The sequence below is a fragment of the Trifolium pratense genome, linkage group LG6, assembly GCF_020283565.1.
Source record: "Trifolium pratense cultivar HEN17-A07 linkage group LG6, ARS_RC_1.1, whole genome shotgun sequence".
Lineage (NCBI taxonomy): Eukaryota > Viridiplantae > Streptophyta > Magnoliopsida > Fabales > Fabaceae > Trifolium > Trifolium pratense.
Window position 1 is genome coordinate 27964440 of NC_060064.1, and position 72089 is coordinate 28036528.

General features: G+C 33.0%; 5 protein-coding genes, 2 long non-coding RNA genes, 1 other non-coding gene and 3 pseudogenes across 12 annotated transcripts in view; 7 read left to right on the forward strand and 4 right to left on the reverse strand.

Annotated features, from left to right (window-relative positions):
• Window positions 1-726: 726 nt before the first annotated feature.
• On the reverse strand, window positions 727-1224 carry LOC123888826. Its single transcript, XR_006802294.1, has 3 exons — window positions 1145-1224; window positions 949-1018; window positions 727-783 (listed from the first exon to the last, which is right to left on the reverse strand). It is a non-coding gene; the product is annotated as an uncharacterized LOC123888826 (long non-coding RNA).
• A 1243-nt stretch (window positions 1225-2467) lies between these two features.
• On the forward strand, window positions 2468-5438 carry LOC123888822 (pentatricopeptide repeat-containing protein At2g44880). Its single transcript, XM_045938012.1, has one exon. It carries the CDS (start codon window positions 2480-2482, stop codon window positions 4289-4291), a length of 1812 nt encoding a protein of 603 aa, XP_045793968.1. The 5' UTR covers window positions 2468-2479; the 3' UTR covers window positions 4292-5438.
• A 1204-nt stretch (window positions 5439-6642) lies between these two features.
• On the forward strand, window positions 6643-7879 carry LOC123888824 (receptor-like protein 7). Its single transcript, XM_045938013.1, has one exon. The coding sequence runs from the start codon at window positions 6643-6645 to the stop codon at window positions 7684-7686; it is 1044 nt and encodes a 347-aa protein (XP_045793969.1). The 3' UTR covers window positions 7687-7879.
• LOC123892043 lies at window positions 7719-8381 on the forward strand (annotated as a pseudogene).
• Window positions 8382-8527: 146 nt separating this feature from the next.
• On the reverse strand, window positions 8528-12187 carry LOC123888821 (pentatricopeptide repeat-containing protein At1g02060, chloroplastic-like). Its single transcript, XM_045938011.1, has 2 exons — window positions 9910-12187; window positions 8528-9825 (listed from the first exon to the last, which is right to left on the reverse strand). Exons 1-2 carry the CDS (start codon window positions 12129-12131, stop codon window positions 9819-9821), a joined length of 2229 nt encoding a protein of 742 aa, XP_045793967.1. The 5' UTR covers window positions 12132-12187; the 3' UTR covers window positions 8528-9818.
• An 11723-nt stretch (window positions 12188-23910) lies between these two features.
• Window positions 23911-38050, forward strand: LOC123888823 (annotated as a pseudogene).
• Window positions 27655-31690, forward strand: LOC123888825. 3 transcript variants are annotated; one of them, XR_006802291.1, is made up of 10 exons: window positions 27655-27940; window positions 28401-28420; window positions 28956-29053; window positions 29154-29186; window positions 29343-29415; window positions 30115-30228; window positions 30304-30355; window positions 30719-30772; window positions 31045-31089; window positions 31176-31690. It is a non-coding gene; the product is annotated as an uncharacterized LOC123888825 (long non-coding RNA). The 3 variants fall into 3 exon arrangements; XR_006802293.1 differs by having other exon boundaries at window positions 29023-29053; XR_006802292.1 differs by lacking the exon at window positions 28401-28420 and having other exon boundaries at window positions 29023-29053.
• A 2114-nt stretch (window positions 38051-40164) lies between the features above and the next one.
• On the reverse strand, window positions 40165-43888 carry LOC123892473 (annotated as a pseudogene).
• A 1002-nt stretch (window positions 43889-44890) lies between these two features.
• LOC123892474 (probable helicase CHR10) lies at window positions 44891-56631 on the reverse strand. 3 transcript variants are annotated; one of them, XM_045942257.1, is made up of 17 exons: window positions 56295-56631; window positions 54927-54934; window positions 54275-54353; window positions 54016-54173; window positions 53777-53905; window positions 51855-52035; window positions 51420-51555; window positions 51196-51313; window positions 50247-50336; window positions 49013-49120; window positions 48726-48929; window positions 47875-48000; window positions 47128-47789; window positions 46410-46555; window positions 45545-45709; window positions 45304-45418; window positions 44891-45190 (listed from the first exon to the last, which is right to left on the reverse strand). In XM_045942257.1, the coding sequence occupies exons 1-17, from the start codon at window positions 56479-56481 to the stop codon at window positions 45166-45168; spliced, it is 2637 nt and encodes an 878-aa protein (XP_045798213.1). In that variant the 5' UTR covers window positions 56482-56631; the 3' UTR covers window positions 44891-45165. The 3 variants fall into 3 exon arrangements, with proteins under 3 accessions (XP_045798213.1, XP_045798212.1, XP_045798214.1); XM_045942256.1 differs by having other exon boundaries at window positions 53777-53908; XM_045942258.1 differs by lacking the exon at window positions 44891-45190 and having other exon boundaries at window positions 45300-45418; window positions 53777-53908.
• A 688-nt stretch (window positions 56632-57319) lies between these two features.
• TRNAL-AAG lies at window positions 57320-57400 on the forward strand. The gene has a single exon. It is a non-coding gene; the product is annotated as a tRNA-Leu (tRNA).
• A 13151-nt stretch (window positions 57401-70551) lies between these two features.
• The window catches only part of LOC123890250 (carotenoid cleavage dioxygenase 7, chloroplastic), a 5448-nt gene continuing 3910 nt past the window's right edge, over window positions 70552-72089 (forward strand). Inside the window, exon 1 of the mRNA XM_045939814.1 lies at window positions 70552-71374. Within this exon, the coding sequence (XP_045795770.1) occupies window positions 70597-71374 (778 nt within the window). The 5' untranslated portion in view covers window positions 70552-70596. The remainder of the gene's footprint in view (window positions 71375-72089) is intronic.

Genomic DNA, 72089 nt, shown 5'->3' on the forward strand with positions numbered 1-72089 from the left:
CCCATCTAAGTATTAAAATAAAACCATATTCTATATTTTGAAATTTTTTGTTAAATTATCAAATAAAATTTAAAGAACTTTGAAATAGCATTTATTAGTATGCTACAACAAAGATTATCTTTTATTTCCTAATTTTTGTTTTCATTGTTTGTATATTTTTACTGTACATTGTTTTATATCTTTTTGGTAAACCAAAGGTATCCTCCATGCCCAACTGTAGAGACTAATTCTCTCGAGATAACTGGGATCTATTTAAGAGATCGATGTCTCCCAACATTATTTTATATTTGATTGTTGACAAATATCTAAATATAATTTAAATATGTAATTTTTTAAATATATGTAACTATTAAGAACCATGTCAAAAAAAAAACTATTAAGATATATAAATGGGACACGAAAAAAGAATCTGACTAAATAAAGGAATAAATTACTTGTACCAGAAAAAAAAGAAAAAATTATTCATGTAAAAAAGAATAACTGAATAAGGAAGAAATTTCTACCAAAAAAATATAATAAGAAAGAAACAACAAAATTGTGGCCCACGTGATAATATCATTTTGATTACTTTTATCAAATATAAATTTTACATATCAATTTTTTTTACAGTTATTTTACATATAAATAATAACACATATAGTTTAAATTCTATCACGAACACAATCCTTCCACCACAATTCTTCTAACAATAATTGAGGTTAAGTCTTTAGTTGTTGCCAATGTTATGGGAGTTTCTCTTTACTGTTTGATCTCCTTATCATCTTCTTTTGGATCTTTTGGCCCCTTTAAATTTCAAAAAAAAAAAAGAAGAGCAAAACAAAATCAGTTGAACCCTTTGACTCAAATGTTCACACATCGAAAGGTAAATAGATTAAAAATAAAATAGAGGAAAAACTTACGAATAATTGTTGCGTTTAAGAATTATAATTTATTGATTACAAAGCTAACCTGATATTTTACATGTTTCTCCCATAATAAAATGCTAGCTTCCTTTCACCCATACTTGAATATGATCACCCTTAAAAATCAAATATCAAAAATAAAATTAAAATAGATTATTGAACAGGACTTGTACACTTGATTTAAAAAAACGCAAAAATATCAAATACATAAAAAAAAAGGAGTTTGGTTGAAAAAAACTTACATTCTTGTACATCATTTCCATTTCAATGGAAAATGATAATTTTCAAGAATCAAGATCTTTGACGTACCACAAATGCACGACACGAACCATCAGGTTCCAACTCTCTTTCAAAGCATTGATCGAAGCAACAAAATCATATGATGAAGCCATGATATATTGTAAATAAGGTTGATGATGCAAAAATATTATATGGTTGTTTTGATCTTGATGAATATAAACTTGTTATAGACGGTCTATTTATAGGTGTAAAGCTCTCAAATAATATGTTTAATGGTTTATGCGTGTCTTATATTTTTAAGTCGTAATCTTCAAAATTTAATTTCAACCAAAAATACATGAAACTGACATTATAGTGTAATTATGAAAATCGTATAAATTAGGTGGCATTATTATGAGAATGAATATTGTGATGTCATATACACTCATATACACTACATAACTACATAAATATAAAAATATGATTGTGTAATAAATTAATTCCATATTTATTAAGAGCACAATGATTGTTTTGTTTATTTTGTTTTTGATGTGTATTATATAAAAAATATAAATTAAAATTAGTAAATTACGTGTTTACAAAAAAAATCTGAATTTTGGTTTTAAAAAAATAAATTAAATAATTAGTAAAATTCATTTTATAATAATAAAAGTAAAAAAATAAAATAAAATAAACAAAACAACTGGATTGATTATAGAAAATTATCATATAAGATATTACTTTATGAGTTTATAAATCTTCCCCGTTTTATAATAATGATCTTATGATAACTTAGATGCCTTAATTTATTTGTTTCTTTTGTTATAGTGAGTTGATGACATTTGACAAAAATAATTTGTGACTACCTTAATAGCAGTAACTGATGATACTACCTTAGGAAGAAAATGATTGAATATTGTAAAAAAAAAATCTGTACGTAAATCTTTTTAACTTTCTATGTTAAAAATCATTTTAATATATTATATTTAAAATATGAGTATATATATATTTATTTTTTTGTGACAAAAAATGTATATCACATTAAAAAAAAATTAAAAATAAGGAGAGAAATTGATTTTAAATAATTGTACATGATTTCCTACCTTGAAAACAAAAACAGAAACTTTTGATATTTCCTTTTTTATCCAAAAGTATCATTGTGATATTTCAACATTAAATGTGAGGAATGAGGTTGAATGAGGAGAGGAGAGAGAAAGGAAAATAAGTCTGGCTTTTTACATATTATAGATATTATAGATTATAGATTATAGATTTTAGAATCATTTTTTTACTACTCCCAAATTTCAGAAATATAAATATAAACTGTGAATAAAGAAAGTAAAAAAGCAGAATGCAAAATGAATCACAACGAACGAACACTATGGAGCGTTACAGAAAGAAAATGTTTACACTTACTTCAATCAAAGAACAAAACTTTCACAACACTTCTTCAAATCCAAGCTTTCATTCTCAAAAACTCACTACAAAATAATCTCAATCTTGTCACTAAATTCATCTCATCTTGCACTTCATTCGCTTCTTCATCCTCCCGCAAAAACGACGCCGTTTCAATCGTTCAACACGCACGTCGTTTCTTCAACCACACGCCAACCCACAACCGCGACGAGTTTCTCTGCAACACTATTATCAATACCCATTTCTCCATTCGTCAATTCGATGAGGGTTTTATTCTTTATAAGGAGCTTTGTAGAGAGAATTTTGTACCTAGTTCTTATACTTTTACTTCGGTTTTAAAGGGTTGTGCTGCTTGTAATGGTGTGAGAGAAGGTTTGGAGGTTCATGGAGTTGTTTTGAAAAATGGGTTTTGTTTTGATTTGTATGTTGGGACTAGTTTGATTGATATGTATGTGAAATTTGGTTTTGTGGGTTTTGCTAGGAAGGTGTTTGATGAAATGTGTGTGAAGAGTTTGGTTTCGTGGACTGCAGTTATTGTTGGGTATGCGAGGTGTGGGGATATGAGTGAGGCAAGGAAGCTTTTTGATGTTATGCCGGATAAGGATATTGCTGCTTTTAATGTTATGATTGATGGGTATGTTAAGATGGGGTGTATGGATTTGGCGAGGGATTTGTTTGATAAGATGAGAGATAAGAATGTTATTTCTTGGACTAGTATGGTTCATGGTTATTGTGAGGATGGTGATGTTGATAAGGCTAGGTTTTTGTTTGATTGTATGCCTCAGAAGAATGTGCTTAGTTGGAATGCGATGATTTGGGGGTATTGTCAGAATAGAAGGCCGCATGATGCGTTGGAGTTGTTTTGTGAAATGAGGGGGAATGTGGGTGTGGAAATGAATGAAGTCACTGTTGTGAGTGTTCTTCCTGCTGTTGCTGATTTGAGTGCTTTGGATTTGGGAGGTTGGATTCATGGGTTTGTAGAAAGGAACCAGCTTGATGGATCTGTTCATGTGTGTAATGCATTGGTTGATATGTATGCAAAATGTGGGGAAATTGGAAAAGCGAAATTGGTTTTTGAGGAGATGGTGGAAAAAGATACGGGTTCTTGGAATGCTATGATAAATGGTTATGGAGTCAATGGATGTGCGAAGGAAGCGTTGGAGGTGTTTGCGGTGATGTTACGAGAAGGTTTTGAACCAAATGAGATAACTATGACTAGTGTGTTATCTGCTTGCAACCATTGTGGTATGGTAGAGGAAGGAAGAAGATGCTTCAAAGCAATGGAGAGATTTGGGATTGTGCCTCAGATCGAGCATTATGGTTGTATGATTGATCTCCTAGGAAGGGCTGGAAGCTTGGATGAAGCTGAAAATTTAATTCAGGCCATGCCTTACGATGCTAATGAGATAATATTGACTTCGTTTCTATTTGCTTGTTGTTACTTTGAAGATGTATCAAGGGCTGAAAGAGTGCTAAAAGAGGCGGTGAAAATGGAGAAGGAAGGTGCCGGAGACTATGTGATGTTGAGAAATTTGTATGCCACAGGACGACGGTGGGGAGATGTGGAGGATGTTAAACAAATGATGAAGAAAAGAGGATCAAATAAAGAGGTTGCTTGGAGTGTTATTGAGGTTGATGGTAGATTTGAAGAATTTGTGGCTGGGTATTACTTGCATTCACATTCGCATCTGGAGGTTATTCAGTCAACATTGGGGCAGTTATTTAAGCACATGAAAGTTGAAACAATTTATTAAAATTTGAAAGGGAAAGCTAAAAGAGAGAGTGGTCAAAAGGAAGCTAAAATTCGGAAAACGGAAAAATATGTCTTATTCTGCATCTCTTTCAAAATGTTTTTTAGTCCATTCAGGACCAGGATCCTAGAGTCAACCTGAAAGATAGTGATCGTTGAGTCCAGATTTGACCTTTATCATGGCAGAGTTATCAGAGATGAATTGCTTAACCAGTTCTGTTCACCGAGGAATCTTTCAGCTAGATATCTATGGTGAGTTTGTTCTATACAGCATGATAAAAAGAATGATATTCTAATTGGAGGAAAAAGACTAGGTACTGATCTGAAATTCACTGTAAGAAACAAATGATTAGACTTCTTCCCCAAATTTGGGTTCTCTGGAACGATGTTTTATAAAATACAATACCTCCATACCTGAATGAAAATGTAAAACCTCATTTTGATTGAGATCAATAAAAAACCTGAAACAAGCTCCAGTTGATTGGTTCAAATTGTCAGCTCCGTCAGTTAATCTAACTAACAATATCACATAGAGGTCCACATGTCCTTCAATGTCTAGGTTGAGTCAACAGACGAAAAAATGAATGCTTAAATACAAGTGTGGCGAAGGTCAACCGTGCTTCCCTTAAGAAGTTTGGGGAGACTGCTGAAAAGTGCTTGTCTGAGTATGGAGTGGACAGGCCATCCATGGTAGATGACCCGTGGAATCTTCAATATGCTTTGCAGTTCCAAGAGACCTAATAAAATCTCTTGGAACCTGAAGATCGTAGCACAAACCACATTATCGGAATTCTGTTCACCGTCTTGAGCATTTCGTTAAAAGTGCGAGTATGATCAATGGGGCAACTCTGTCACTGATGATGATGCAGAAGATAAGTTCCTATTGTGTGTCCATGATTCTGGCCATAAGCCATTGAGTATAGTTACTGTTTTGGCCTTTTACTAATTGAAAAGTCCCAATTGATGAATGAAGGTATATTTCTGTTTGGTTATTGCTTGTGTAATCCTTGCTTTTTTTGCTTATATAAGCAAGTTACTGTATAATATCCATAAGATCTGTTGTACTTTGTGTAAGGCAATTAACAGTTCAGCTCCACAAATTGTTCTTACATGTTACAAAAAATGTTCTGTAGAAAATGATTTAGCTATTAGTTGTTTCTCTCTCCCGGTATCAAACCAACACTAACTTTTGATGTATTTTTGCACGGTGTCCGACATACAATGTCCATTTTTATGTCAAAACAACCCCGACAAAAACATTGAAAGTTATGTTGACAACTTGAACACATATTGTTGCGTCTAATACCAAATAAAATTGCATAGAAACAGTCCAAATTGAAACTCTTACAATCGACCATGTCAAAATCAGTGTTGTTACTTGTTAAAATCGAGTTTTAACTCATAAAATCATACGACTTTACGAGTTTAGGTGTGAAAAGCTGGTTAAATCAAATGTAAACTCGTTTTTCGGTAAAGTCGTGGAAAAAAAACTATTTTAACCGATTTAGCTCGTTTTTCAAGTCTGACAACAACCTTGACTCAAGATATTAAATTGGTTATGTATGGAATTGATTGGAGGGAATAGTTAGATTGAAACAATAAGTACGAGTAGCCAGAGAATGAGAGTAAATTACGAAGTATTAATAATATAGACGACAAATGTAGAGAATATAGACAACAAAAATTGTGAATGAACAGAAAATGAAGGACAGTTTTTTTTGGAGTTGGTTAAGTTAGCTTCTCCATTGGGGTAACATAGATATATACCTGTGATGTCATTCCAAACCAAAATGCACGGTCAACGATAGTCAACTTCACTAGAAAACATTTTCAGTTGTTAGTTATATGCAGTCCACTTTTGTAGTATAAGTGTCATGAATATGAAAGCCATGCCTTGTTGCAATTTAAGGAAGGCTTTCTATTGAATCTCACACAATCATGATGAATTGTGAACAACATTGAACAATCGAATACAGAGAAGTGAAAACGAGAGAGATGAAAGAGAGCATAGCTCAAAGCAATTCTGTTATTCAATCATGAGAATCAAAAAGTTAGTTACAAAATGAACTCTTCTATCCTATATATACAATCAGTTTCTATAAGGAAAGGGATAAGTGGATTATCTACAAAATGGATGCACATGTGTGTTTACAATGAGTATACACTTCTAGCTTATACATACACGTGTGATACTTTCACATCGATAAGTCTGCGTCTTTGAATCCTTTCGGTTATCCTAAAACAGCATCTTGGAATTCCAGCACAGATTGCTGCTCATGGGATGGCATTAAATGTGATGGACGCACAAATCAAGTGATTCACATTGATCTTAGTAGCAGTCAACTCTATGGTAGAATGGATGCAAACAGCAGTCTCTTTCGCCTTGTACACCTTCAAAATCTTGATCTTTCTGATAATGACTTCAATTACTCTCAAATCCCGTCCAAAATAGGTGAGCTTTCAAATAGCATATTTTCTGGAGAAGTTCCACCACAAGTTTCACAGTTGTCGAAGTTGTTGTGTCTTGATCTAGGCTCGAATCCTAAAACAAGTCCTAAAGTTAGGGAAGTCAATCCATTGAAACTCAAATTGTCTAGTCTCAAAAGCATAATTCAAAACTCAACAAAACTTGAGATACTTCTACTTAGTTACGTGACTATTTCATCTACTTTACCGGACACACTCACAAATCTAACTTCGTTGAAAGCAATATCTCTTTACAATTCTGAATTGTATGGTGAATTTCCAATTGGAGTGTTTCATCTTCCAAACTTAGAACTTCTGAATTTGAGATATAATCCAAATCTCAATAGTAGGTTGCCTGAGGATACAGGTCTTTATGGTACACTGCCAGTATCCATTAGAAAGCTTAGTTCTTTACTTATCCTATCAATTCGAAATCGCCATTTTTTTGGGTATATTCCTTCGCTTGGAAACCTGACACAACTCATGTCTATAAGCCTTCAAAATAACAAATTTAGGGACGACCCGTCTGCTTCCTTGGCAAATATAACCAAACTAAGTCACTTGGTTATTGGTTCCAATGAATTTACTATTGAGACCATCTCGTGGATAGGAAAGCTCTCATCATTAATTGCTTTCGATATATCCTCAGTCAATATTAAGGGTGAAATTCCATTATCTTTTTCAAATCTCACCCAACTAGAAGTAATAGATGCATCAAATAGCAATATAAAGGGTGAAATTCCATCATGGATAATAAACATAACAAATTTAGCTGTTTTGAACCTACGCTCTAATTTTTTTCATGGAAACCTAGAACTTGAGACGTTTCTGAAGCTCAAAAATCTAGTTGTACTTGATTTATCAGTCAACAAACTGTCCTTGATTGTGGGGAAAAGTACGTCTAATGTACTGATTCTCGAATGTGCATGTTAAGTTTGGACTCATGCAACCTTGTTGAGATTTCAATGTTTTTTAGAGATCTCAGCGATCTGGAATTTGTTAAGTTGAAGGACAATAATATAGCATCACTACCCAATTGGTTGTAGAAAAAAGCAAATCTACAAGGCTTGGACGTTTCCTACAATTCATTGACAGGAACAATTCATTGACACTAGGTGCTCTGGAAATATGACGTGCACGTTTCCGAAGCTACACATCATCGACCTTTCTCACAATGAGTTCTCTGGAAGTTTTCCAACAGAAATGATCCAAAGTTGGAAAGCAATGAAAACTTCCAATACAAGTCAATTACAGTACAATCAAAGTTCACAAGTTGTGAATATCTACAATAAACAAGTGATTGTGACAAGAGAGATTCCTTACTCGTCATGATGTCAAACAAAGGGATGCTCAGGGTTTATCAGAAGCTTCAACAATTTTACAGCAACTTCATAGCCATTGATATTTCAAGTAACAAAATCAGTGGAGAGATACCACGTGTCATAGGAGACCTGAAGGGTCTTATTTTGCTCAATTTGTCAAATAACATCCTTAATTGCAGCATTCCACCTTCCTTGGGGAAACTTTCAAACCTTGAAGCACTGGATCTTCCTCTCAAAAATCTTTCAGGAACAATTCCCCAACAGTTGGCACAAATAACCTTTTTGGAGTTAGAAATTCATTTGTAGCACTGTATATTCCCCCATCTCCTTGGATAGGTTCCACAAAAACTGCAGCAATATTGCCCTGCCGAATTAACTCTACAGCAGCCGGTGCATTTCCATACTCTAAAAAGTTCACTCCAGGCATAACAGGTTCAAAAGGTGTTCTATACTGTACTTTACTCGTCAAAGCAAGTGCACCCAAGGTTCTCCCATGGAAGCAATTTCTAAAAGCTATGAACTCAGTAGTGGGCACTTTCCCTTCAGTACACCCACTCATCAATCACGGTGTTCAGCTGACTTGCACTGATAGACCCCTACACGGCAAACACAAAAACTGGGCATAACAGATTCCATGAACAGGATGTGAGAACAATGGAGTCCAGACTCCAGACATCTATTTTCCGAACAGGACATTCAGTTGGTGAGTTAAAAAATGCTGAAGGAGTTTTACATAAGAAGTCCGGGATTCAAACTCTGATAAATAACAAAACTACTCCTTTCAGTCCTTTTTATAAGGAACCGTTTGGAAAAAAAATTTGGTCCTTTTTATAAGAAACTTTGACCAATTTTCAAATGTTTTAAATGTTTAATTTCACTTATGCCCTTATTTACTATGAGAGATAATATTAAAAATAAGTAAGTTAGTTGAATTAAGAGTAATTAAATAAGGGTATACATGGAATAAATTTAAATTTTTATGAGTATTAAATGAAAATAACCATGTACAATGTGCTTCCTTGGTCTGTGTGATTTTTTCAAAGTGTTCCTTATAAAAAGGACCGGAGGGAGTACTAATTTACAAAGTTACCTATACAAAAAGCTTCAGAGTTCAGATAGCATGCATGTTTCAGCCAAAATTAGAAAATTTAAAAGTAAGGACAACAGTAAGTTCCATTAGTTAGTTAGAAGGAATCAGTGAGATAAATTAGGAAATCAAAACCGAGGGATTCATTCTGCAACTCGATAGCTTTTATATGACACGAGACATTCTTTGTGAAGGGGAAAACCTTGAAGAGATTTCTATCCTCCACTTTTTGTTCAGCTTCGCTAAAATATTTCCTTTCTCTCATCTTAAAACGCGGGCTTTAGGCCTAACTGCAGAAGTACCGAGGAAGTACTCTAACAGGCTTATATAAAGATTTCTTATAATCTTGGCAATGTCAATTACTGTACAATTAAGTTCAATAAATTCAATTTTTTACAACACATGGAGATAACAAGAAGCTGAAAGTCTATATCTCTCAAAATGGTCAAACGTATATCCGTAGGGAAAACTTACAATGTATTCCCAATATTTTATCAGCCTCTGATGATAGTCCGAGGAAGCAGTAGAATAATCCAAATAGAGTCACCTTCTTAGACACAGCGCTCATCTACTCCTGAACAAGAGGTTCCCTAGTCTTCATTGACTCAGATGATAATGGATCCCTAACCTCTTGTTAATAAAATAGTAAATATCAACTACCACCTGCAGAAGCTTGTGATTTTAAATTTTAAAAATCAAAATGGAAAAGTTCAAAACAGGAGTGAAAAAGCCGTAAATGTAACTCACATTTTATCAGGCCTGGACTTCTTAGCGATATTATTTCGTTCAGATCGGCCAAAGTTCTCTGCTTTTGGTATTCTCTTTGATATAAATGCAGCCTCCTCTATTCTTCCACCTGCCTCTAAAGCAGTTACCAGATCATTGAGACATGTCATGTCCTGATGCAAACCTTTCTCCACCAATTCATAGCATAAACTAAATGCTTCTGAAGCCTTGTTAATTTTGCAAAGATCGAGAATAACAATATTACACAAATCAATGTCGATATTCTGATTATTCATCAAACCAAAAAGCAACATTTTGCATGCTTCTGATGCCCTTCCTTTGTTGCAAAGAAATTGAACAACTTCATCCATTTTAACACAGTACCCATTCTTATAAATCAACTCGTTAATTTTAAATGCTTTATCATGCTGACCACGTTCAAAAAGTAGCTGTAAACACTTAGTTGAAAGGTTTATATTTTGTCTGATATCTCTCTCCAACATCATGACAATAACACCGGCAGACTCATTAACATAGCCCTTTTCCAAAAGTCTAGAGAGTATAGAATGCCATGTATTTGTTTCTGGTTGATAAGAGCTCTTTAGCATTTTCTCTAGTGTCTCCTTTGCAAGGAGAGGCTTATCCTTCTGAAGCAAACCATCGATCAAATAGTCATAAATATCAACATCGGGAAGAAAATCCCTTCTCAGCATCCATATTAAAAGCCCATATCCATTTTCAAATGCACCTTCTTTACAGTGCCCCAAAATCACTATCTTGTATGATAGGGGATCTTGTGTTCCCCTTTTCATTAGCTGTCTGAGTAGCCTTTCGGCCTTCTTTGTTTTCCCATGTTCACACAAATACCGAAAAATAGGCCTATAAGAAGCAGCCAGCGGCTTTGGGCCATAATCACGTAACAAAATTTCCTCCTCAAGTAACTCATCCAAAAGCCTTTCTGCTTTATCATAGTCCTCTTTCAGACATAAACTTCGTATCAGAACACTGTATGAGGCTGAATCTGCTGAGACCTCTAATTTTTGCATGTTTTTGAAAATCTTGAATGCTTCATCAAGGTTTCCATCACAACAATGTGAACTAATCAGTGTATTGAAGGTACATGCATCTGGAATAGATCCACCATCACCTTCCATTTGTTCCAAAATATCTTTCATTTTATCCCACTTGTTCGACTCACAAAGTCCTTTTACAATTGTATTATATGTATTTATATTCGGCTTAAGCCCTCTACCATTCATCTCTTCAAGAATAACCAAGGCCTCATCGAGTTCTTGTTTCATACAATACCCTCGAATCAAAGTCGTATATGTAACAACATCAGGACTCAAATCTTTGCATTTCTTACTCATACCATTCACCAAATTACGCGCCACCTTAATCTTCCCTACTCTACACAACCCATCGACAAGCGTGTTATACGTAACAACGTCTGGATCACAATTGAATCTTGTCATTTCTCTAAAGAAATGAAACCCTTCATCAACCCTAGAATTCTTACAAAACCCTCGAATCAAAATGTTAAAGGTGTAAATATCCGGCGTAACACCATACGTGTTAAGCATTTCATCATACACCTCTTTAGCCATATTTGCCCTACCCCTTTTAAGCAAAACTAACAAGACACTATTAAACGTAACCACAGACGGCGAAACACCAATCGATTTCATAGTCTCAAAAAGCTTCATAGACTCTTTAAACAAACCAGCTTCACCATAACTCCTAATTAAGCTATTAAAAAACTTATCTTTAAGCTTAACTTCACCATTAGACCTTTTCTCAATAGAAAATATAAAATTTCTAGCTACATTAAGATTCTTTTCACGACCCAAAATTTCTAACATCATAAAATAGGATCGAGGATTATGAGAGAAACCCTTTTCATGTACCCAATTGAAAAACATAAAGGCTTTTGATGGTACTTTAATATGACGCAGTGTTTGAAGAACAGTGGTTTTGGAAAGTGAAGTTGTGAATGATGATAATAACTCATTTGACCAAGGTTTGAAATTTATTAGATTAACCATTGTTTTAGCTGTTTTGCTTGAGTTTCTTGATCTGGGTTTTTCATCTTGAACAAATTCTTCTTGTTGTTGTTGTTCAACTCCATTGATGACATTTTGTGTTTGAACAGAACAAAAGCACCTGAGAGAAGAAGATGAGTGTGAAGTGAAATTGGAAATTGAAATGAGACATTGATTTGATGATATAGTTCGAAAATGCATATTTTGTGTACGGAGGAAGATTCAGCGGTTGTTGTTGCTGAACATAGGAGAGTGACAAAAGAAGGGTTTTTCCTTGTCGGCCAATAACGGTTTTAATTTTTAAATTTTTTTTTTTATTTAAAAAAAAAAACCTTTTTAATTTTAATTAGCCTAAATTGCAATTTTGATCCATGTTTCCTAATTGTGCGATTTCGGGTTTGGGGTTTAGGGTTTCAATTTAGGGTTTGGGTTTAGGGTTTAGGGTTAAGGGTTTAGGGTTGGGGTTGGGGTTGGGGTTTGGGGTTTGGGGTTTGGGGTTTGGGGTTTAGGGTTTGGGGGTTGGGTTTGGGGTTTAGGGTTTGGGGTTTAGGGTTAACGGTTTAGGATTACGGGTTTGGTGTTTGGGGTTTAGGGTTTAGGGTTTGGGGTTAAGGGTTTATAGGGTTTGGGGTTTAGGGTTTGGATTTAGGGTTAAGGGTTTAGGGTTTGGGGTTTAGGGTTTGGGGTTTAGGGTTTGTGGTTTGGCGTTTGGGGTTTAGGGTTAAGGGTTTGGGTAAACCCTAAACCCAAACTGAAGGGTTTTTCCTTGTCGGCCAATAACTGTTTTAATTTTTTAATTTTTTTTTTATTTAAAAAAAAAACCTTTTTAATTTTAATTAGCCTAAATTGCAATTTTGATCCATGTTTCCTAATTGTGCGATTTCGGGTTTGGGATTTAGGGTTTCAATTTAGGGTTTGGGTTTAGGGTTTAGGGTTAAGGGTTTAGGGTTGGGGTTGGGGTTGGGGTTTGGGGTTTGGGGTTTGGGGTTTGGGGTTTAGGGTTTGGGGGTTGGGTTTGGGGTTTAGGGTTTGGGGTTTAGGGTTAACGGTTTAGGATTACGGGTTTGGTGTTTGGGGTTTGGGGTTTAGGGTTTGGGGTTAAGGGTTTATAGGGTTTGGGGTTTAGGGTTTGGATTTAGGGTTAAGGGTTTAGGGTTTAGGGTTTGGGGTTTAGGGTTTGGGGTTTAGGGTTTGTGGTTTGGCGTTTGGGGTTTAGGGTTAAGGGTTTGGGTAAACCCTAAACCCAAACTGAAGGGTTTTTCCTTGTCGGCCAATAACTGTTTTAATTTTTTAATTTTTTTTTTATTTAAAAAAAAAAACCTTTTTAATTTTAATTAGCCTAAATTGCAATTTTGGTCCATGTTTTCTAATTGTGCGATTTCGGGTTTGAGGTTTAGGGTTCAGGGTTTAGGGTTAAGGGTTTAGGGTTGGGGTTGGGGTTTGGGGTTTGGGGGTTCGGGTTTGGGGTTTAGGGTTTAGGGTTAGGGTTTGGGGTTTAGGGTTTGGGGTTTAGGGTTAACGGTTTAGGATTTGGGGTTTCGGGTTTGGTGTTTGGGGTTTAGGGTTTAGGGTTTAGGGTTTGGGGTTTAGGGTTTAGGGTTAAGGGTTAAGGGTTTAGGGTTTGGGGTTTGGATTTAGGGTTAAGGGTTTAGGGTTTGGGGTTTAGGGTTTGGCGTTTGGGGTGTAGGGTTTAGGGTTTAGGGTTTAGGGTTTGGGTAAACCCTAAACCCCAAACCCTAACCCCGAACCCCCAAATCCTAAACCCCAAACCCTACACCCAAAACCCTTAACCCAAACCCAAAACCCTAACCCTTAACCCCAAACCCTAAACACCAAACCCCAAACCCTAAACCCCAAACCCTATACCCTAAACCCTTAACCCCAAACCCTAAACACCAAACCCCAAACCCTAAACCCCAAACCCCAAACCCTAAACCCTTAACCCTAAACAATAAACCCCAAACCCTAAACCCTAAACCCCAAACCCGAACCCCCAAACCCTAAACCCTAAAGTTCAAAACCCCAAACCCTAAACCCCAACACTAAACCCTATACCCAAACCCTAAACCTTAAACCATAAACCCCAAACCCTAAACCCTAAACCTCAAACCCTAAACCCTAAACCCTAACCCTAAACCCCAAACCCGAACCCCCAAACCCTAAACCCTAAACCTCAAACCCCAAACCCTAAACCCCAACACTAAACCCTAAACCCAAACCCTAAACCTTAAACCCTAAACCCCAAACCCTAAACCCTAAACCCCAAACTCCAAACCCTAAACCCAAAACCATAAACCCTAAACCCTAAAACCTAAACCCCAAACCCTAATCCTAAACCCCAAACCCGAAACCCTTAACCCCAAACCCTAACCCTAACCCAATCCCTAAACACAAACCCAAAACCCTAAACCCTAATCCATGTGCTCAGCTGAGTCCTCTCCGAACTGCAGGAGATAGTTGCCCATCATACGGCTCACCAACTTCACTTGCCTCTATGGTAGACTCGCTCTGGGCTCCCTAAACCCTAAACCCTCATATGATAATAAACTGGTGGTTAAAACAAAAAAACGTGACGGTGGTCAACTAATTCATTTATTTTGGGATGGAAGGATGAAGTGGCATATTTGAAAATCAAGAAACGTATCCCCATTACCAGGCTACCTCCCTCCTAGCACCTGATACACACATCAGTTTCACATGATGAAATACAAAATGAAGAACTAAAATAGATTGGCACAGTCTAAACGGATTTGATAGAGGTACCTTTAGCTTAAAATCAACAACAACAACCACTAGGCCATGTGAAAATAAAAAATCACTCCTTCGTACTCCTTCATTATATATTCATTCACTCCTCACTAGACTCCTCCATTTTGAGCTTCCTAAAATCAGACACCAAACCTAAAATCACTCTTTCATACTCCTTCATTACCTCACTCCTCACTTAGACTCCTCCATTTTGAGCTTCCTAAAATCAGACACCAAACCTAAAATCACTCTTTCATACTCCTTCATTACCTCACTCCTCACTTAGACTCCTCCATTTTGAGCTTCCTAAAATCAAACACCAAACCTAAAATCACTCCTTCATACTCCTTCATTATATTCACTCCTTCATTACCTTCTACAATGAGTATCTCCACATGCTTCCTCTTTCTCTGTTTATTTAGTTATTTTTTGTCTTCAATGCATTTGACTAGAGCAAACTTCTAATTCTAAGTGGTTTACTTCTGAAAGTTCACTTAGTATTATAGTATCAGTTTTTTTCCTATTAAATGAACTAAGATTTAGCTTGTTTTGGCCTAACAAACCCCTTGGGGATTCTTGAAGTAATAATGCATATTAGATTAGTAGTATTTGTTGTTTTGGTGATGGGCGTGGGTAGTTGATGTTTCTGTCTTCGTATCCTTGTTGGAGGTGGTTTATAGTGTCCCTTTGTTTTTTGGTTTATGTATGGGGACGTATGGGGTCTTCATGTTCTAGTTATTTTGGTAGTTTGGTCTTCCTTAGGAGTTTTTTATTTCCCTCGCTTTTTGCTAGCTCTTGTACATCTTGTTATGGAGTAGCTCAATAAAATTTGCCTTTCAAAAAAAAAAGGTATAGTGAAGATGAAAAAATGATGAAACATGTTAATATTAATTTGGTCTTTGTTATGATCTTGTTTTCTGGGTTATTATTATGGAACTGTATCTGATTTTAGGAACCGTGGGATATTTTAATTAGTAGTTTTTTAGTTTTATGTTTTTTGATTTTGAAGTTGTAATGAAGTAATTGATCTTGGGGATCCTTTTTGTGTATAAGATGATGAAATCATTGATATTGGGATTTGAAAAAAAAAATTGTGTCGATTTATTAATTGTTTTGAAGCTGTATCTACTATGCTGTTTTTGTTTTCGGTGCTACTGCACTTTGTTTTTCCTTAACAGTGTGCGCCTGAGTTGCTGTGTATTGAGTGAGGATTTGCCTGAGTTGCCAAAGTTTAGAAACATAGTTTTGTTTTGTTACAATCATTTGTTTTCAAAATATAAAAAACTTTGTTGATTTATTATGCGGTGAATAGGTTTTTACAAGCGTATTCCGGAGGAATGGTTGAAGAAGCAGTCTCCGCAAAAGCAGTACAACGTGCTGAAATTCTTGCAGCGGCTTAAGTTCTGAAATTCCTGCAGCGGCTTAAGTTCTGGAAGCATGATAATAAACCTTATATGGATGGTGGTTTCTCAGGACCTACTCGTCATGGCAAGGCTAAACAGGTTAAATTGACTTTAAATCTGTTTCACATGATTTTTTGAACTTTATATATCTGTCTTTTTATTCACTCGATAATTTTCCCCTCTATTATGTCTCAAACTCCAACTATCACTACTCAGTCTATAGTCTCTGATATCTAAGTTAAAATTGGTTATAGGTGTCTTAAAATATTATTATTGTTATCACTCATGATAAATCAACATGGTATTGGTTCAATTTCATATTTTAGACATTTGAATTATGGTCTAGTAATTATTTTTTCTCTGTTATTTGTCGGTCCTTTATTGTAGGCTTAGAAGCACACCCACTTGGGCAAATAGTTGATGTTGAATAAGTAGCAAACTCTCACTATGAGTTACTTGCACCTTATGTTAGAAGGTATAGAAGAATTTAACCTCAAAGTCCATCAAATTTTGGGGTGGCAGAACCAATATGAACTGATTAGCTAAATTTTTTCTTATATACATGCAGCATTAAGAAAGCAAAAAAAGCAATCGTTTACTCATATAACAAATGTTTTAATGGCTTTGCTGCAATGATAGATAAAGATGTAGCAACTAATATTGCACGTAAGTAATTTAGCTTCAAGTGTTAATCCTCTTCATTATATATATATATATATATATATATGCACATTTTGGATCGGTAAAATTAGTATTCCTAACTGGAAAATGTACACCCCAAACAACCAACTCATGGAATTTCCTTGGATTGGGAAAAAAAGATAATGTTCCCGAGGCCTCATTATGGTGAAAAACATTTGGGGAAGACATAATCATTGCAAACATAGACTCAGGTGATGAAAATTCCACCATTTTCTTCACAATAATTGATAGTATACATTTTTTTTATAAATAATGATTCATCGATATTGATTCATAAGTGTTTGGCCCGAATCTAAAAGTTTTAGTGATGAAGATATGGGGCCGATCCCAGCTAGATGGCGTGGAATTTGTCAAACTGACAAAGACAATTCTGATAATTTGCATTGCAATAGGTAATTCATTCTCTTTCAAAGTAACAACACCAATTTAAAGATGGTTACATTTTGGTAAACATCCAGTCCTTGTTAATATTTATAATTTGTTGTAAATAGTCTACTTAGTATCCTTTCTATCTTTTCCGCAAGGAACTAATTTTGCACAAGTTTTTTTCAAAAACAAAACTTTGTACACTGCAATTTTAATGGCTTGTACTCATCAACCATAGTTGTAATCAAGTTAGTCTCAAATAACAAATTAATACTACTTGTGAGGACGCTCTTAGGAAAAAATCAGAGAAGGCCATGAATTCCCTTTAGAAATAACAACATTTTGGTATACAATTTTTTATGATAATACAAATGAATGAGTCAAAATAGATTTTATAATTCTTGTGACAGACCACAACATACGTATGGGATGGATGATGAGGGGTATATTTGGAAAATAGGAAAGTTAGACTTACATTAAGGGAAGTTCATATAAATTAGCAACATATTTTTACAAGCTTAACAACTAGCTGAACAATAGAGCTTAACTTTATTAACATGAAACATATTTTTACAAGAAATTACCAATTATCAACATATTAATACAAGATGTACACAAGAGGAACAAAACAAACAAACTAGTACGTGCCCAACAAAGAACCTATACAAATAAAACCCCAATCACTCTAAACCATAACAGACGACTAGGATGACATGCCAAATAATCCAAAAGAAGCATCACTCTAAACCTTCCAGCAGTAAAACCATTGAAACTAACATTATTTCTTACCTTTGACCTATGATTTCACTAATGACCAGATTGAACATACAGCTTGGATCAGAGTAAAATTTGTTATTAAGGATCGAACCCTATATCTTTTTAATTGTCTTTGATATTTTAATTAATACTACTTGTGGCATCTATTTTGACTCTAACTATTTGCATGTAGGAAACTAATTGGGGCAAGGTATTTTTCCATAATGGGTGGCAAAGATGCGATTAGAAGTGCTCGTGACTTTCATGGTCACGGAACACACACCTTATCCATTGCTGGAGGGAATTTTGTTTACGCAAGTGTTTTGGGCATGGGTATGGGAATGGCAAGTGGAGGATTACCGAAAGCTAGAGTTGCAGCCTACAAGGTGTCCGATTACGATCCAGAGATATTATCTGCGTTTGTGCCATCACCGATGGAGTTGATGTTATATCAATCTTGCATAATACTAGATTTGGTTATGAATCTCTAAAGCTCTTTGGTGGTTATGCAGAATACTAGAACTAGATTTGTTTCGGCTCTCTTGCATGTAAATGGCATGAAGTTTCCTTTTTTGTAAGCTTTTAATTAAGTATATACTTAAATTTGGGGTCTCTGTCTTGCTTCATGTAAACATGTGATCAATTTAAAAATAATTATTAAATAATCAATCAACACAAACTCACGGGTAACTTCTAGTTCTTGCGTAAGACACAAGATTTTCATGATGCAAAGTTGAAGATCAGCCGACAGTGCCCGACACTATAAAAATTACAACAATGCTGTAAATACTATGCTTTTTTTTATATATTTATTTTAACTTTAATATTAAATTGTCCTCTCTAACCTTCTTCTATATTTTCTTTATTTTTATTTTATAATGATATAAACTTTAATATTAAATGTCATTTTTTTTATAATAAAATGTCATTTTTTCGTTGTATTTTTAAGCACGGGTCCCAACATGTTATCTTATAAATAGTAAAGAAGAGAGTATTACATTACAATAATACTTTTTTCTTTGACAATAAAACAAACTTCATTCATTCATATGATAAAAGAGCAACAATACAAGAGACGAAGATAGTTAGATATTCACTAAAGATATATATAGAACTTTTAGTCGACATTATAACGTTTACAAACCAAAATCTAAATTTTAACAACATTAGCAAATTTTTCCACATATGACCAAAGGTCGGTAATAATTTGAGATCCACAGTTTTTGATGGTATCTAATTTCAAAAAAAAATAATATTTGCATGTATACACACAAAAAAATCGACAAGATGATCGATTCTACCACATACATTACAATAATACTTAACACTCTCAATTATGTATACATTTCCATATTTGAGTTTATTGTCATATATTTTGTTTCTTTCAATCCATTCTATAACATCTCAATTTGTTTATCATAGGAGTATTTGTTTAGCGGATACGTTTAAGATTGGGTGTTTATTTTATTTCATATCTCTATTAACTTTTAGTTTTTTAAAAGATTAATTGCACCCTTTAGGAATTGATTCTTGGACCTCCCCTGTTCAATCCTTTTGTCCCTCCGCATCAAACTTGATAGTTATTTATTTATAATTGAACAAAAGCGAGAAGCGAAGTGAAGAGGATTTACCATTGAGTTATCCTATGTAGAACTGTCGAAAATGGGTTGAGCCGATAAGGTGATCCATTAGCCCACAAGCTTGGGCGGGTTAGCCTTAAAAAATCTAGCTCAAATCCAATCTAGCTCTAAAGCATATATTTGTTTGGCGGATATGTTTAAGATTGGGTGTTTATTTTGGTCCCCTAGTTTGAATAAAACATTTGAATTAAAATTAAAAATTAGAATGGTGACTATTTATTTATTTATTTATTTATTTTAATTTCAATAAAATTACAGTGAAACAGAAAATCCCAAATTAAAATTAGAAAATGGCGTTGTTGCATTATCTCTCTCTCTCTCTCTCTCTCTCTCTCTCTCTCTCTCTCTCTCTCTCTCTCTCTCTCTCTCCCTCCCTCCCTCCCTCCCTCCCTCCCTCCCTCCCTCTCCCTCCCTCCCTCCCTCTGTCGTAATTTTGGGTCGTCAATTCCGGCTCTCGTTGCTCCTTTGATAAGTCAATCGTCGTCAAGTCCATGGACTTTGCTATCCCTATCCTACTGTAATGGTGGTTCTCTGACACCCACCCTCATTCATGTGATAATCTCGCAGACCTTTTCCTGAAGTCACTCACAAGTAGAGTTTTTGATAAATCAGTAAAAGACATTAATCTTCGTCGTCTTAGAGATAATTGTTTAGTTAACAGGGGAGAAATAATTATATGTGTTCCATATCTACACGAAGGCACCCACCCTATTTTTTCTCTTCTCTTTATCGATAAAAACTGATTTTTCCCTCTTTCTTTTATAAATATACTTTGTTCCATATACTTCTTAAACTAGGTTTTCTTGCTTTTGAACCAAGTGGATTATTTTGATGTTTTAACACATGTTTGTTTTTAGTTTTTTGGTATTATAGTTATTTTTTTTTTTTTGTTTATGTTATTTAAAAATATGACATTGACTTTAAGACTTGTTGAAGTTCTATTATGTGTTGTTAAAAAATATCTTTAGTCGGGCTATTTAGTTACGACTAATAATTTTGTAAATTATGTAGTAAATCAAACTGTAAAAAAGAAAGTGTTTGATGGGCCATCCCGCAATAAACAGGATGTACTTAAATTTTGATCTTGAAGACCTAAGTTGCCCCAACCCATACTGCTTTTTGGCTTGCTAAAATAGGACGAGCCTAAACAAGACGGACGGACCCACTTTGCAACCCGTAATACACATGCAATGTATTTATCACTTCATCTTATCCTAACTAATGTCAATGCCGTGAGAAAATTGCCATCCCATAATATATATATATGGGGTTTTCTAACTTAGACCCTAGTTAGGTCTAAGTTAGCAAGGTGCACCTTTTTAATTGGACCAAAATACCCATTCTTTTTAATTAATTAACCAAAATACCCATTAGTAGACGCAGATCCAGTGTCGCGCGCGTACCGAAGGACCATGGTTACAGACCGTTGATTTCCATCAGACAGCCAAGATCTAATCTCATCAAGACTGTCTGATCAATCAGACAGCCCAGATCATCCTGATCCATCAGATTCCAGCGCCTGCGCCACACTGGATTACAACCTGGAGAGAGAAAAATTTGTTTTTTAAAAGTAGGACACGTGTCACACAATGGTTGGCTGGGCGTGATTTTTGTTCATTTAATACTTTGAACTCAATTATTTCGTTGTAAATTAATTTTTTATTTTTTTATTTTTATACCAAAATTCATAATTTTTTTTTGTCTACAAATAGAGACTTGGTTCGTTTGATTTGGACACCGAAAAAAAAACGCAATTTTTCACTACCTTAATCTCATTTTTTGTCTACTAAATACGTTACTTGTGTGTTGTAATTTAACACGCACCACTCAACCAACTCACTGAAACCATTATACCAGGAAAATAGTAGATAATATTCTGGAACTTTTGATATATTTTATGAAATTTTTGGAGACTTGAAACTATTTTTAGTTAATTAAATGAGATAAAACGGTAATTAAAAAATAATGTTTGCTTCTGAAACCATTTTACTGGTAGAATGGTTGCACATAGTTATATTCTGAAACCATTTTACTGGTAGAATGGTTTCAATGAGTAATTTATTAATTGTGTTTGCTTCTGAAACCATTTATCTGGTACAATGGTTTCAGAGAGTTGTAATCTGAAACCATTTTGCTGGTAGAATGGTTTCAGTAAGTTGATTATTAGTTATTTGCTTCTGAAACCATTTAGCTTGTAGAATGGTTGCACATAGTTGTATTCTGAAACCATTTTACTGGTAGAATGGTTTCAGTGAGTAATTTATTAATTGTGTTTGCTTCTGAAACCATTTATCTGGTACAATGGTTTCAGAGAGTTGTAATCTGAAACCATTTTGCTGGTAGAATGGTTTCAGTGAGTTGATGTAAGGTAGTGAAAAATGAGATTAAGGTAGTGAAAAATTGGGTTTTTTTTTCTGTGTCCAAATCAAACGAACCAAGTCTCTATTTGTAGAGAAAAAAAAATTATGAATTTTGGTATAAAAAAAATAAATAAAAAATTAATTTACAACGAAATAATTGAGTTCAAAATATTAAATGGAAAAAAATCACGCCCAGCCAATCAGACAGCGACACGTGTCCTGCTTTTAAAAAGTAGATTCTTCTCTCTCCAGGGTGTAATCCAGTGTGGTGCACGCGCTGGAATCTGATGGATTCGGATTATCTGGGCTGTCGGATTGATCAGACAGTCTTGATGAGATCAGATCTTGGCTGTCTGATGGAAATCAACAGCCTGTAACCATGGTACTGCGGTACGCGCGCGACACTGGATTCGCGTCCATTGATGGTAATTTGGTTAATTAATTAAAAAGAATGGGTATTTTGGTCTAACTGAAAAGGTGCACCTTGCTAACTTAGACCCGGTCTAAGTTAGCAGCCCCCTATATATATATATATATATATATATATATATATATATATATATATATATATATATATATATATATATATATATATATATATATATATATAGAGTCAGGATCCGTTGACACCAACTAGTTTGACACCAAATGTTACACCTCTCAATAACGTTTTAACCGATATAAATTTTATAAAATCCACCGTTGGATTGAAAGTTTACATCATATAGATCATTTGTGTAAAATTTCAAATAAATCCAAAATCATTTGATATGTTATTGAGATACATCAAAATTAACGGTTTTTGTATTTTTTTAAATGCCGTTAATCTTTATGTGTCTCAATAGCATATCAAATGATTTTGGATTTGTCTGAAATTTTACACAAATGATCTATATGATGTAAACTTTCAATCCAACGGTGGATTTTATAAAATTTATATCGGTTAAAACGTTATTGAGAGGTGTAACATTTGATGTCAAACTAGTTGGTGTTAACGGATCCTGACTCATATATATATATATATATATATATATATATATATATATATATATATATATATATATATATATATATATATATATATATTGAGCAAACAAGTTTCCTAGTTATATTTATATGGGCTTTCACCGACTATTACGTAATAGAGATTATTTTTCTTTACGATAGAATTGATGATCGAAGTGAGAACCTCTAACTAGGATACGTAGTATTTAAATTTTTTAGCACTAAATAAAATTTAGTGGCTTTAACTCTATATATCTATCATGAAACCGGCAATTCATCTTAACTATTTAATAATTTATCGGTTTCATGCATTGCCGGCCTAAAAGATTTACTGGCACAAAATACATCATTATACATATTATAAAAAATAGTTAAAATAAAAGTCAAAATTATCAGTAATACGGCAGTGTATATCAATTTTTTATTTTTATTTTTGTATTTTCGATTTTTTGTTTTGTTTATATATATATATACGAAGGATAATTACACTTGAATGAAGGACAATCCACTAATTCTTTTTTAATGACAAAACAAATCCTCTTAATTACTAACATAATATCTAACTTAATGTTTGGTTTTAAAAGAATCTAAAATCATTTGTATGTTATTGCAATCTACCAAGATTTCATGGTTTATGTATTTTAATTTATTGAACACTATCATAACAAATATTAAAAACATATCCAATGAACATAAATGATCCATATATATAAACTTTCAACCCAACTTTAAATTTTATATTTGTTAAAGTGTTATTAAGTGGGATAACATTATTCAAAATGTTACACCGCGATAATTAGATCCTCCCCTTAATATATTAAAAAAAAGTTCGACGGTGTAATTTTTTTGATACATCAAACTATAAAATTACTCAATTATTATGTTAACGATGTCATATAATAAATTAAATAATAACGACATTACCACCCTCATTTTATGACTTCTTACTTATAAATATCCGCAACATTACATGAACTAGATCAAAAAAAAAACACAAGAATCACTAACTACTTATAAACATAACTCACCATGGTGTTCTTATTTTCAAACCTTCATTCCTTGAAGCTGTGGTTTTGTTCATTCACAATATCACCAACATCATCATCATCATCATCATCATCATCATCATCATCATCATCAACTTCTCAAACTAGATAAGCTGGTGCTTTGTTGAAGTGGAAATCAAGTCTTGAAAACCAAAGCCAAACTTTGTTATCTTCATGGAGTGGCAATAACTTGTTGTGAATTCGGATCGAACACCACACCAATACTACTTTTGATGTGTGGGACAAATGAATTGAAGCAACCAAAACAAAATGGATGAGCAATAATCAATAAATCAACAAAAGCTAGAACTACCAAAAGATGATAAAAGACACGATGAAAATTGTTTACCCAGTTCAGTCAAAGCCGGCCTACTCTGGGGGAGAGAGACCCTCCAATCCACTATCAAACTTCCTTCTTGATTACAAAGATTCATTACAAAAGAGTTACAAGAATTAGACTTCAACCCTAATTCTACCCTTTTCCCAAATCTCTTCCCGTGACCAAGAGATTTCAATGATAAGTGATTACAAGATAAAGAATCAATACCCAAAACCTAGAGATGAACAAAGAGTAACCCTCAAAACTTGTTTAAATATCAGAAAAACGTGACAAATATATAAAACTGCGAAATTTTCGCCCGGGGCCCCAAATCTCACGCCTGGGGCAACAAGAAAACAGAGAGCCCCCTTTTCCTGCTTCAAATTTCACCTGGGGCACGAGTTTTTTCGCCCAGGGCGAAAAAAACAGCATATTAGTGTTTTTTTCCACGTTTTCAAGGCAATTCCCAACATAACTCATGCAACAATTGGCTTGGAATTACTTGTGATGAAGATTCCATATATGTTACTAATGTAAAACTCATAAATATGGGATTAAAAGGTACACTCAAAAGTCTTAACTTCACATCACTTACAAATATTCTTACTCTTGATCTTAGTTTTAACTTCTTGAATGAAAATATTCCTAACTATATATTGGAACGTTGTCCAAACTTTCGTATCTTGATCTTAGTGACAATCTTCTCTCGGGAACAATTCCAACTTCTATTGGGAATCTATCCTTGTTGTCACATTTGAATCTTGATGACAACAATCTTTATGGCAACATTCCAAAATCACTTTGGAATTTGAGCAACTTAAACTACTTATTAGCTAAATTAAATAAATTTAATGGTTCTATTGTTTCTCAAGAAATTGTGAAGTTGCATAAGCTAGACTCTAGATCTTGGTGCTAATGGTCTTTCCATTAATGGTCCTATCCTCCAAGAAATTTGGAAGTTGGAAAATTTAACATATCTTTCTTTTTATCAATGCAATGTCAAAGGGTCTATTCCATTTTCTATAGAAAAGTTGACCAAGTTATCATATCTAAATTTAGCACATAACCATATTTTTGGTCATATCCCTATAGAAATTGGGAAGTTAAGGAAGTTAAAATTGTTGTAAAAATTGGACCTAATCACATTCATTCAATCATATATTAATTTAAGTAATTCAACAAATATTATAGAGAATAAATTAAAATAAAGTTCATAGGAACTTATCTCTTGTGGGTGTAGTAGTTTGATGTCAACCGCATAGTAAACAACCACAGAATCATAAACCTGCAAAATAGTGAACCGTGATACAATACCTGAGGCGTGTTGACCTAATCACATTCATTCAATCATATATTAATTTAAGTAATTCAACAAATATTATAGAGAATAAATTAAAATAAAGTTCATAGGAACTTATCTCTTGTGGGTGTAGTAGTTTGATGTCAACCGCATAGTAAACAACCACAGAATCATAAACCTGCAAAATAGTGAACCGTGATACAATACCTGAGGCGTGTTGATCGCACTGTCCTTAAGGATTTATCCGCCTCATAAGCGTAAATCCTCCAGGATTCAACAGGTCCTTCCCGGATATGAATCATATCCAAGGTGACAGAACTAGCAAGATATAATAGACACCGGTGATGTAATCCAGGAAGTAGTAACTCAATTGTGTATGAAAGGGATGAACTTTTTTTAAGAGATATGCTTTAATCAATGAGTATATTTTACTGCATGATTTTTTTTTTTTTTTCATTCTCACGGTTTAACCTCTCCCCCATATTCATATATGCTGCTACATGATATCCTACTGTATTCTCTAATTAATAGTAACAAAATTAATTTCCATAACTGTCAAATCCTAGTAATTAGGATTAAAAGCCAAAGTAATAGGAATTAAAACAAAACGTGTACTTGACAAATATGTTATGACTTGGTCAGAAATTAATTAAGTAATTTAATCATCATATATAATAATTAACTTTAAAATAAATTATTTATAAAATATCCAACAATCTCCCACAATTTATTTAAAAGTTTAAAAGAGTACTCAAAAACATTTCCTGGATTAACATCATTGATGTAATGCATCAAACTGGTGTAGCAAGCTATATGAACCAGTCCTAGAATGATAGACTTAACACACAGTGAAATTGGTGTAGCAAGCTATATGAACCAAAGTCACTTGGTGTGTGTTAGCGGTCTACCACCCACATTACACCCCACAATTCTTGCTGTTGACGATGTGGTGCGCGAATAGGCTGTGCGCGTGCCTGGATTCTTTCATGAGTGCTCTAGAGATTTCGCCAAGATCTCATGCAAGCGGCCCACTTGACACTCAAATAGGTGATTTCATCAAGTGTATGCTGCAAATCATACACCACCCATAAGGGATATGAAATTCATTAAAAACTTTATAGTAAGCTTAACCTCTCAATAATGCAGTTTCTAGCACTTTCTCACTCACACCATAGGAAAAGGACTAAGACAAAAATTAATTAGCTAATTTTTGTGTGCTAGCAGATCTAACAAGTAACTTGTTCTTACCCATATGAACCTTATTCATGGGATCTCCAATCACAAAGGTTGGGTTCCTATCACTTGTTGATTTCAATTGGCAATATAAAGTCCAATTCCCCTCGACGTGTCACAAAATTATTTCTTCCCAGGGGTTTGTTTTAGTAGCTACTTTATACACAAATGATGAAGACATAATTTTCTTCCATCAAGTAATATTGACTAAGACGTCTCGAAGTCAATTAATCTCATATAATATTTATTCAAGTCTATAACAATAAACTTGTTCCTCACAATAAATTCACTTATCGATTTTATTTTCATTGACTCTTATATCCGATTAACATCATTGTATTATTTTAATACAATGGTTCATCCACTATAAATAATATAACACATATTGTCAAATCGACATTCATAATATAATTCATCAGGTCTACTTAGATAAATTCTAAGTGACAACATCTCCACAAATGAGAAAATAAAACTCAAGATTTGATTTATTATACAGGTCTACTTGCACTACAACAAAATTGCATTTTAGCTTCAAAAATATTAGCGTCTGCCCCGACGCGGACGCTATTAGCGTCTATTTAGAGTCTGTATGACTGACGCTACTGTCTTTTTATTGTAAATCTTTATTTTAATTAAATAATTATAGATAGCGTCCGCTTTGATAGACACGATTGAGACACTAATAAAAAATAAAATAAAATTCATCTTAGAGTCTACTGGAGCGGACTCTAATAAACAATAAATTAAATATAAAAAAACTTTTTGGTAAGAGCCAATTTTTTTTCCCAATTTTTCATTTTCCCACTTTTTTCTTTTCATTCCCTATTTCAGCAATGAGCAATAATATATCATTTGATATATTTTTGCTTTTCTTTCTCAAATACACAAAAAGAAGTGACAAAAAAATACAGAAAAAGAAGAAAACAACCCTAATCCTCCAACAATGGGTAAACGGAATTGAATTCGTCAGAATGGGTGAACCAAATTCGTCTCAACAACCGTAATCCTCCGAATTCGTCCCCGTCGAAGAACAATCCGCTGTGGAAGAAGAAAACCCTTCCATCAACCCTAATCCGTGAAGAACAACCTCAATCACTCCGCCGTTATTATCCATCGTTCTCGTGGTTACAAGGTTAGTAACTTCATCTCTTCAGCTCTCAAAGTCACACTACCAACGATTAAGTGCCTTTCTAATGTTAAGTGTGTTGGTGTTGTATTACTTATAAGTAACTTCATCTCTTCATTTTTTTTGCAGTTTTTGCGTACTATTGCTGTTCTTTTGTGTTTGTGGTGCCTTTCTAATGTTAAGTATTTTGGTGTTGTATTATTGTGTGATAAGTGTGTTATTGTGTGTCTGTGTGGGTTTATTGAATACTGGGTTCACCATAACAATGATGATAATCATAAGATAAGCATCAACAGTAAGACTCTAGATGAAAATCAAACTTTCTGCTCATGTTCAATTTGAGCAACCATAATTAAGTCCATTTAATTTATACTGACTCTAGATGAAAGTTTACCCTGCACTAATACAATATTTATCTCTTATCTTAATTTTGCATCATATGGTTAACGTCTCTTGTTCAACACAGGGATGGATCGGATGATGGTGGTAATTATCTTAGCATATAATTTTGAAATCATGGACACAAAAAAGTCAACATATAACAAGCTTGTTAAGTTGTTAGCTTAATGGTAAAATTGGTTGTATTGTAATCCCTCTTGTTTAAGTTCTATCTGTTCACTTTTTGTTTGAATTGCATTTGTTCCAAGACCTTGGCAAAAGTTGTAAATTTCTTTCATAGATCTCTTGTCAAGCTGGGAAAATATGAATACATATTTGCATCGGTCGTTTATCATATACTCCTATGTTTCTTCTTTTGATTTTGATTTGTCAATTGTCTATCTTTGTGCCGGTGATCACATGCTTAATTTACTCTATTTCATATACCTCTATCTTAGCAACCATACTTAAGTCCATTCAATTTGTTAGGAGAGCCAAAAGATGATTCTTTAAGACTTAAAATTGATTTTGATGTGTTTAGTGTTTCTAATAGTGATTAGAATTGATTCTACATGTGATTTTGTCTCTAAATGTGATTTTTACACTTAAATTTATTCACTTTCATGTGAATGTATCTTAATAGGGTTCTAGCTATTGCTATTGCGTGACCTAATTTGACTTTCTTATTTGTTCGGATTTCACGCTTTCAGTTTCGATTTGTTCCGTATTGCACGCTTTCAGGTTCGATTTGTTCGGATTTCACCTCTTTCAGTTTCGATTTGTTCCTTTCTGATTTTTCCTATTTTGACTTCTTTTGCTCTAATTTTACTTCTTTTGTTAGGTTTCAGTTTGATTCCTTTGCATATGTTAAAAGGTAAAGTGAAATATGTTTCCATCTCTGTGTATTCGAATTGATCCCTTCCTAATTTTACTTATGTTAGTGTTCTAAAGTGTAATTGAATTGTTTTAGCATTTGGATTTCACTGAATCATAACGAATTAGGTCTTCTTTGATGTTTGGGTGATTATAGGCTATAGTGGAAGCAGCTGATACTGAATTCATCATACTTGGCCAGCGAATTTATTAAATTACTTGGCCTTAAGGTACCTATTTGTTGTTTCAATTTTTGTATCAGAAACCAAATCAAACTGAATTTTATCTGTTTAATGCTTTTTCGATTCATGTAATATTCAATGTTTCTTTTTCATTTTAATTGATTACTTTGTGTTAGGGTAATTTAAGTACTATATTTTAACCTGGTTGATTTTTTAGGATGAGGGGAGGGGGTCTGCATAGCGCCTATAGCGCCGCTATTAACATCATAGAGTTAAGCCAACCCTCATTGATATTCACGAAAGAAATGGACAAGTTCATATTGGGAATGACAATGGTTCTTAGCCATCTAATGTAGTTATCTATTAGAAGTCATCAAATTACTTCAAAATTAGTTTACAGTCTCTGTTCACATGGAACACAAAACAAGTTCTTGACTTCAATTGCATTTTTTATTTTAGTTTTTTGTCTTCTTTCTGAAAAGGAATCTTTTTAGTATAAGTAAAATATCAGGACTGGATGGGGAAGAATGAAAACTAATGTTTGTTTTGCTTGATTTCTATGCTTTTAGGTTTTTGTAAATGTACTTTTGTGTGTTTTATGTGAATTGGCTGATTATAATTAGAATAACCATATTCTGAATTTGATTAGAATTGGCTGTCATCATGTGGACTGAATATATACCGGAATTCCGGAAACAATTGATCAATAACTTGATTCACTTTAATGTTTCTTTTTTTATTTTGAAGGACTTTATCTTGAGGAGATCATTAAGTGGTAACAGAAACAATCAGTTGCATTGGCTACTCAGCACACTACAAGTAAATTGTAGCAACTGGCATGGTTGGTAATGACCTTCTCAAGTAAGCTTTAGAAACCTGGTTGTGTTATTTCTCTTCTGGATGAGGCCTAGTATGTGACCTTGTCTATTATTGCAGTTTGAGCATGAGAAAATGAGTTCTGAGACTGTAGCTGGCATATTTGGTTAAGGTTTGGTTTTATCAATTTTTTTGAAATATTTTGGTAATGTGTTTGCAGATTGTTACTACAATACAAAATAAGGCTTACAATTTCTAGCTATCTTCTCACTAAATCTCTTACTCACTATTTGTCTACCCTGATCCCTTTGTCTCCTGTCGTTTTGAAGAGAGTGTCTTGTGTGCTAACTTAAAAATTTGTCTTCTCATCATCATCATCATTATCACCATATGTTTATTCTTGCTTATTTTGGAGTATGCTATGCCTAATAATTGATTACTACTCACTCATCTTGTGTGCTGGCTTTCTCTAGTTAATTAATTCAGTACCTTATGATCAATTTGAAAGTTACATAATATGTTTTATGAATTTTAGGGAGTTCAAAGAAGCTACCAAGGTTGGTGTACTTTGGACCTTAAACACAGAGAGGTACAGTCATGTTTAAGAATGGAATTTCAAAATGATCACTGAAATTGAAATTCTTGACCACGTTAGTCTTTTGGGTCGATCAATTTAGTCCCTAAAATTGTTCTGTAAGGGCTAATGTGATTGAGTATATTCAATTTCAGATATCGTTTTAAAATTTTGTTAATTATAGGAACATAATTGTTCCAACCTTTATGTTTTATTCTCTTTTTTGTATATTTTTATGTTTTTGTTATCATTGCATCGAGTTGATTTTTGCGATGTTTTCTTGTAAGGTTGCTCGGTACAAGTCTGTTGTGCAGGTTGTTGGCACTGTGCAGGTACAAGTTTGTTTGTATATTTTAAGTTTGGAATAGTGATGTTGTTTATGTCTGCACTATGGTAGCTTAATATGTCTCAATGACAGGGACATAATATATCTGGAAAGGATCAGCGTGTTCATTGCTCCATAAATATCAACACAGAGACTGGACGCTTGTCAGCAAGAAGACCAAGTTTGCAGGTTCTTCCAGCTTGATTTTATACTTTGAACTTTCAAATAGAAGTATCTATTTTCTTTTGGATGAGGATGAGGGATATACATAAATTTATACTTTGAACTTTCAACACATACTATTTTAATTTTGGATTTGGATGAGGGATATGCATAAATTTATACTTTGAACTTTCAAATAGAAGTATCTATTTTCTTTTCAAATGTATATTTGATTATCTCAATATTTTACAATTATTTGAGCTTACAGTTAGTTCTACTGCATTATAAATTTATGTGATTAATCATTGGATTTAAAATGAATTCAGATTTAATCTAACTTGTATAATTCATACATTATATTTTCATGGATGTAGACCTTTTTTGTTGACATTATATATGGTTATATGGTATAAATAGAAGGTCCAGTAAAAAACTATTTAATTTATAATTTAGTTGCATTAATATTAATTGTTTGTTGATTTTCCATCAGCTACAATGCTATATTTGAAAAAAAAAAAAAATGTTTGCGTCTGCTTTTAGTTGACACTATATTATTCAAAAATTAATTTATAGCATCTAAAACAAGCAGATGCTAAGATTAGCGTCTGCTAGCGTCTGCTTTTAGTTGACACTATATTATTCAAAAACTAATTCATAGCATCTAACAAAAGCAGACGCTAATATTAGCCAATAGCGTCCGCCGTATATTCAAGTCACTAGCTTCAGCTTTGCGTTTAAAAAGACAGACGCTAAAGTAGCGTCTGCTGGACGCAACTGCTAGCTTCAGGCAATTAAGTGTCCGCCACGACACAGACTCTAGGTAGACGCTAAACCCTTGTAGCGTCCGTTTTTTGGTATTTAGCGTCTATTTTAGGCGGACGCTCCAAAGCAGTTTTCTTGTAGTGTTGAAAGACTATCAAGCGACAACACTCCCACATTTGGTAAACATTTGTGGATTTTTATTCAGATCTACTTGAATGATTTCAAGTGATAGTGTCCCCTCAATAAGGACAATTTATAATTCCGCACATAGTGATATATTTTCTCATAAACAAATTTCACTAAACATCATTGTATTATTTAATACAATGGATAATCCACAATATATTAATCATCATTGTATCATTTCAATACAATGGATAATCCACAATATACCATATTATAGTTAATGGTATCTCAAAAATATAATCACATTCATGTTTAGGTCTACTTAGAATATTTCTAAGCGACAACATTTTTATCACATATGTATTTCTATAAATATTTCAATATTATATCTCCAAAATTTGCTTCCAACTCTACAAGTTTTCATTCTTCAGTGGCAACAAATATCACTGCATCCCTTCACTTGAATAACATTAGTGAACAATATAAATATTGAATGTTTAATTAAGACAACAAAATGTTAACCACCGAATTTAAAAATCACAGTTTAGAGTCAAAGATATATATCTCCAAATTTTCTCAAATCATGCAATTCACATAATCACACATGTATATATAATGAACATTCTCATCCTGGTTTTATCAGAACCGGAGTAATAATCTTAGAGTCATTAGTTGACACTAATTTTTAAAAATTAGTCACAAATTCTTTATCATCATAACAATTAAGATTCTGAACACATTAAATATGACTTTAAAGATTACAAACAAACTACATATATGTCCCAGATAGACAAGGCTGATCTATACTTGCATAAAGCACAATGCATAAAGTTCACATGATAATGCTAATTCATATCAGTTGCATGATGGTCACACATCAAGCATTACATATATACCAATACACCACAATATTTAATTGATTCTATAACTACCATGTGTGCATCCATTAGCACAAAATAAAATGTAATCAAATTTAATGCATACCTGTAAGTGATTGTACCATCATGATTTTAACCAAAATTGTGTTATTTCTGTATTCAATATAGAAACCGCGATCAAACACTTTGAAGCTCCGTTATGATCACCTTAATTGTGTATTTCTGTTTTATTTTGGGTTTCTACGGAGCTGCTAATGTTCGAAGTATCTTACTCGTAGAACTCATGGCTGTGTTACATGGTTTACACATATGTTGGGAAAGTGGGTTTCGTCAGGTTACATGTTACTCAGACTCGCTTCAGTCAGTTAACCTTATTCGGGACGGTGTGTCTGCTCATCACAGATTCGCTAATGAAATCTTTAGTATTCGTCAACTCCTCGCTAGAGATTGGGAGGTTGAGATTAACCATACGCTACGGGAAGGGAATGCGTGTGCGGATGCCTTAGCAAAGATGGATGCGTTATCTGACTCATCTTTAGTGAAAATCCCTACACCCCCAAGTGACCTCTCTATGCTCTTGCTCGCTGATGCGCAGGGGATAGACTTCATCCGGAAATAGCTTTCACTTTAGTTTTGTCTTTCTGTTTTGTTTTCTCTATTGTAACCAAAAAAAAAAAACACTTTGAAGCTAATAATATTCCATCACCTTTTAAGCACCAGGTAGGCACCGTGTATTAATTTAATTGTACCTGAACTCGTAACTCACAATATTTACATTACATGTATCTCTTAAAACCAAAATTTATAATCCTAGCCAATCAAATTCAAAGGTAAAATGAAACATAATAACATATCTCCCCTGCTTCAGCGGGTATACTTTTGCAATTAGGGTTTAATCAATAAAATAATTTAAATCCTTAATATTGTTGTAAAAATTGGACCTAATCACATTCATTCAATCATATATTAATTTAAGTAATTCAACAAATATTATGGAGAATAAATTAAAATAAAGTTCATAGGAACTTATCTCTTGTGGGTGTAGTAGTTTGATGTCAATCGCATAGTAAACAACCACAGAATCATAAAGCTGCAAAATAGTGAACCGTGATACAATACCTAACGCGTGCTGATCGCACTGTCCTCAGCAGCGGAACTAGGGGGTGGCTGAGGTGGGCCACGGCCCACCCCATCCCAAAAAATAATATTTTTATAAGTATAGAGTATTAGTTTAGGTGTATTATTAATGATTTTAAATTTATTCAGTATATATATATTAGTACAAATATTAATGAAAATATTAGTTTGGAGTTTATTATCGATGATTGTAAGTTACTCGGTACGCATATTAGTTCAAGTGCAAGTGAACATATTAGTTCGTAAACTATATATAAATTAGTAAGCTATAAGCTCATGAAAAAATGTTACCAATTTTTTTTTTCAATAAAAAACTTATAAATTATAAGCCATAAATTTTTTAGCGGCCCAACCAGTAAATTTTTCCTGGTTCCGCCATTGACTGTCCTTAAGGATTTATTCGCCTCATAAGCGCAATAATAGACACCGGTGATGTAATCCAGGAAGTAGTAACTCAATTGTGTGTGAAAGGGATGAACTCTTTTTAAGAGATATGCTCTAATCAATGAGTATATATTTTACTGCATGATTTTATTTTTTTTTTCATTCTCACGGTTTAACCTCTCCCCCATATTCATATATGCTGTTACATGATATCCTACTGTATTCTCTAATTAATAGTAACAAAATTAATTTCCATAACTGTCAAATCCTAGTAATTAGGATTAAAAGCCAAAGTAATAGGAATTAAAACAAAACGTGTACTTGACAAATATGTTATGACTTGGTCAGAAATTAATTAAGTAATTTAATCATCATATAATAATTAACTTTAAAATAAATTATTTATAAAATATCCAACAAAAATTTCTATATATTTTTTATAATAACTTATCTGGCAATATTCCTTTGGAAATTGAGGGCTTAGTGAACATGAAAGAGTTAAGGTTGAATGACAATAATCTTTCTGGTTCGATTCCTCATGAAATTGGAATGATGAAAAATATTGTTCAAATAGATTTGGTCAATAACTCTATCTCAGGTGAAATTCCACCTACAATTGGAAACTTGAGTGATATTCAATATCTTACACTTTCTGAAAACTATCTCACTGGAAAATTACCGATGGAAATGAATATGCTTTCCAATTTGGTAGTACTACAAATATACTATAATGACTTCATTGGTGAGCTTCCTCATAATATTTGCATTAATGGAAACTTGAAATACTTTGCTGTTCATTATAATCACTTCCATGGCTCAGTTGCAAAGAGTTTAAGAAATTGCTCTAGCATTGTAAGACTTTGGCTTGCACATAACCAATTTATTGGAAATATAACACAAGACTTTGGTATATATCCAAACTTGTATTTCATACAATTGAGTCAAAACAAATTTTATGGACACCTTTCACCCTATTGGGGAAAGTGTCATAACTTGACAAGCTTCAACATTTCTAATAATAACATATCAGGCGGTATACCACCAGAAATAGGCGAGGCGTCTAATTTATATTCACTTGACTTATCTTCGAACAATCTCGTAGGAAAAATTATTTGAGTTTTGTTTCTTAGGTTATTAAGTTTTGTGCTCCAACTGTTTGACAAAATGCTTAAGACAGGGTTGCCACTCAGAGAGTTAGTATTCTGATGTTTGCACTTAACTAGCTGGTGATTTAGATATACCACAATAAGCAACTTGAGTATTCTGATGTAATTTTAGTATGCATAGTTGTGTCTTACTATCCTCTTGTTGTTGTGTTTTAGATATGTCTGGAGATGGAGTTGAAGATAAATGGTCGAGTGGCATTGCATGGTTTTGTACGCAGAGAGCGTGCGGCAAATGCCCCTGCAAAATCTAGTTGAGCTGTCTCAAATAACCATGGTCGAGTGGCATTGCATGGTTTTGTACGCAGAGAGACATGTTCTTCACAACGAGTACCTGAAGTTGAGATGTCAGACCCCCACAATCGCAAATAGTGGCTGAATAATTTCACTAAAGGTCCCTATGATGTGTCAGCAGTACTGCTGAATTCTGGGAACCACGTAACCTACCATTATTGGATTGGAGATATAAGTTTAATTATAAATTTATTTATTCATTTATACTATTGAATTTATTTCATTAACATTATTAATTTTTCGTTAAAATTGTTGTAGGAACGGACAAAAATGAAGGTCATTAACAATGGAAGGAGAATGATTGATTTCCAAGCTCCCCGGTGATGCGGCGTAGTTCTTGAATGTAGTAAAGGCCCGCCTCTGGTCTTTCCTACCTAGGAACGACAAATATGAAAATGCCTGTCGCATTGATAAGATGAGCATTGAAAGACTCTCCAGGCAGCCAAATAGCAAGGCAAGGACCCCTGACCAGAATCTAGTTGTGAGAAAGCTCTTTGAGACACAGACTAACTCTGATCTTACACCAACACTGTGGCCAACCGAGACGGTTATTTCCTTCTCCTTTTACTGCTTTCATTAAAATTTGTTTAGAATTCATATGAATGGTGTTTAGAAAATGCATGTTGTTAATGTAAATGAGTGTCCCATCTCTAGATTTTGATAGGCACGTAGTGTAACAGTTAAGAACCTTGAACCCTATAGAGGATATATTGAAACACGTTTTTTATGATTGGATTTGATAGGACAGTTAAAGTTCAGAAACAACAAATTTAAAATAAGTTATAATACAAGTTAAAAACTGTTTATTACAAAATTACAAAACAATGAAGAATAAGTAAAAGTGTAAAAATCAAGAATATTCAATAAGTATAATCTTTCAGCTATTTCTGTAAAACCACTTTGAGATTACAATCTGCTTAAAAACCTGCTACCTCCTTCGAAACCTGCTTCATGGTAGGGTGAGATTGAGGACTTTCAGCCAAACATGCAAAAGCTATCATTGCAATCGTTACTAACTCCTCGATAACGGGATTCAAAAGACGAGGAAGATGTTGGTCCAACTTATCCATTAGTAGCTAGCATAGCATCAGGTATAGAGCCAACGGCTGTCAATAATGATACAACATCTCCAAGATGTTTTCCAAAAAGTATTTCCAATGCTAATACTCCAAAACTATAAACATCACATTTCTCGTTCACTCTCGTCGTGTATGCCAGTTCTGTACCAAAACAAAAATAGGAGTCATGTACAAAACAAATAGCAAAGTTCCTTGAGGTCCCTATGATACGTCAGGACTATCGAATTCTCGGAATCACGTACCCTAACATTATTGGATTGAAGATATAAGTTTAGTTATAAATTTATTTTAGTATTCATTTATATTATTGAATTAATTTCATTAACATTATTAATTAATTTAATCCAATTTTTCATTAAAATTGTTGTAGGAACGGACAACTATGAAGGTCATTAACAATGAAAAGAGAATGATTGTTTTCCACGCTCCCCTGATGCTGCGGCGTGGTTTTTGGATGTAGTAAAGGCCCGCCTCTGGTCTTTACTACCTAGGAACGACAAACATGAAAATGCCTGTCGCATTGATAAGATGAGCATTGAAAGACACTCCAAGCAGCCAAATAGCAAGGCAAGGACCCCTGACCAAAATCTAGCACTGAGAAAGCTTTTTCAGCAAGGCAATTATTAAATTTTTATAATTTTTACTAATAGACAATTAAAGATATTTGTGATCAAAATTGTGCATTGGCGTATGTGCAGTGGTCAAACAAGATCTTATAATTAGGGACAGAGGTAGTATTATGCAACAGGAAAGTCAAGAGATTTTGTCAAAAGTCTCTTTCCTCATGCATGCATGGATACAATTAAAATACTCACAATAACTTTTACATTTTTACATTTGTTTGTTTCACACAGAGAAAAAATTTAAGGATCTCCCTCCATCTTGTCTTATGTATTTAATCCTACAAGTTGGTGAAGGTGAGGAAAGTGGTTTGCATTGACACTCTTGATTGAAAGTCACTTATTTTAAAGTTATGGTTTTAATCATCTCACAATAATATGTAATTAATGAGCAATTTGCATACAAGGTGAATTCATCTACGAACCACCCAAGATTGACTGTTTCAATTCACAATAATGTAATTAAGTTTTGTCAAAATAAAATAATGTAATTAAGTGAAATTTGCATATTCACACTAACCTCAAGAAAATATAAACAAAGAAGACTATGGTGCTATAAGAAGTCCGAGAAAAACAAAATGAAATTTTTGTCTAAAACTTACATTTCCAAACAAAATAGTACTAGCATTTAAAAAGCATTTAGAAATGTGAGTAGTTATTTCAAAGAAAATTGGTTTTCTTGAAACCATAAGCTATTTTACAATACCATAAGTTCCTATGCTATTTTATGGTGCATTCTGTAGGTTTAGAAATTCATTTTCTGGAGTTTTACAACTAGCTACAATTTATATAAAGTTATGCTTTTAATCATCACAATAACCACTAGTTAAACACCAATTTCAGTTCATTTCTATCTGTTAAGAAGTCTCACATCGGTTACGATATGACCTGACTAAGTGTTTATAAACTAGAGGCAATCATCACCTTACAAGCCGGTTTTGTAAGGTTGAGTTAGACCCAACACTCAATTATAAGATGGTATTAGAGCCTCTTCACGATCCGTTGGGCCACCTGTTATCAGGTTTCCGCTATCGGGCCACCTACCGTTTCTATATATCCACGCACCAAGCCCAATAGTATTGGGCGTGAGGGGGTGTATTAAGAGTCCCACATCGGTTGAGAGATGGTCTGACTAAGTGTTTATATACTATAGACAATTCCTACCTTACAAGCTGGTTTTGTAAGATTGAGTTAGGCCCAATACTCATTTCTAAGAAATGTGAGTGTCCCCTCTCTAGATTTTGATAGGCACATTGTAACAGTTAAGAACCTTGAACCCTACAGAGGATATATTGAAACACATTCCTCGAAATCTATAGTTTAACGGTTAACAAGCTATTATTATAGTGTACAATTAATATCATGAAGATAGGAGAAAATAACAGTTGCATGCAAATGTATTTGAAAATGATTAATCATTCAAGATTCAACATGAATGTCATCGAGCTTGTGTAGGTAGATGTTGCCTGGTAGGGCTGATAGTAGTACACTGTGTGGGACGGAGTAAGGGCCCTTCTCACAGTTCTCACCTCCTACGAGTCGTCCGGCGGAAAAGACTTTATGGATGGATTAAAAGAACTTGGGATCGTCGATCTATTCCTTAAAGATTGGGATGAGTCGATGTCCTCTTCATAATGTATTTGAACCTTATTGAGTTGCTCTACAATCAAGATTCAACACGAATGTCATCTCACACCATAGCTAAAATATTTACATTCCCTTAGAACTTTAAATCTAACTTTTGAAGTTATTGATATCTTTTCATTTAGAAAATAAAAATAAAAATTGGTCCATTTGAGAATTTGGATTTTATCAAAAAAAAATTGAGAATTTGGATGAATCGTATCTATCTCCCCAAGGAAACTATATGATCCTCATGTCTTATTCAAATTTTCTTGCAAAAACTTCTAAATAGTTTGGTATAAAAAATCTAGAAATAACATTTAGTTGAAAATCATCTAAATTATTGGCAGGACCATGCCAAGCTCTCAGCTTCTTATTTTTCCACCCTTAGCTCTCACAAACAAATTACCAGAATATCAACTTAATACCTATGATTAAGACAATGTAACCAAGAGAAAGATCAAACTGGCATGGTTCATACACATAAATAAGTCTGCAGTAAAAAAAACATCGTTTTAGCCTTTTAGGGATACAAGATAATAGGCAAAGAAAATTGTCAACTCAGAAGAGTGGAAAGAGTATGATGCTGCTGTCAATTAAGATGGATTTACAACTGTAACAAAGAAAATCAACAAAAGTCGTGGAACACTTGAACCACGTGTCAGTTTGCACAAATCGACAAAATAAGTCATACATTTTTGAGCTCTTAAGCAACAGCAGTTACATACACATGTTAAGGGTAGAAACTGAGGTCGCGGTGTAAGATTTTATGATTCAAGAAATAATAGATTATAAATAGACAGACCAATAGATAGATAGATTTGAAATGACAATTGAGGTTCAGAAACAACAAATTTAGAATAGCTTATGATACAAACAAGTTAAAAATAAGGTTTACAAAATTACAAAACAAGGAAGAACAAGTAAAACTCAAGCATATTTAGTAAGTATAATCTTTCAACTATTTATGTAAACTACTTCGAGAAAAAATATCATTGGTAACCTGCTAACTCTTTTGAAACCTGCTTCATGGTAGGGCGAAATTGAGGACTTTCAGTCAAACATGCAAAAGCTACCATTGCAATCGTTACTAACTCCTCAATAATGGGACTCAAAGGACAAGGAAGACGTTGGTCCAACTTATCCATTAGTAGCATCGCATTAGGTATAGAACCAATGGCGGTCAATAAAGATACAACATCTCCGGGATGTTTTCCAAAAAGTATTTCCAATGCTAATACTCCAAAACTATAAACATCACATTTCTCATTCACTCTCGTCGTGTATGCCAGTTCTGTACCAAAATAAAAATAGGATTCATGTACAAATCAAACAGCAAAATTACATGAGATATAGATAACTATGAAGTATTATTGTTACAAAATGATTAGCAAGACAAATAAACTAAAAAACTTACATATGTCTTGATAATAAGATTAAAGGAAAGGAATTAACCTGGTGCAGCATATCCAAATGTGTATGCAAATGACGTCGAGTTGGTTAAATTAAGATTTAGAAGCTTAGCCGTTCCAAAGTCAGAGACACGAGCCACACATTCCATATCAAGAAGAATGTTCTTGCTTGATATATCTCGATGAACAATTGGAAGTGCGCAATCATGGTGCATATAGCATAAAGCATTGGCTACATCTTTAATGACATTCACCCTCTTATTCCAATCAAATGCAGTTGCTTGTTCATCATCTATCAAAATCTTTTCCAAACTACCTTTCTCTATGAACTCATAAACCAAAAATGACAATCGTGAATGTGAGCAAAATCCATACAGTTTCACAACATTACGATGTCGAATTTCAGTAAGAGCTTGGATCTCATTTGTGAACGATTTTAGGTTGGAATTTCCCCCGTTTGCTACTGAATGTAGCTTTTTTACGGCAACTACTTGACCTGTCTGCAACATAGCTTTGTACACACTTCCATGACCTCCAACTCCAATGAGATGTTTGTCATCAAACTCTTCTATGGCTTCCACAATGTTCTCATACATAATTTTTCCATCAAAGTTCCATATTGTAAATACATTTTGAGCTACAATGACATCGCCTACAACATTTTCTTCGGTGGTTGATGTGTGGAAGAGATGATATGAGAATTTCAAGCAAATTAATACTAGTATTACGGCTCCAACAAGGGGTAAAACTATTAACAGAACTTTGTTAATATGATGATGAGAATGATGGTGAGATTCACTTCTCGATATTGGACAGGAATCTAAGCCATAAACATTACCACACAAACCTTTGTTATTTCTGAACAATTCAATTGTAGCGTTATTGAAGGCTCGAATGTTGGATAGTGGACCCTCCAATTGGTTATATGATATATCAACAAATGTCAAGCTCAACATATGATCAAAGCCGGAAGGAATAACGCCAGAAAGGTTATTATGTGCAAGATTCAATGTTTCCAAGTATTTCAACTCTGTAAACGTTGGTGGTATTGTTCCATCCAAAAAATTTCCACTAAGATCAAGACTTCGAAGGACTTCAAATTGTCCAAATTCAGCAGGAATATTTCCTATGAATTTGTTATGGCTCAAATTTAAGTTCCATAAATTGGACAAAATTGCCAGTTCTTTTGTGATGAAGCCATTTAGATTATTTCCTGCAAAGTCTAAGGTATCAAGTTCATCTAAGGATGCTATTTGCACAGGAATGTTTCCCGAAAGATGGTTGTGCTTATCAGTAGGTTAGTCAACAAAGTCAACTTGCTTAACTCCTTTGGAATTTTTCCTTTGAGATGGTTCGAAGATAAGTCAAGAGTATACAAGTTGCGTGCCTCGCCTATTTCTACGGGTATATCGCCGGTTATATTATTATGAGAAACATTGAGGCCTGCCAGGTTAGGACACTTTCCCCAATTGGAAGAAAGGTGTCCATAAAAATTGTTTTCACCTAAATGTATGTAATTCAAATTTGGATAAACACCAAAATCTTCTGTTATATTTCCGTTCAGTTGATTTTGTTCAAGCCTAAGTCTTATAATGCTAGTACAATTCTTCAAACTGTTTAGAACTGATCCAGTGAAATGGTTATTCTTAACAGCCAAAAATTTCAAGTTTCCACCAATACAAATGTTGTGAGGCAGCTGACCAATGAAGTCATTATCATAAATTTGTAGGTGAACCAAACTGACAAGCATATTCATTTCTATTGGAAGTTTTCCATTGAGATAGTTTAAAGCAAATGTAAGATCTTGCATATTACTCAAGTTTCCAATTGCAGGTGGGATTTTACCTGAGAGAGAGTTATTGTTTAAATCAATTTGAACCGCAACTTTCATCATTCCGATTTCACGAGGAATCGAACCAGAAAGATTGTTGTCATTAAACCTTAACTCTTTAATGTTCACCAATCCCCCGATTTCCACAGGAATGCTACCAGATAAGTTATTGTCAAAAAAATATAAATATTCTAGCTTCCTCAACTTCCCTATTTCTATAGGGATATGACCAAAAATATGGTTGTGTGCTAAATTTAGATATGACAAGTTAACCAACTTTGCTATAGAAAATGGAATAGACCCTTTGACATTGCATTGTTGAAAAGAAAGGTATGTTAAATTTTCCAACTTCCAAATTTCTTGGAGAATAGAACCATTAATGGAAAGACCATTACCACCAAGATCTAGAGTCTCTAGCTTATGCAACTTCACAATTTCTTGAGCAAAAACAAAACCATTAAACTTGTTTAATTCAACTGTTAAGTAGTTTAAGTTGCTCAAATTCCAAAGTTCTCTTGGAATGTTGCCATAAAGGTTGTTGCCTCCTAGATTCAAATGAGACAACAAGGTTAGATTCCCAATAGAAGTTGGAATAGTTCCTGTGAGATTTGCACTTGAGATACTAAGTTCTCTCAAATTCTTCAATGCACCTATTTCTTTAGGAATGGAACTACGGAAAGTATTATTATCTAGATATAAAGTATGAAGACTAATCAACTGTGTTATTTCATATGGAATTGTTCCTAAGAGGTGATTGTCACTAAGATCAAGATGAGAAAGTTTGGACAACATTCCAATATGGTTAGGAATATTTTCATTCAAGAAGTTGAAACTAAGATCAAGAGTAAGAATATTTGGAAGTGATGTGAAGTTAAGACTTTTGAGTGTACCTTTCAATCCCATGTTTGTGAGATTTATCTTAGACACATAAATGGAATCTTCATCACATGTAATTCCAAGCCATTTGCATGAATTATTGCCACTCCATGAAGATAACAAAGCTTGGCTTTGATTGTCAAGACTTGATTTCCAATTCAACAAAGCACTTGCTTCTTCTCTACTTTGTAAAGTGGCTGTTGTGAATGCACAAAAACAAGTTGATAGAAGCAACCAAAAGGGTAAGAACTTCATTGACTTAATGTTTGAAAATAAGAACACCATGGTATATAGGATATGTTTGTAGGGTTGATACTCCAAGATACTTGTGTTTTTTATGTAGTTTCATGTAGTGTTGTTTCACATATTTATAGGGAAAAGTCATAAAATTAATGTCTTAAAGCACTTTTTATGTAGTTTCATGTAGAGTTGTTTCACATATTTTTCTGATTCCGCCACTGAGGACATATGTTTTTTACTTTCATTTATTCCTACCAACACATTTTTCCCATTGGATTCATAAAACACTTGAAAAGAAAAAAAACCATCTCATCTCAAATATAAGCAATACATAGTTTTGTTTAATGATTTTTTCTTTCTTTCTGATAAAGCGTTTTGTTTAATGATCTTAAATATTACTTTGTTTTGAATAAAGGGTTAAATATATTCATGGTCCCTATAAATATTTAAAATTTTGTTTTTAGTCCCTCTAAAAATTTTCTTCAACTTTTGCTCCCTATAAAATCTTGTCTTATGTGTTTAGTCCTACATACGACTAAGTATGTCCAAGGTATGAATGGTTTGACATTGGATTGCTTGCATCGACACTCTTTGAAAATAGTCAAGATTGAAATAACCTTTTTTTTTGTCAAATTGCCTAGTGGCTAGAAAATTCACCTTAAAGGTGAATAAATGTAGTGTCCCGGATTCAAATCCGAGCTCCTGCACATATAGTGCGATGTCCCTATCAACTGAGTTAAGCTCACGGGAACAATATATCTTCGTCTCTTTTGTTTGGGATAATATAAAAAAATGTAATGAAGGGTCAATTATGCAAGGAGCAATATTTATTTGTCTCTTTTGTTTGGTTCACGATATTTCTTCGTCTCAAGATGGACTGATTCAAATGATAGTGGAAGGGGATGTTCATGGCCTTGTTTTCAAAGGGATGAAGTTGAAAGGGAGAGCTGAAAAGGACACAATTGGAGAACGTAAAATATAAACCATCAATAGAAAAACTTATTTTTATGGTCTTGAATTTTGGAGAAAAACTATACTCAAAATAAGTGAAAATTGACTTAACACAATTTTACCTGAACATATTTTGTTTTCAAAGTTAGTTTTTTTAAAACCAAAAACTCAAATTGGATCTTCAAACTTTTCTGCAGTTTATATAATGTTATGCTTTTAATTGTCACAATAACCACTAGTTAAACACATTTCAGTTGATTCTGTCATTAGATCTTCAACGGAAAGAACATAGATTTAAGGGTTGTAAGAGCAGATTTGATGGCATTGGTCAGTAAGATTTGACACAAATTCCTTAGTCATGTCTCAACATGTAAATTCTGTTCTAACACTACAAAGAATTTGCAAAATATTACACTTGCACAGACTGAAATTTTACTATACACATACATGTGCACATAAAACGATTCGAATTAGGGAAATATATCTTACAGCTCTTTTTTCCATCTGAACTATCCCTTTTGTGTGTGGAAACTATGCCTGGATCCTTAACGTGATTTTCGATAATAATACCTGTAAGAAATTGAAGATTAGATATCCCTTTTGAAGATTTTCGATAATAATCCCTACTGTAATCAAATGTTTTTAAGTCTAATGTTGATCTGAAAGAAAGAGTTACAACTTACACGTATATACTTATGTTGTACATGGAGGCATATTTTCTTAGAAGCCGTTCTATGGTGTACCATTGAGAACGATCAGATCCATCTTGATAACCAATCCGTGGCATGTGTATTGATGCTTTGTAGAATGATCAAAAGAATTTAATTTGTATCAGTAAGTTGAAACACCAACATGTCACAATTTAATTGTGAAGTAATTATCAATAATAAAATATCAAGTTAGATAAATGTCGAAGCATGTTACCAGAATTTTGAGCGGCTGAGAACGCTGCTTTTGATAAGCAGCTTTCCAAGTGGACAAGTGAGATTTCACTTCGAGGGATTTTACGCCTTGGGTTGTAAGATTGAATCACAGCTAAAGCAACCATGTTGGAAGCATTACCATCCAAATTTTGATCATCACTGCCATCTAAGTAAAAAGGCACAAATAAGGAAGCACATACTGATTCACCATTTATTCATTATCTATTTGGAGTAACATCAATAGTATCCATTATCACCTTCAAAGGACACCTATTAATTAGTGATGGATATATTGCAGTAGACTAAAAGGTTAATACTAGTATAAAGCACAGGTATCCTCAAAAGACTGAAAAATTACATACTAGTAGAATGCACACTCTTACTAGTTGATTAAATACATGCAAAAGCACGGGTATGTGGGAAACAAATGCCATGAAACTCAACTAAATGATTGTTATATTTTAATTTATCGACTTTTGTATATAAAACATTTGGTCAGTGTAGCTTTGACAACGCAGTCGTATGATCCATTTTTTGGTAAGGTAGTATAACCAACATGTGACAGTGCCAGGAGCTGCCATGACCGGGGAAACTCGGGATGTGAAAATCCGAGATGTGACAATCATGGTCATCGTTTTATACATAGTAAATAGCAATAGATAGGTTAACTGAAGTTCAGCAGCCAGAATAATTATTTCTGATGTCTATTCATCACTATCACCTCGATTATTTTACTAGAACAATCAACTATTTCTGCTTGTAGGTGAGGTAGCATCTTGTTGTACATTCACTCTCACGAAGCATCCTGCAGGTATATGCAGTTCTACTTTTATAGAGTTAAAAAATTAGTTTGTGTTTGTGCTCACCTTCAAGCCTTATAAGATGGAGATCACCAAGATGCAGGTCCCCGTGTTCAGATGCCCGTTCATATGCTTCACTGATGCTTGATGAAAGTTTAGTTAGTGCATCAAACATTCCACCATGGCCCCAGCGTCCAGAGGTGTCAACACAGCTGTAAAACCACATTATACATTCACAGTTAATAATAAAGTCAAAGACTTCAATAGCAAACTCTTCATATATACAAAAAAGAGACAACTCTATTGATGATAAATATTAGGACAGAATTACAAAGATTTGTAAAGATAGTGCTGTAAAACACAAAATTAACGAGAATGTATCCCCTGCCTTCTGTTGCATTTTCTATTTTCATTATATCAATACTCTCTCTCATCTATACTCTTGATTAGACTATAACTAACTTACCTTCTAGTTCCGTCAAAAAAACTTACCTTCTAGTTAAACGTTACCTCCCAATTACAATTAAGCTCTAACATAATCCATATTTATTTCGAATGTAGCCATCAATGCAAAAACAAAAGGAAAAGCATATACATGGACACATTATTTTATTCATTAGGGCATTATTATTTTATCAATTTTTATACCACAGCTCATTTTTAATGAAGAAAGAAAAACCACATGAAAAAAATGTCCAACAGATATTAATTTCATCAATATGATTATTAAGAGCTTAGTGCACCAGAGCAAAATATGCAGTCAGGCAAAATTTGAAAAGTTAACCTGAAGATTATGGCTGGTTCAGATGAAGAAACATTTGAGGGAGCTGTACAATCTCCATACACAAAATGAACAGAACCAGCATCTAATATGATATCGTCATCTGGAGGGCTAATAGGTTCATTCACATTCAATGAATGGTATCCAGCAGCGTCCCACTTAGACAGCTTCTTTTCTTCTGCCTTCTTCTTTGCAATCTCAAGTTTTTGACTCTTTTCCTCATCTAAGTTCCTTCTGCTTCTCAAGTCAATGATTGAGTCACAACTTGATTTAGAAACTTCCTCAAATTTTTTAACCCAAGAGAGATAAGAAGCTTCATCAAGATCAAGATCACAAGAGAGAGAAGCAGAACCTCTTTCCTTAACATCATATCCTTTTAAAACGTTTCTTGGATTGACCTCAAATTTCCTGTCATCCTTATCAAATGTTTGTTCATCACGAATAGCAATCACCTTGTCAGCCATTGCATTAATTTCTGTTAAGTCCATTTCCTTGTCTTTTCCATCATTGATCTCATTGGGATCAAACATACGCAACCCAACTATGATGGATTTCAAATCACTAGTTCCAACTTCAGTTAAATTTTTATCATCATGTTCCAGAATATTATCACCTGTAACATTGAGGCTCAGCTGCAATTTTCTTTCTGCCCTCCGCATAATTACCTACAGTGTAACATGTGAGTCCTCATAGTACATGCAAATAGCCTCCACAGTCAAAGAATAATAAATGTAACAAACAGAAACATACTTCCTCCACTGTATGTTCAGTAACAAGGTTTATACACAAAACATGATTCATCTGGCCAATTCTATGTGCTCTCTGCAAAGCTTGTCTGTCCACCTGCGGGTTCCAATCTTGCTCGTAGAATATAACCTAAAGAATATCATGCAACACAAAATACTATAAAATGTTTTAAACTTATAATTCGTGAATCAATATGGTTGGTGAAGTACATCTATTTCTCAATCTCCTAGTTACTAATAATTCTCTATTTAATTTACTTTTCAATAGATGCCTAACACACACTCGTCACTACTTATTATCTTCATTTCAATTACTACAGATTTGGTAATCTTATGGTAAAACATTTTCAAGATAATGATTGGCACTGAATGCAGGCATCATAGACTTTATCAGCTTTCCAACTTGTCCACTATTTTTCGATTGTAGATTCTCCTGTCTCCATCCTAGTTTCACAAGCTTCAAAGTTTTGGTGTTCTGTCTGATAAAATATACCTAAAGTTGGTTTCTTAACTGAGAGAATTGTCGAGCTATGTCTGCAGTTACTTAAAACATTTAAAGTAATAGCCATGCTATGTCTGTCTACTTAGGACTTAGGAGTATAGATACTTGTCACATTGATTGATGGTTATTCTTGTTTTTTGTTGCTTCAATTTTTGTCTTTTCAATGAAATGTTGATCATGTCTCACTACAAAAGCAGGAAATTCTCAAGAAAAATGGATGGAAACCTCAGACAAACTTGTTACGTTGCACATATAAATATAAATGCATAAAAAAAATAAACTAAAAAAGACAAGAAAATGAATCAGTAATCAGGTTCTAGTTTCAAAAAGGCTTACAGCTAGATAAAACTCACAGTATCAGCAGCCACAAGATTCAAGCCAACTCCCCCAGCTCTTGTTGAGATCATAAAAACAAAAGCTCCATTTTGGTCAGCTTCAAAATTCAAGCCTGTATTAGCTGATGAGTTGCTGAAACTTCTTATTGCAGCAAAGCGCTCCTCAGCTCTAATTGATCCATCAAGACGCTCATAAGAATACTTACGTAACTCCAGAAAATCCTATATTAGAATTGAAGAACATTTCATCAATTTACCCATTTAACTAATACAACGCATTCCCTACATTGGTAGAAAGATTTTACCTGCAAAATGTCAAGTGTATGTGTCATCTGAGCAAAAAGAAGAACACGATGGCCATAATGATGTAGCTTTCTAAGAAGTTGGTCCAGAATCAATAGCTTACCACTGGCCTGAATAGAAAAGGATGATAAGTATGTTCAAAGAAAGAATGATGGTGCAATAGCAAAGTGTATATTTATGTACAACAGAATCTGACAAGAACAATTATTTTGTCTAAAAAAGTCCTTGGGCCTATTTTGACTGATAAGCAAGAGCTGGAGCAATTGTTAGACCAAACCCCAATAGAACCCATAATATGGAAGGTTGTTGGATAGAACCGTATTAATGTTCCACCATCCAAGTAGTTTTTGCTAAATAGTGTTGTAGTTGTAGTTAATATTAGTATTTAGAGTTGCAGCCATGGACCTAGAGAATATCATGCATACACCGAGGAAGTAGTTATCCTATTAATATCCTTGTAAATATAAATTGTATTTAGTACTAAGTGTATAAATAGAATATCAGTTGAGTGCAAAATCACTCAAGCACATTCAGAAAAATTAGTTTTTCTTCCTATTTTTCACGTGGCATCATATCTCCAGTTCTAGGGGACTTTCTGCAGTTAGCTTTACTTGATAATCTGGTTGGTTGTACTGGCAGGCATAATTTAAACTTGACTGGGCACCTCGTACTGTCAAGAGAATCACCAGGAAGACAAATCTTTAGGCTTCAATATTGGACTTCCCAATCAAGAGTCTTATAAACAATTCTAGTTGTGATTGACAAACTTTCAAAGTATGGGCATTTCTACCATTGAATCATCCTTATGTTGCGAGGAAGGTTGTTGAAGTATTTACAAAGGAGGTAGGAGGAGGCAATGTGCTTACGTGGAGTCCCACCGACTATGGTGGGTGACAGGGACCTTTTGTTTATTTACCTTTTAAGGTGAGTTATTACACCTGCAAGACACTTGAAGATGAGCTCATCATACCATCTAGAAATGGGCGGTGAAATTGAGGTTGTTAACAGATGATTAGAATCTACTTATAGTGTTGCACTTGAGTTGTCTATTTCTTTAATATTCTTTTCTCACTTTCATTGCCATTTTTATCCTCTTGTATGGGAGATGCATTACTAACACATGATTAAGAGTACAAGATAAAACAGAAACATGCTATAACAGTGACTGTGTGACTTAAGAGCCCAAGGTAGGATAAGTCCAAAGTTATCTAGTACAAACATAAGTGTGATAATTACCTGAATCAGATGTTCACCTTCTTCGTAAGGTTCGGGTTCAATACCCGGAAAGAGATAAGGATGGCTGCATGCTTTTCTTAGTTGTAATACCTAAGAGAGTGAATCATACTTACCATTAACCACAAGGTGAAAGAAAAAATAGAAAAAAGCAAGATATGTAGGTGATATATGACAAAACAAACGAATATGAACTAAATTTAAATCAATGCAAATATAGAAATAGAATGAAACCACATAATCAAATTCATTGGATTATACTTTCATACGCCAATGAAATCCAACAAATTGCACGAGGCAAAGACTATAAACCTACTTTATAGTTTTTCTTGAGAAAAATAAAATAAGAGAATAGGAGAGAAATATGCATAAAACCATGTCTAAACTACACCACGGAGATTTTATTACGTCGGCTCAGAAACAAATCAATACTCAATCAGCAGCATTGATTACAATGGAATATGCTAGAATATATATACTATTAACTTAACAATATCAATAGGAATAGTGTACCTAAACTAAAATTAACAGTCTCGAATAATGGTTATTTTTATCTCATAGAAGTATTGCATTTGAAATAAAACTATACTCCTATGTTGTTTAAGGTAATCATGCAAAAACTAAGAAAACTTATAAATAGCTTTAATTATAGAAAAATGAAATTGCATTTAACTAAATTCCCTTTACTAAAATAAACAAATATCATCACTCCATTAAAGTTGCCTCACATAACGTTCTATTAAATTTAAAATACCAAGACGGCAATGAAGTTGAAATGGTAACTAACAGCTTCTTGGTTTTCCAAAACATTTGAAAAATAGAAACAAAACATTTTTTTTCAAAAATGGAAAATGATTACCAAATATGAATCAATCTAGCATCTTCCTCAAAGCATACTGGAACTAGAGAATTTGCTAAAAACATATATTAAAAAAGCAAGAGCTTCACTAACAGTATTCTGTAATGATTGGTGATTTGATGTTCCAGAAGATAGTGCAACTAGCTTCGGAAGTTCTTTCCTCAGTATCGACATGCAGACCTTTTTTTGCAGGCTGACAAGGGGTACTAACCTGGAATGGGATGGAACAGCTTTGCATATTTTAGTTATCATAAATTACAGCTTCATTGAAATAAAATGTGTTAGCTACTATCTAGTCAGAACAATGTACAACATACACTGTTGTCTCAGTGAGAGGTGGCAGCACTAAACTTCCGGACTCCATAAGCTTTGATTTGGTTCGTCGTAGCATAAAAGCAGTCAATACATTTCTCAGGATTTGAAGTCGCTCCTTTACCTTTGGAGAATCATGAACTGCTCAGAAACAAAGCTCCCACAATCAGAAAAGTCTAAAAGCAAGACAATAATTTGGTTCCCCTTTTAATACTTTTTTGCATAGTCATAGAGCACTCAATCGGATGATAAACCTTCAATCCTGTGGCTAGCCTCTTCAAATCCTTTAAACTAATTACACTAATAATCATATACAACAAATGGATCAAGATCTACAGTAGAGAACTCAGATTCTGTAAGTGTGGAACAAACTTCTAAGAGATCCAAAACAATTTACAATCCAGTGATGCTAAGTTATAAAACAAAATGATAATACTGACCTGAGGTAAGATCACTGATGTCCCTGAATGTAGAAAGGAACTGATCTAGTGTCCCAAAGACAGATGGCATGCAAAAATACATCAACGCCCACAGTTCAGAAAGGTTATTCTGAATAGGTGTGCCCGTCATCAACAACCGTCTTGGCATGATATAGCGGTCTTTGAGAACATTAAATAAAACCTGTAAAGTTTAAGAAGTTTAACTACAACAGTCCAATAATCTCAGAGGCTGTATGACTAAATTGTCTTTTATGTTTTGACAATCGAACTGTCTGAAATTCAGGGTTTGTACCTATTAAACCTAAATAGCTCATGACATGAAATATATTCCAACAGAAATAGCCAAAGATAGACCATTTGCCTCTACATCTCGCTTAATGTTTTGAGTGATAGCTATACATTACATATGATCAACCATCCTTATCCGTTCTTTTAAGAATCTTCACAAGCTCAAGCCACCTAAGGAGAGACTCCACCATCTTTTCTACAATAGGGACTACCCCGATTTACTCTCTAATGAGTGCATCTTATAATCCTATCTTCTCTTGTGCGTCACTTATCTATCAAAGCATTCTCATCTATGCGACACTACATCTCATTTCTTGTCAGGTTTATACTGCCCAACATTACGTTCCCGGCAAAATTGCATATCTTATAGTAGTGCCGTACAATTTCCCTTTTAAGTATGCTTGGTACTCCGGCAAAAATAACCAATTCTACTTCTCAAGGCAACATGTCTTGTTTCTCCTCACTAACTCCCTAATTAACCCATAAACTAACTATTGTTTACCATCAATCCCCCCCCCCCCCCCACACACACACACACAAACACTCACTTTCCAACAGGATCCCATTGCATTAAATATGCAGATCATGACGTAAATGACAAAGTGGACCAATAATTCTGAAAGACCCATTTCTAGAAGTCTAACAACTTCAAACTTTTCTTCCCCGTTATCGCAGGGCTGACGATGATGATTAATTTCTCCACAACATCTGCTTCCATCTCCTTCTTACATGTTTCCCTGTTACCAAAAAACTAGTCTTTTGGAACTTTTTTTTTTTTTTGAACGGCTAGTCTTTGGGAACTTTGATCAATGCTCTACTCGCTATCGGTTCCTTCCCTCCCTCTCATCAACCCCGTCAGATTCTACTTCTATTTTCTTGTCCTCTTCAATTGATGCTCTTGATTCTCTTCTTGCTCCATCCACCCAATTTTATTCTTTTACTACCAAGGTTCTTGAACAAAGGAAGTTCATCTTCGTTTTTGTTTTCTTTCTGCACAGAAACTGAATCTTGAAGATATACACCAAGGTCTAGTTGAAATGCCATGAGCAGTGCCTTCTCAAAGGTGAAAAATGTAGTATTTCTATTGATTTCTTTCCACCAAACCACCACGTAGAGTGTCTCCATTCAATGCCTATTTGTGGGTGCGGCGGCACCTATTTGTTTGAAAATTGATGAGCCACCAATAGGCTTCTTAGCTCAATTTTCACACCAATAGGCATCGCTGCTCCCATAAAATATGAGCATTGTTCTTGAAGTTATTTTCATACTAAATTCAACCCACAGCTCCAAGACTAGAGCTCTGAAACCAGTTGAAAGCAACTGGTTCAGATTATGGACTTGCGCAATTCTAATTCCCACAAAATGGTTAACTTTCCCTCTAAACCCCCCAATTTCTATTTATTGGCAACATCCATTATTTCTCTTAACTAACTTCCTAATTAATCCATAAACTAACTAAGGTTGACCTATCGATAGCCTGGTCCCAACCAATAAGTCTTTCACCAAATTAATAAATGCAATACCTATGACTGCTGCTGATCAATAAAAACGAAAGTAATACGAAAAATGTAACATACAGAAACATACTGTTAATTGAATACTATAGGTAGGCATTCAAGTTATTTTCAACATACACTTGATGGGTTTTTAAGCCTTTGGGCTTCATCGATGATTGCATACTGCCATGGTATTTGAGAAAGAAAATCCTTATCCATCAGTGCAATGTCATATGATGTTAACAGCACATCAAAAGGCAAAATGGCCTGCTAAAAAATTTGATTGCAATAATTATCAGTGGAAGTTCATTAATATACAACGATTGCAAGAAAAGTTATCCAGAATCAATGAATCGGTGAAACTATAGCAAACTCACATTATCTGTTGGCTGCCTTGTTACATGCTCATGTGTTTTCATACGTAAACTTCGCCTACAATCTTTATCACCAACATATTTAAGGACTTCTAGTTTCGGGGCATATTTGACTATCTCAGATACCCAACCATCTGTCACACTTAAAGGACATATAACCACTGTAAAAGGTACGATGAAAGCAGAAAAAGTGATAAGTATTTATCTGAATAGGCATTTCATAAGAACAAAACAATCCAAATCAAATTTTTCTTTCACTCACAAAATGGCCCATGTGACAACTGGTGCACTTTCAAATAGCTTAAAAATGAGATAGCTTGCAATGTCTTGCCCAATCCCATCTGTCGATATTAATACACAAAGACATTAACATAAACACATCAGGAATCATAATTTTGCATTTCAAAGACAGGACTGTGAACCTTGTTTTCAGTTCTTCATCTGCTGAATTGGAAATGGTTGACACTCAGAATTTTCAAAAGCATGTGCACTGCTTACCAGTTAAAAATTTTAAGATAATGAAGCTCAAAAGCCGAAAGCTTGTTATATATGAACAAATGAGACACATGACAATGACCACGACTAACTAATAACTACGAAGCTCAGAAGTAACATAATTCAACATAAATTTGTATTGAACAAATTCCGCTTGATTCATTAGAAAACATCACACAGAAATATTATATGCCCGTAAATATGCAATATCAGGAAACATGTGATATTTAAGAAGCATGAAACTTCCCCTCTGTTAGGTATAGGTGGATTTTACATAATAATGATAATAACAAAGAACATTTATCGGATAACCATTTAAGAAGGTAAGGTTTATATGCCTGTAATACCAATTAGATAAAAAATTATCCCTTTCACATTACATAGAAGCTCTGATACAGAATTGTATGAAGAGTACATACCTCATCCCCTGCAAATAATAGAAACATTATGATCACTAACATAATTAAAAACTGTCTTGTCAGAAATAATATCAAAACCACCAAGTCTTAAATCTTCAAAACAGAACAACAAAAATACAGCATTTGTCAAATCACAATTTCAGTCTTCCTTTGTTACAAAGAAAGCCCTGCATAGGTTGTTTTGGTATATGTTTGGATGAGCATCTGACAAACTTGCTTTGAATAACTTATGAACTTAATTTTGAGAATTGTTTTACTCTAAAAGAAGCTTTAATGTAAAACTAACTAAGTGTGCAAATTCCAACTTTCAATCCAACACAAAAGCTGCTTTTTTCAATTGTAGTCAAACCAAGATTTTGAGACAAAATCAATCCTGATACAAAGTAACCAAAAATACCCCAAATCACATTTTTCCAAAAGAAAATCACTTCATGTCCGATCATGCATCCAAACTTATAATGCCCTCCAAAGACATGCCATAACACACATTATCTCCAATCCATCATTTATAACAAATATCAAATTTGTTCTTCAAGGATAATGCCATGAGCTTCAATTTCAAGGAATATATTGATACCAAAAAACCAATTTGATGCATTTATAAATGGAGAACCAGAAGATCACACATGTCAAACTATACATATGATGGCTAAACTGAACACTTACTCTAAAATTTCATTTCATATTTTACATTTATATCATAAATTTCAATCATTTACTTTTAGAATTTTATTTACCTTTGACAAGACCAAAATAATCAACCCTGGATTTACAAACTTCCCTTTAAATGCTCAGACTTCCGGTGAAGTCAAACTGAGCGAACTACATTTTCATTAATTAAATATAGAAAAATGTTATCCAGTGCCCCGGGGCACTCTGTAAGGGTCTTAAATAGTAAATTTTTATGAAAATGTGTGAAGTTAATGCATCGAAAATTGAAATGTTTATCTTTTTAAGAAATAATTCCTTTAAATAGAATTCGTACCCCGGGGGACTCGTACCCTTAAATATGTAATCAATAACAATCTCAACGAGAATAACAAATTTCGAGTGTTTTGTGTGTAGTGTTTGATTCTGCGGTGACCAAAATTGATTTTGAATGAATTAATTTTGTAAAATTGATTTAAGTTAAAAGTGGGTTGAATGTGAAGTGGTTTATGTTTAGATTCTTTCAGTAAAAGTGAACTAAAGAACAAATTTGAGTGTAAAAATCATATTTTTAGTAAAAAGCTTGTCAAAATCAATGTTAATTTTACACCTATATAATCAATTTCACCCAATTCAACATTAAAATCCAAACATACACTAAAACAAAAATCAATAGCATAATTATTCTGATCAACCAAAAAAGAAGATTGCAAATCTCACCGAGAACAACGTTAACGCCGAGTTTATACCTCCGAATGAGCCACGAAACCCCTTCAACTTGGTGAGGCTTCAGTGTTGCCCTAATCCCGAGCTCTTCTTCACTCGGCGGCGCGTCACAGGAACTTGCATCGTCGTCAAGTATTATTCTAGCAGCGACTTGAAGCCTCTGTTCGTATCTCAGGTTCATAGCGTCGATGCTGAGTTCGAAAATGTAAACTCGGTATAGATAGAGAGAACGAGTGAGTTAGCGGCAACGAGTCGGTGACTCGGTGGTTTTTTATTTTTGAGAATGTGTTTTTTTGAACTGAGAAGTTGCGATTGCGAGGGAATGAATGAAATGGGCTTTCGCGGTTTTTTTTTTACTGTGTCAAAAATTCGGTTTATAGAAATGGAAATTTTTTTAGAATTAATTTTACACCAAAAAAAAAATTTAACTTTTAGAAATCAAATTTTTTTCGTGCTAGAGAGACCTAAAAGAAATATGGGGTTTAAAGAAAAGGCACGATAATATGCGTTTGTTAGTTTTTTAAAAAAATTAAATCACTTTATTTATTTTTTGAAGGAAAAATCACTTTATTATTAGCACACTTTTTAACAATTTTATTTAAAAAAATTTATTTATTTAAAAGTTAAAATTTTAAATTTTTAATGCATTGATTTTATATATTTTCGTAAAATCTTATTGTTTAAAGTCTGAATTTACAATGCTCAATGGAAGAAAAATATGCTAGCTCAAACAAATTTAACAACAAAATGATGTTTTTTAATTTCAAAATGAAGGCACTCTTAAGCATGGACTAACGTAAATTAATTTTAGAGTCAGAAACTTAGAATAAGCACGGATCTTATGGACATGTGCTTTTTAAATTATAAAATTATTTTAAATTGGAAGAATCCAAATTCAATTTATGGTAGGAATAATTTTTGTCAAACTTTATTTATCTCGCAGTTGAATTTTAGATTATCATGAGTCTTTCTCTTGAAGCTAAACAATAAGAAATATTTTTAGTTACTCAAACAAAAAAGTTGAGATGGCCGAGTTGGTCTAAGGCGCCAGATTAAGGTTCTGGTCCGAAAGGGCGTGGGTTCAAATACCACTCTCAACAATGTTTTGTTTATTTTCATTTTCCATTTTTTTGTGTCATTTTCCATTTATCTATAACATTATATAAAAAGGATAGGTGAGTTTGGGATGAACTTTTCAATATACTTATTTTATCCTTAACTTAGTTTCACAACTTCCATTAACTAATCAATTTAAAAAATTCAAATCATAAAAATGTGAATAAGTGGCAAATGGGTTGCCTATACATGAATGATTACCAACTTAATACTACATCTATACTAATATAAAAAGATAATACAAATATTTTTTGTGTCAATTTTTCATAATACCAACAATATTCTTATTTTTTTAGCAATAAAAATCTTTTATTAACAAATTCATCATAACATAAGACTTTTTTTTTGACATAAGCTTAAGTTAGACACAGGCTGGCGCGGAACGCGCCTGTCTGGCCCGCTAGTTATTATAACAACACTCACTATTTTCTTACCGCATGCGGTTTTTCGGGCAACCACATCAAAAATTGATTAATTTTTATAAAAGACAATACAATTATATTACATTTATTTGTTAATATATCTCGTTTTGGCTTGTTCAAAAAAATTATATTACATTTATTTTGATGTATTTTTCAACTATGTGGAGTATGCATGATGTTTACGAGTATGATGATTCGTTTAATTTTGATGACCTAAATCAATTTAATATGTATTTTATCCATATTTGTTTAAGTTTGGATTTAATGTCTTCAAATTCGAGTGATTCTACAATTTGAACTATAATTAATAAGTCGTATAAAAAAAATGAATTCTCAAAAAATATCGAATTTTTTATTTAACATCCAAATATTCATATAAAATAATTCTTACTAACATTTTTAGATACAAATCCATTGATACTTTGTTATGAATCCTACATTGAGTAAAAAAGAAAGTTCAACGTGATACTTAAACTTTATAGCTCTTTCCAACTATCTTCATCTTCATGAGCTAAGTCCTAAATAGCTGCTTTATTTGCCCTAACCCTCAAATTTATATGTTGGGTCCAAGTACACCACCAAATGATGAGTGAGTGAAGTCGCCAAAGAGAAAAGATTTGTCACCAGGTATGGTATCGATAGAAAGCAATTATAGACGTCAACACATACTTAAAAGGGACGCCAACATCATATGCGTTATACTTAAAAGCAATTATGTGTTATGTTAGCATTTTCCTTAATATAATACTTAGGCCCGTTTGTATTAGCTTATTTTTGAGCTTATGCAAACAGTTTATGCAATTTTTATGTATTATTATAAGTTTGTCAATGTAGTTTATAATAAAATAGCTTATAAAAATATAATTTTCATAAGTGTAAACTTTTAAAATAGCATAAAATATAATTTATATTACATAAGCTGTTTGCATAAGCTTGAAAATAAGTCAATTCAAAAGTAGCCTTAAACTACTATGAGACTCTACCCCCTAATAAACTACTACTCCGTATAACCTTTTAATTATGCTCTTCATACAATGATTTGGCAATTTTGTATCTATTTATTGACCTTGCTTGTTGTATTAAACAAAAATGAATTGATACTTTTCGACATATAAGGACATCCCTACAACATTTGCCCAAACAAACAAGGGATCAAAAATAAAGAAATAAAGAACGGTGACCATGACATTGTAGCCAAAAAAATTATAAAGTAGTTAAACACACTTTGAAAAAATAAGTGGATGTAAAAATTAACAACTCCTATAATGGATCTGTTTGTTATAGATTTTTTGAAAATAGATTTTTATAGTGTTAAATAATTTTGTGTAAAAAAATTTTTACAAAGAAACTTTTTATAAAAGTTTCAAATGAAAATTTGATTTGAATAGTTATTCTTAAAATGTTATTTTAGGTATTTGATCATTTTATTGAAACTTTTTGTTGGATATTAAAATTTCAAAAAATCATTTAATTTTGAAGCTATTTCAAATAGATTTTCATAAAAATCATTTTTGAAATACAACTTTTTGAAAAAATTGTGATTTTGACTATGTTTTGATCTTCAATGTATGTTTATGTTATATGATGTCAAAATTAGTGTTTAAATTTAGAAAAAACAAATATAAAAAAACTTATAATATTTTGAACAACGGTTTTAGAAAATCTATTTTCAAAAATACAAAGAAAAAATCTTTTTTTTAAAATCTAAAACAAACAATCCTATATTTGCTACTCCTTTCGTTTCAAACTACTTGTCGTTTTAGGGGGAAAAAAACAAGAAATTAAGAAAGTATATTTTTACAATTTATCTTCCTATTATACCCTTATTTTAATTCAGCAATATTTTTTTTTTTGCACACACTTGAATTTCTCTTTCCTAAATATTTAGAATTTACATGAGGATATAATAGACAAAATATAACTTTAAATTCTCAAAACGGCAAATAATTTGTAATAATTTTTTTTTCTCTAAAACGACAAGTAATTTGAAACGGATGGAGTATAATACATCCAATTATTTTTTTAAAGGTGTATGTTAACTAATAATAACTACAAATTAGTTATATAATTTTTTCACACGTAGAATTACCCGACCTTGTATAGGGCTGCCACCCTTACTCTAATTTTTTTCATCATAAACATGAAAAATAAAGAAATAAATGAAGGGTGATTAGTGCATATTATTTGAGTGTGGACCATATATATTGTAAAATAAAGTGGGTCACTAACCGTCTAACCAATAAATATTAAATATGTGTAAAGACGATTATAAAAATAAATAAAAAAATGTGCAAAGACTATAGTCTATCTATTGCAAATTACAATATCAGTATTAAGGTTAAGGAATATGGTCTGGCCAAGAAAAGTAAAATTTGAATCGGGAATTAATTAGTCAACTAATTGAAAAATGAGAAGAGAGCTTCTTTTGACACTCCATGTACTTCTCGCGCGTCCTTTTTATTTTTATTTTTACTTTTATGCTATTTAAGTAGTGGGTGTTATAAAAAAAAAAAACACATCCTAACATAAATTTTTTAATATTTTACACGATCGCTATTTAAGAAGCAGACTGAGTCCGCTACTTTTTTTTTTTGTTTACAATGGAGTTGATGATTGAACCCAGGACCTCTAGCATACTACTCAAAGTCTCAAACCCCTCACCACTAGACCAAATATAGTGGCTTTAGAGTCCTCTACTTAAGTAGCATAAAACTGAGAAATTTGAAAAGGAAAAAATAACCCTAGCATGAAATTTTTAAAATTTTACACATTTGTTACTTAAATAACAAACAATAATACTCCCTCTGTCCCATTTCATAAGAGTCAACTTGACTAAATGACACTATTTACTTATCTTGTTTTGACCAGATTTTTTTAATAGTATATAAATTTAAATATAAGCATATGATATCTTGCTTGATTTGTTTTGATAAGTATTTTCAAAATATCAAATTTTTTACAATTTTTACTAATAGAGAATTAAAGATATTAGTGATTAAAATTGTGCATTAACATACGTGCAGTAATTAAAATAATTATTATATTTTGGGACGGATAGAGTATTTAGGCAATTTTATGGTGCGCGTGAGAAAATTGATAAATTCGAAAAGAAATTCTCTAATGAGAATGAGAGGATGAAATCAGCAGATTCCTCTATAGACGGGCCAAAGTAAGGGGTAGGCCCATAGTTTTTGTCATCATGTAAGGAGAATCACACCAACTGCAAACTTTGGTATCAAAGATTAATTGTTCATTATTTTATTTCTTCATTCTTCATCAAGTGGACTTAATTATGATGATTTCAAAGTCAATCCAACACAAGTGCCCCTGCTAATATTCCAAATCACTTTGAACTGCCACCATGCTATGGCATTTTCCAAATAATTTGTTCCCATATGTGCCTCTTCCTTCATGATTGCATATTTGGTGAAGTTTATGCATTTTATGATTATGTTTTACCGTTGATATTTTAAATGTAAGTTATATCTCGCATTGAGTAAAAAAGTGGATGTTTATAAGTGAGATAAATAAATTTGCATATGATATTTATAACTAACTTTTAACCAATTTTCATATTACATGTATTATATATGGATTGAGATCAAATGACATTAACTAGTTTGACACCAAATGTTACACCTCTCAATAATATTTTACCGATATAAATTTTATAAAATCCACCGTTGGATTGAAAATTTATATCATATAAATCATTTGTGTAAAATTTCAGACAAATCCAAAATCATTTGATATGCTATTGCGACACATAAAGATTAACGACATATAAAAAAAGACACAAACCGTTAATTTTGATGTATCTCAATAATATATCAAATGATTTTGGATTTGTTTGAAATTTCACACAAATGATCTATATGATATAAACTTTCAATCCAACCGTGAATTTTATAAAATTTATATCGGTTAAAACATTATTGAGAGGTGTACCATTTGGTGTCAAACTAGTTGATGTCATTTGATCCCAGCCCATTATATATATATATATAGACACATGACTTATTATAATTGATTGTTGGATTTTATAAAATTTATATCGGTTAAAACGTTATTTAGAGGTGTAATATTTGGTGTTAAACTAGTTGGTGTAATTTGATCCTGACCCATTATATATGACTTATTATAATTAATTGCTGGATAAATATTATTAAATTATCAAGGAGTAACTATAAAAAACCTAAGAGTGTGTTTGGATGGACGATTCTAGAAATTTAAGAGATTTTAAATACTATTTTTAAATTCCATTGTTAGGATAAAGTGGTGAAATTCAAAAATTGTAAAATTTTTTCTTTGGATAATATGTAATTAAATTTCCTTCATTTAATTATATTTATCTTAAAAAAATCGACCATAAACCCAAAAAATCGCCCGAAAACCTAAAATTAACCGTAAACCCAAAATGACCTGAAACTCAAAAAATCGGCCGAAAACCCAAAAAATCAGCCCAAAACCTAAAATCGACCTGAAACTCAAAAAATCGGCCGAAAACCCAAAACATCAGGCCAAAACCTAAAATCGACCGTAAACACAAAAAATCGGCCGAAAAACCTAAAATCAGCCAAAAACTCTGAAATCGACAATAAACGCTAAAATCGACCGAAAACCCAAAAAATCGGCCAAAAACCTAAAATTGATGCTAAACCCAAAAAATCAGCCGAAAAACATAAAATTGGCCAAAAACCCTAAAATTGACTATAAACCCCTAAAATCGGACAAAATCCCAAAAATCAACTATAAACCCTAAAATCGGCCGAAAACTGGGTTCATAGTAGATTTTTGGGTTTTCGGTCGATTTTAGATTTTTCGGCCGATTTTTGGATTTATAGCCGATTTTAGGATTTTTTGGTCAATTTTAGGTTTTCGGCCGAGTTTCTTGGGTTTAGGGACAATTTTAGATTTTTCGGCCGATTTTTTGGGTTTTCGGTCAATTTTAGGGTTTATAGTAGATTTTAGGGTTTTTGGCCGATTTTAGGTTTTTCGGCCGTTTGTTTGGATTTTCGGTCGATTTTAGGGTTTATAGTCAATTTTAGGGTTTTTGGCCATTTTAGTTTTTTCGACCGATTTTTTTGAGTTTTCGGTCAATTTTAGGTTTTTCGGCCGATTTTAGGGTTTATAGTCGATTTTTGGGTTTTCGGTCGATTTTATGTTTTTCGGCCGATTTTAGGGTTTATAATCGATTTTTGGGATTTTGGCCGATTTTAGGTTTTCGGCCGAGTTTTTTGGGTTTAGGGTCGACTTTGGGTTTTCCATCATATTTTTAGGATTTTCGGCCAATTTTAGGGTTTATAGTCGATTTTTGGGTTTTTGGCCGATTTTAGGTTTTTCTGCCAATTTTTTGGATTTCCGGCCGATTTTGTCGTTTATCATCGAATTTATGTTTTTCGGCTAATTTTAGGTTTTTTGATCAATTAGTAATTTTTAGGTTTATAGAGAAGCATAAATTTCAAATTCTTAGGTTTTAGGTGTCATTTTAAATTCTCTAAATTTAACTTGAAAACATTTTGAAAATTCTTCAAATTATCATCAAAATAATGAAATTCACCTCAAATCATTTGAATTTACTGAAAACATTACTTTATCTCAAAAAATTCCCCATCCAAACGTACTCTAAATGTATAATGGTTGGAAATGGTGATACAATTGGTAGTGTAGAAAAATCCTATTAATTTTCTATTTCCTTTTGAATCTCTTATAATTAAAGGGTATCAACGGTGCATGATATGGAGACAAAGGCTAATGGAAACCATTATACATCTCTTGATTAGTGATAAGAGTTTTGTCTAAGTATAAGTAGAAAATTAGCACGTTAATAATGTGCTTTCAAATACTATATGTCTAGATTTTATTTTATTTTAATTATATATGTCTAGATTAAATGTAAGCAGATGATAAATTTCTCAACAAATAATTTTAACCAGTTCTCCCTTCATTTTTATATGCTCACTTTTGAGATTTATTTATCAATTAATATAATTAAGACTCTTTAAAATTTTATATCATTAATATTATTATTTTTTACAAAAATACCAATCTTTAATTTACAATTGGAAATGTTTCATTTTCAATGTTGGCGTAGGTCTTAAAGGCCAATAGTTTTATTAAAAATTATTTGTATCAAATTATTTATTATTAATGATAAGACATTTCTTTATTACTCCCTCCGGTCCTTTTTATAAGAAACACTTTGGGAAAAAAATTTGGTTCTTTTAATAAGAAACTTTGACCAATTTTCAAATATTTTAGATGTTCAATTTTACTTATGCCCTTATTTATTATGAGAGAGAATTTAAAAATAAGTAAGTTAGTTTTTTTTTTGAACAAGCCAAAATAAGACACACACACACACACACATATATATATATATATATATATATATATATATATATATATATATATATATATATATATATATATATATATATATATATATATATATAAAAATAAAAATAGACAATTAATCTACCCAGCACAAGACGTGTCAGGAAAGACTAAGTAAGGTCACAAAGAGTCAAGATACAAGAACCAAAAGAAACTAAACAAGGCACAAACAAAGCATAGGGCTAGACCACCAACTATGGCAATTCAAAGCTAGAGTACTACTCGTCGCTTTCAACCACCTATAGGAAAAAGTCTTGATCTTGTCCAACATGTGATGCACTGAATTTGCTGAACCTCTGAATAATCTGTGGTTTCTTTCGGTCCACACAACCCACACAACAGCAAGCCATATGAGCTGCAAGAAAGAACGTCGTGCTCGAAGACCACCTGCTGAATCTGTAAACTGGACAAAATGATCTGAAGGAGTAAGTTAGTTGAATAAACAATAATTAAATAAGGGTATACATGAAATAAATTTAAATAGAGTATTAAATAAAAATAACTATGTTAAATGTGTTTTCTTGGTTGTGTCATTTTTTCAAAGTGTTTTTAATAAAAAGGACCGGAGGAAATATCTTTATTTTTCAAAGTAATAAAGTTCCTAAAATAGTTAATTTGTATAGAGGAACATTATGGGTGTGTTTGGTAACACAAATAAGCTAGCTTATAGCTTATTATATGAGCATATAAGTTTGTTTCAAAAAATTAGATGTGTTTGGTAACAAACTTTTTTTACTAGCTTATAGCTTTTTTTCAGATGCTATTTCAAGTAGCGTTTGAGCTTATAGCTTATAGCTTTTTATACTTTATTCCATTTTTACCCTTTAATTTAATAACTACCCACTCTAAAAAAGAAACTACCCACTATCAATTTAGGGGTCTGTTTGGTAAAAATAAGTTATAAGCTAGCTGATAGCTGATAAGCTAGCTGATAGCTGAAAAGCTAGCTTATAGCTGATAGCTGAAAAGCCAGCTTATTGAAATTAAAGTGTTTGGTAAAATTAGCTTTTAAAGTGGTTATTAAATATAAAATTACATAATTGATAGTGGGTAGTTTATTTTTTAGAGTGGGTAATTATTAAATTAAAGGGTAAAAATGGAATAAAGTGTAAAAAGCTATAAGCTATAAGCTCAAATGCTACTTGAAATAGCATCTGAAAAAAAGCTATAAGCTAGTACAAAAAGCTTGTTATCAAACACCTCTAATTTTTTGAAACAAGCTTATAAGCTCATATAATAAGCTATAAGCTAGCTTATTTGTGTTACCAAACATACCCTATGTCATTTTATATTTATTAACCACTTTAAAAGCTAATTTTACCAAACACTTTAGGGTGTGTTTGGTAACACAAATAAGCTAGCTTATAGCTTATTATATGAGCTTATAAGTTTGTTTCAAAAAATTAGATGTGTTTGGTAACAAACTTTTTTTACTAGCTTATAGCTTTTTTCAGATGCTATTTCAAGTAGCGTTTGAGCTTATAGCTTATAGCTTTTTATACTTTATTCCATTTTTACCCTTTAATTTAATAACTACCCACTCTAAAAAAGAAACTACCCACTATCAATTATGTCATTTTATATTTATTAACCACTTTAAAAGCTAATTTTACCAAACACTTTAATTTCAATTAGCTAGCTTTTCAGCTATAAGCTAGCTTTTCAGCTATAACCTAGCTTATCAGCTATCAGCTAACTTATAGCTTATTTTTACCAAACAAACCCTTAATTTCAATTAGCTAGCTTTTCAGCTATAAGCTATAAGCTAGCTTTTCAGCTATAACCTAGCTTATCAGCTACTTATAGCTTATTTTTACCAAACAAACCCTATGTATAACTTTCATTAAACATATTAACTTCAAAGTAATAAAATTCCTAAAATGGTTAATTTGTATAGAGGAACATTATGTATAACTTAATCATGAGACATCGTTAAACATATTAACATTATTCTTAAAATATTCCTAGTCAAAATTTATTGTGATTGTGAAGAGGGATAACATAAAACATAAAGTTTAGTATGTGAGTAGACTGATGACCATATCTTATGAGTCACGAATATGAGATATTGAGTCTTTATATAGATACAAATAGAAACAACCTTTATATTGGATTGACTCGCTATAAAATATTACATAGTGTGTTATGCAGGTGTCATAAGTTATTCATAGTAATAGGGTGGCTTCTAAGGTGAGGGAGCTATTAAGTCCCTCACCGGTGAACCATTTAATTGTTACCGTTAGATCTGATCAATGACTTAGATCTATTAAAATTAGAAAAGGAACATGTACACTTATCCACATGCAATCCTGTCAAACCACAACTTCATCTCCCAACATTTCAATTCGACGGAAATTCCATCAAAACTCCATCCATCACCCACACAAACTCCGGCGAACAACCACACCTCCGGTGCCAACTGTCCCCATCACCGACGCAGACCACCACCGCCGTTGAATCTTTCTTTCGCTTGCCAAGCATCTGAAACAATATTAGTTTTGAAATTCTATTTGAGATTTTAATTTGTTCATCTTGAAATGTTACAACCGGTGGTGTCACCAAAGCAAGACGAAGAAGAAGACAAAATTGTTTGGAGAATCATAGATAAAAGGATATTGCACAGTGATCCGAATAATCTTCTTGTTGCAATTTTGGGTTTTTTCAATGGTTTTGCATGATGGGTTGGTTTCAAAATTTGATTTTGGAGGTTTTGCTTCAGATTCTAAAGCTTCAGTTGAGTATGGTCATGGAAGAAAAAGAGAAACACAATCAAAGTTTTTTTGGTTACTTGCATATTAAAAAAAAAAGTTTTTTTTGTTACTTAAGAAAGATTGTATGTGGACAACTTTACATGTGTCTCTTTTTATTTTTAGTATATCTAAGCCATTAATCATATCTGGTGGTAAAATTTTAGTGGTCCACCGGTGAGGGACTTAATAGCTCCCTCACCTTAGATGTCACCTAGTAATAGTAGTGTATATCACCATTCGAACTGAAACTACTATGGAACCTAAATGTGGAGTCGAATGTTTTTTTTCTCCTTCTTTTTATTCAAACGTTGTTCTTAACAAGATAATTACAAAGTTAAGTACTCAAACCTAGAATCATGCTTAGGGTAGGGACATGAGTGATCTATATCAGATTTTTCTCTCCTACATGAGTAATATATATATGCCCCTTGATCGAGTATGACTTTGCAGTACATGTGCCCCTTGATTGAGTAATATATATTTGACTTGGATTAAATATACTCGGATATCAAGGAATACAATAATCGGATTATACAAAAACGACGCATACCGTCTTAAGTTCAATTTTGATCGATCTAAGAAAAAGGATATTTATACACATAATTCATTATCATGAAAATGTTACATTAGATCACATGACATTTTCGACAATTAGATTGTAGTGATTTGTTGTTACATACCTACAAGGTCACACACGTAACAACATTATGATTTAGTATTATTGTTAACATTAAGATAACCTACAAGGTCGTACACATAAGAAAAGAGGTTTGGATACCAGAAGTCATTTATCTTATTTATTTGTAACACTTTAGTTATTTAATTATTTTTCTCCCATCTATGGTCCTTAATTTGCCTTTAATAATATATAGGCAACTTGCAAGTTTAAAACAAGAACTAAAAAATGCAAGCATAACTACAAGTCTACAATAAAGCACCACATCATATGAACAAAATACATGGCAATAAATCCCTAAATCCCAAAAAAAAACTAGCTAGTAACGCCAACTGCACCATCACCATCTAAGGAAACAAATCTGACTTTGAAAATTCAACTGAAATCAAACTAAAATCAACACCAAGACATGAAACACATGATCATTACCAAAAACTCTAAATGCACCAATTTTTAGGTTATTGATAGTTTGAAAATTAATTGATTTGTTAGCTTAAAAGAAGATGAAGAAGAACATAACACATGTAATTGCAAGCGGTGCGAAAACACGCGTGTGAGTTAGTATTTCTGCTGTAATTTGAGATACACAACTTATATTTGAGTTTGACCTAATACATTAAATCCCTAACATTTTTTTGTTTGTTTAATAATTAGGAATAGCTGAAGATACGAAGATAATGATGAACGATGAATATGTTCATCAATTTTCTGGGTTTATTCAATTTTAATTTTAACAGAGATAGATGCAAAACTTGAGCTTTAAGTGTATGAAATTTAGATATAAATGTTAGGGACTTAATGTATTTGGTCAAACTCAAATATAGGTTAATGTCAACTTGAAAAATTCAGCAGGGGAAGTTTAGATTGATTGCATATTAGGCATGAAGGCTAATGTCATGGTGGATTACCTTTAAAAGTTGTCTACAATTATCTTTAAAAGTTATAAAATCACCACTCTTATTGTCTTTACGGCTAAAAAATTGATATGATCAATGTCAATTTCATAAGAGTTACATTTTTATTTTTTTTGTTATTTTAATCAAACCGGTATAATTCAAATTATTATTTTAATCATAAAAATGAAGATGACCATTAAACTTCTAAATACTAATATATACGTTGACGTTAAAATCTTAAATAATATAGATCAACTATAAACCACTTGAAAAAGTGGTCCGTATTAAAATTTTCCATTTTCCATCTAATATTGTTAAAACAATAGAAACATTGGGTATTTTAATAGAGTGAACATGTAAATTGCACCTTTTCTTCTCAACCATCATATATACCTAGAAGGCTATCATTGTAGCTCTTGTATGATGCTCAAGTTGCCGTTGCAAACTAAAACTAGCAAATACAAGAGAAAATTAAAAAGTGGACATGATAAACTATATATTTCATATATAAATGATTGAGGTATATATCTTATAATGCAAATTGGTGATTTCTTTCTCAACCATAATAATTCGATGCTATCATTGCTCTTGTCAAACTAAAAACTATTTTGGCCAAAGAGAAAAATAATAGTAAGATGGGCAAAAAATCTTCATCTCAAGGAGCACCAAGCTATACACTTCTAAGCAACCATTAAAGAAATAAGCCAAAACAAAACAAGGCAAGTGCATAAGCATAGAAAATTGAAATGCGTTATATGTCTGCCACTTAAAATGCAAGAAATTAATTTGGTGTCCACCACATTTTAATATGTCTCCATACACCCACATTAACATTCTGCTTCGCAAAAATTTAAGTGAGTTGAGTTTGCTTATAAAAAAAAGTGAGTTGAGTCTCAAAAACTCATACTAAGCATTTTTCTCGTCCATTCGTATCAAGTTATATGTTGTTTTAAGAAAAAAATTATATTAATTACCAATGAATCATTTCATATTAATTTTTCTATTATACCTTTAACTATTTATTACTTTTTTTATTTCTTTTTTAATTTTTCAATTTATCTTTCTCATACCATTAATGAAAGACAATTTTGTAAATTAATTCATAAGTTCACTTTTTCATGCAACATTAATTACATTTTCTAATTTATATGATCAAAATGACTTATATTATGATACAGAGGGAGTAGTAAGAAAGACTTCAAATATCATAGAGCTTTAGTAGAAATATTTATATATAGGTTGGAGAGTTCCGAAAAACTCGAGAGAAACAACAGACAAAAAATGCTTTAAGACTACAAAAGAGGAAGACGTTATATCACTAACCAAAATCTTAAGGCATTAGATATAGATTAACGGGTCACCTCTTTTTTTAAATCCCACATTCTTTATATTCACAGTCGATGTGAGACTTAATCACTCATACTTGAAATCCAACAATCTCTTCCCAAGTGTGAGTTCTCACATCTTATAGTTTATCTAATACCAAGATCCACTTATGCTCCCCAACAAGCTGAACCATACTCTGATAGCACTTGTTGGAGAGTTTAGGAAAGCTCAAGAGAAACAGCGGACCCAGATGCTCTAGTACCAAAAATGAGGGAGTCACATCATCTCCACCTAAAAACTTTAAGCCATTGAATTCATAGGTCATCTATCTTATATATCTAATATTCTTACCAATTATAATTAATGTGAGACTGAAATCCAACATACGTATCAATGAAATCTTCAACCTGGGAGTTGAATTCAAATCAAAACCCAAATCTTTCCCCAAATTGAGTTGAATCTTTATGTACTAGATCAATTTGTACGTAGGCACACCCCACATGAACATTGATAGAGCAAAAACCAAATTAAAGCATGCAAACAAGATTAAAATTCAAGGATGGCAAATCTGTAATTAAAGGATATACACAATGCAATTACACTTGGCAACAGTTCCATGTCCACATATATATCTAGCTATATATATAGCACATATTGTCACCAACCTTCACATGCCAACAATTCTTAACACTAAGGCCTCTATAACTCCCAAAAATGCAAGCCAAACCGATCCACAACACCTCTCCATACACAAGCCCTCCTCTCATAAGGCCTCCTCCGGTGCACCAAGCCTCCTTAGCCCAAACAATAACTAAACCAAAACCAATATCTACGCCCGTACCCAATATCGATGTTTTGGTGCCCGATCGAGTTCTACAGCCGGTTCAACCTTTTATTGAGCGTGATGACTCCATAGCTGCTTCATGGGACTACAATTTCTTGTTCATGTCACAGAGATCGGAAACAATTCAACCTATTAGACTACGTGTCGTGGAAGGTGCAATACCAACTGATTTTCCGTCTGGTGCATACTATTTAACTGGACCGGGAATTTTCAAGGATGATCATGGATCCACGGTGCACCCACTAGACGGCCATGGATACCTAAGAGCATTCACTTTTGATAATGTCAATAAAGAAGTCAAATACATGGCTAAGTACATTAAGACCGAAGCTCAAGTTGAAGAGTATGATCAGAAGACCGACTCGTGGAGATTTACCCATAGAGGTCCATTTTCCGTATTGAAGGGTGGGAAAAAGATTGGGAATACTAAGGTTATGAAAAATGTTGCTAACACTAGTGTATTGATGTGGGGGAAGAAGCTATTGTGTATGTGGGAAGGTGGAAACCCTTATGAGATCGAATCCGATACATTGGATACAATTGGGAAATTCAACATGATGGACAATTGTGATTTGGAAGACGGTGATGAGAATCGTGGTGGTGATGTTTGGGAGGTTGCTGCCAACTTACTAAAACCTATATTATATGGTACGTATTGATCATTGATCATTTTTTGTATATATAAATGAAATGTATTAATGGACGTATAAAGTGTATTCCAATCTATATAGACATTCTTAGACGCTTTATAAGCATCCTGAAAAATTATTTCACCAATATGAAACCACATAGCTTAAATCTCAACATACACACACACACAACTTGTCTCCATGGTTTGCATTGCATGTATATTAAGTACAAAATAATATATTTTGTCCATTACAATTAAGTTTCTGGTGATAAGAATTTTACTTTTAGAATGAATAAATAGTAAATAGTATTTGGAGTTCGAATCTCAACTTCTATATATAAATCGTGATTACCAACTGAGCTTATCACTTGAGACAATTAAGTTTTTGTTTTAGTGTGTTGTATTGGAATATTATTTAAAGGGTTGAGAGTAATTATGACATAAATAGAGTTATAAAAATATAAAGAGCAATTAAATAGCTATATTGCAAGAGTCCACTCAGATGTCTCTCCATATATATATGAGCATATAAGAGCTTGAATAATACACACACTACATGTCTAGGACACAGGACAAAAATGGGGGAACAATCAAAGTGGATTCTTTACTTTCATATTTTAAAAAACATATGAAATTAATGTGACCAACCGATGTGATTATGATGTTGAATAATAATAAGCAACTTGATACTTAGCAAAAGAATAATAAACAATTTGGGTGCTAATAATTTAT

What these genes read in the sequence shown, in the direction of transcription:
- LOC123892474 (XM_045942256.1), bottom strand. Translation starts at nt 56,481, where the DNA reads ATGAACCTGAGATACGAACAGAGGCTTCAAGTCGCTGCTAGAATAATA. An exon ending in GGCTTAAAAACCCATCAAGT is followed by an intron (nt 52,036 to 53,776) that starts GTATGTTGAAAA and finishes TAAACTTTACAG; the next exon opens with GTTTTATTTAATGTTCTCAA. An exon ending in CATCAGTGATCTTACCTCAG is followed by an intron (nt 51,556 to 51,854) that starts GTCAGTATTATC and finishes GTTTCTGAGCAG; the next exon opens with TTCATGATTCTCCAAAGGTA.
- LOC123888824 (XM_045938013.1), top strand. Translation starts at nt 6,643, where the DNA reads ATGGATGCAAACAGCAGTCTCTTTCGCCTTGTACACCTTCAAAATCTT.
- LOC123888822 (XM_045938012.1), top strand. Translation starts at nt 2,480, where the DNA reads ATGAATCACAACGAACGAACACTATGGAGCGTTACAGAAAGAAAATGT.
- LOC123888821 (XM_045938011.1), bottom strand. Translation starts at nt 12,131, where the DNA reads ATGCATTTTCGAACTATATCATCAAATCAATGTCTCATTTCAATTTCC.